General features: G+C 40.7%; 2 protein-coding genes across 4 annotated transcripts; one reads left to right on the forward strand and one right to left on the reverse strand.

Annotated features, from left to right (window-relative positions):
• Positions 1-13,195: 13,195 nt before the first annotated feature.
• On the forward strand, positions 13,196-38,470 carry LOC119263676 (galaxin-like). 3 transcript variants are annotated; one of them, XM_037539864.1, is made up of 13 exons: positions 13,196-13,369; positions 13,503-13,538; positions 14,698-14,725; positions 14,831-14,961; positions 20,058-20,192; positions 25,902-26,078; positions 26,562-26,616; positions 29,405-29,433; positions 31,074-31,180; positions 31,613-31,842; positions 34,777-35,087; positions 35,349-35,408; positions 37,007-38,470. In XM_037539864.1, the coding sequence occupies exons 1-13, from the start codon at positions 13,324-13,326 to the stop codon at positions 37,291-37,293; spliced, it is 1,632 nt and encodes a 543-aa protein (XP_037395761.1). In that variant the 5' UTR covers positions 13,196-13,323; the 3' UTR covers positions 37,294-38,470. The 3 variants fall into 3 exon arrangements, with proteins under 3 accessions (XP_037395761.1, XP_037395762.1, XP_037395763.1); XM_037539865.1 differs by having other exon boundaries at positions 31,613-31,836; XM_037539866.1 differs by having other exon boundaries at positions 14,885-14,961.
• A 13,007-nt stretch (positions 38,471-51,477) lies between these two features.
• On the reverse strand, positions 51,478-68,862 carry LOC108416309 (von Willebrand factor A domain-containing protein 5A-like). The gene is made up of 7 exons (XM_037539824.1): positions 68,644-68,862; positions 68,128-68,160; positions 67,996-68,017; positions 64,733-64,791; positions 63,980-64,116; positions 52,336-52,459; positions 51,478-51,686 (listed from the first exon to the last, which is right to left on the reverse strand). The coding sequence occupies exons 1-7, from the start codon at positions 68,816-68,818 to the stop codon at positions 51,577-51,579; spliced, it is 660 nt and encodes a 219-aa protein (XP_037395721.1). The 5' UTR covers positions 68,819-68,862; the 3' UTR covers positions 51,478-51,576.
• Positions 68,863-72,089: the final 3,227 nt, after the last annotated feature.

Genomic DNA, 72,089 nt, shown 5'->3' on the forward strand with positions numbered 1-72,089 from the left:
GTGACAAGACAATAGAGAGAGAGGATTGGATGAAATAGAGCTTTAGGTAGACAAGGGCCCCCAAGGACATTACAACTAACCATATGAAGCATAAGCTAAGGCCTCTGTATGATGCAAGCCCTAAGGCCTTATGCGTACCGTAGCCCTGAACCCCATAGGTTACAAACCCAGGATTGTGCATTGATCAGTATGCACTGACATTAGGATCTAACAGTAATGCATTTTAATAAATATTTATAGCCATGTTTATGATGCTTTATGAATGCATTATAACATGTTATGAATGTGTTTATAGATGCTTACAAATGTGACATTCATAGAAAGTGTTACCTTAACCTTTTTAATTTAGTCTTACATATGAGGATATATTAAAGGATTAACATTTCTACAAATTCAGCATTAATTTTAACTGAAACAATCACTCGCTTTCTTCTAGATCACTAACCTCTATCTGACCTGCTTCTTCACTGGCTGATTTACATTTACAGATCGAGGAATTCAAGGATATGAAACTGTGATATGATCAAAACAACATGAGTATTAGCTACAAAACAGTATACAGCTAATATTGGTGTGATATTTACAAAATACTTAATAGAAATATGAAACAAATAATCTGCACTGTGCAAACATTCCTGTAAAATTACAGTAAAATACTGGCAGCAGGATTTCCAGCTGTTTTACTGATGTTTTACAGTGTCTTTACTGCATTTTGGACTACAGTTCCTTAATGTTGCATTAAAACCATTAAAAGATATTTAAGCATTAGAAGTGAATTTTAATAAATGCAGTAAAATACAGGCAATATGGTATTCAAGTGCATTAATTATTAAATAATGTCTCAGATTAAAAACACTCAATGAGTATTTGTAGCTGTCATCTAGCTACAATATTCCTTCAAAAACACAAAGTACAAAAAGTGCTCAAAGAACTCAAATTTGTACAAAAACCCAGTAACTGCACACAAACTGCTAGTGAGTGCATAAGTGTATGAAGACATGCTTGCTTTAGTGAAAATCTTCCAGAGCGTGAACACCGTAAGAGATTTCTTGTTGATTCTATGTGTCTTCTTTTAGAGCACACTGGCCTGACTAATCTTTTAACCCCTCTGTGGGTTTATGAGACAGAGTACAAAGCTGCGAAGTACAGACTGAGGAAAGTCATCACAGCAGCCAAGAGGCAGTACAGAGAGAAACTGGATGGCTTCTACTCCACTGCTGACTCCAGGCAGATGTGACAAGGCCTACAACACATTACAGAATACAGGACCATCACCAGCAACATCAGCTCCACAGACAGCCTACCGGACGACCTCATCACCTTCTACACCCGCTTCGAAACCTCCAGCACTAGCACCGGGAGGTTCACACACACACAGCCCACACAACCCCTGTCCCCCCCTCTGTCAGTATCAACAGGCCAGGTCTGCAGAGCTCTGAGAAAGATCAACCCCCGCAAGGCACCAGGACCAGACAAGATTCCTGGGCGGGCCCTCAGAGCATGTGCGAACGAGCTGGCTAATGTACTGACCTCCATTTTCAATCTCTCTCTCAGCCAGAGCATTGTTCCTACCTGCTATAAAAGGACAGTCATTGTCCCCATTCCTAAGAAGAGCCCCCCCACCAGCCTGAATGACTACAGACCAGTAGCACTCACTCCAATCATTATGAAGTGCTTTGAGAGAGTGGTGCTGGCCCACATACAAGACAGTATACCAGACACGCTGGACCCCCTGCAGTACGCCTACCGTCACAACAGATCCACCTCGGACGCAGTCGCTGCTGCCCTTCACTACTCCCTCTCCCACCTGGAAAACAAAGACTCCTACATCAGGATGCTCTTTGTTGACTACAGCTCAGCCTTCAATACGGTCATCCCACACAAACTCACCCACAAACTCTCCACACTCGGCCTGCACCCCACCCTCTGTGACTGGCTTTTGGACTTCCTGACTGGCAGGCCCCAGTCTGTCAGGATCAGCAACAGGACTTCAGCCAGCATCACCACCTACATCGGCACTCCACAGGGCTGCGTCCTCAGCCCTATTCTCTACACCCTGTTCACCCATGACTGTGTCGCCTCCTACAAGGACAACATCATCCTGAAGTTTGCTGACGACACAGCAGTGATAGGACGTATCACTGGTGGAGATGAAGCAGCCTACAGGAGGGAGGTGACCAGACTGGTGTCATGGTGTAATGATAACAACCTCATCCTCAACGCGGACAAGACAAAGGAGCTGATAGTGGAGCTGATGAGGAAGGAGAGGAGACCTCATCGGCCACTTTTCATCCGGGAGCTCGAGGTGGAGAGGGTGAGCAGCTTTAAATACCTGGGTGTCCACATCAGTGAAGACCTCACATGGTCACTGAACACCAAGCAGCTAGTCAGAAAGGCTCAACAGCGGCTATACTTCCTGAGGAGGCTAAGGAGGTTTGGGATGTCTCCGGTGATCCTCAGCAACTTCTACAACTGCGTCATTGAGAGCCTCCTGACCAGCTGCATCACCGTGTGGTACGGCAGCTTGACCGTGATGGATCATAAATGCCTACAGAGAGTGGTGAAGACTGCAGAGAAGATCACCAATTCTCCACTGCACTCTCTGCAGAACATTTACAACCACAGGGTCCAAAGGAAAGCTGCCTCCATCATCAAAGACCCCACCCATCCCCAGCACGGTCTGTTCAAACCTCTGCCCTCAGGACGGAGGTATAGGAGTATGATGTGCAAGACCTCCAGGCTAAAGAACTCCTTCTTCCCCACCGCAATCAGAGTTCTGAACCAGAAATAACTATTCACACTCCGGTCTGCCAGACTTAGGTACAGACGTGTGATTTGTACCCCACTGGTAAAGAACTCTTTCCTCAGGAATAACCTGCAACTACTGTCACTTTAACTGTAGCACATGTTTACAATTGCACTATCGCACTTTACTACTCATTTCTGCTGCAGATAATCATGTTCCCGGCAAGGCACAGCACTATTTACCCATACCACTGTAATTTATACATTGCACTATTTCTTGATTAATATATATGGTTGTATATATACTCTTTATATTCTTAATGTTATATCTGGCATTCTTAGCGAGGAGCAAAGTAAGCTTTTCATTGTATATAAGGAAACCTGTTTCCTCTGTACATATGACAATAAACACTTTGAACTTGAACTTATCTCAGGAGACACAGGAAATGATGCATTAAAAGAAGAGAGAGATTCTTCCTGTGAACCAGGTTACAAGCCTAGTCAGTATTTCCCTCATAAATTACCAGCCTTCAAAGACCTTGGTTGGTTCCACTTACATGAAAAACCTTTTTTTTTCACACTGAGTGACGTCAGTCCTTTTGGATTTAGCCAGCTAAACAGTGAGTGAGCGTGAGAGTGTGAGTAAGAGTGTGTGGGTGTGAGCGAGTGACCGTGAATGCAAGTGTGAAACAGAGTGAGATTGTATGCAATTGAGTGAGGAAGAGCAAGTGTAAATGAGCGTGTGAGTGAGTGTGTGTATAAGTGCGTGTAAATGAATGTAAATGATCATGATTGTGAGTGAGTGTAAGACTGTAAATGAGCTTGTGTAAATGACTGAGTGTAAATGATTGTGTATGAGTTTGACTGTAAATGAGCGTGAGTTTAAGTGAGTGACTGAGTGTGAGTGTGTAAATGAGTGTGAGTTTAAGTGAGTGACTGAGTGTGTGTAAATGAGTGTGAGTTTAAGTGAGTGACTGAGTGAGTGTGAGTGTGTAAATGAGTGTGAGTTTAAGTGAGTGACTTAGTGAGTGTGTAAATGAGCATGAGTTTAAATGAGTGCCTGAGTGAGTGAGTGTGAGAGTGTAAAGGAGTGTGAGTTAAAATGAGTGAGTGAGAGCATGTAAAAGAGCATGAGTTTAAGTGTGTGTAAATGAGCATGAGTTTAAGTGAGTGTGTGTAAAAGAGCATGAGTTTAAGTGTGTGTAAATGAGTATGAGTTTAAGTGAGTGTGTGTAAATGAGTGTGAGTTTAAGTGAGTGACTGTGAGTGTGTAAATGAATGTGAGTTTAAGTGAGTGACTGAGTGAATGAGTGTGAGAGTGTAAAGGAGTGTGAGTTAGTGAGTGAGCGAGAGTATGTAAATGAGCATGAGTTTAAGTGAGTGATTGTGAGTGAGTGTAAATGAGCATGAGTGTGAGTGTAAATGAGTGTTTGAGTGAGTGAGTGTGAGTGTGTAAATGAGTGTGAGTTTGAGTGACTGAGTGAGTGTGAATGAGCATGAGTGTGAGTGTAAATGAGTGTGTTTGAGTGAGTGAGTGTGAGTGTGTAAATGAGTGTGAGTTTAAATGAGTGATTTAGTGAATGTGAGTGTGTAAATGAGCATGAGTTTAAGTGAGTGACTGTAAGTGAGTGTGAGTGAGTGTAAATGAACAAGAGGTTAAGTGAGTGAGAGTGTAAATGAGCATGACTGTGATTGTGAATGAGTGTGAGAGTGTAAATGAGTGTTAGTTTAAGTGAGTGACTGTGAGTGGTGTGAGTGAGTGTAAATGAACATGAGGTTAAGTGAGTGAGAGTGTAAATGAGCGTGAGTGTGATTGTGAGTGAGTGTGAGAGTGTAAATGAGTGTGAGTGTGAGTGAGAGTGAGAGTGTAAATGAGTGTGAGTGCGAATGAATAACTGTAAACAAGTGTAAGTGAATGCAAATGAGTTTGAGTGTGAATGACTGTGAGTGAATGTGTGTAAGAGTGTGAGACTGAGTGGAAGTGTGAGTGTGAGCGTATCTTATCCAGCTCTATAGGGCTGCTTAATAACAATATAATGGTAACATTAGCAAATGATGATGATGGTGTGGATCCATACAAATTTCCAAATAAAGAGTGGAGTAATGATCTGGAAATCCTAACTTCATGACTTTTTCCATTGTTTCCATTTTTCCAGCTGTTGTGTTTAAGTGCCTCTCAAGTGTCCAAGTCACTGGATGCTACAGGTAACAAATTTCTCTCAGCCACTGGATGGCTTAACTCAGTTAGCTTGCTGGTGTTGCATGTTTACTGTAATGGCTCGGCAGGGAGGACCCACGTGCAGAAGTTTATTGGGGAACTGGACTCTGAGTTTGAAACTTTGCGGTTGAGGTCACCCAGAGCCTGGCTCAAACCGTCAATGTACTGATCTGCGGTGTGTGTTTCCGCTGCACCATTGAGTAGCACAGGCGACTATGGGCAAAACACCTCAAGGAAGGGGAAAACAAGAGGCAGGAACACAGCGAACGGCAAACAAAAGAAACGCTGAAAGCAGCGTGCTCAAACAAAGGCAGAGCTAGAAAAGCGAAACGAAAGATAATGGGAAAACAAAAAGCACTTCCACTCCAAGAACGACAGGAAGGCAGACTTTGCTTCAGTTCTTTTTCTTTGAGCCGTTTGTAGCTCAAGAACCCTTTTTCCTAGGCTTTAAGTAGCTTTGGGGCAGTTTCTTTTCTCAGCCCTCTTTTCTGTTTTACTTTTAGGGCAATTTCTTTTCTTTTCTCAGCTCTCTTTTCTTTTATTTCTTTTCTTTTCTTTTACAACACTAAATACTGTACCGGTCACCCCTTTACAAAGGTGTGACAAATGCCACTGTTTGCCATGGCCTTAAGTAGAAGTGTCCGCAGGTGTGTTGAGTTGGGCCTTATCAGCCCGCGGGCTTTTGGTAATTAGAGTTCCCTGAAGTTATGGCCCCGTGCCACAGTCGTCCTCTGCTGGCAGCTGGCAGCGCAGGCTGGACACCCTGCTGCCATCGCCCTCTGTTGGCAGCAGGCAGGGTCAGCTGAACCCTTAGAGTTTACCTCAGTTCTTGGCGCATTTCACTCTGGAACTAGTAGCATATTTAACCAGAGATGACATACAATCTTTGATTTAGCTACCAAGAAAAACAGCATTGACAAGCATAGCTGGTTAAATCCAGCATATGATGGGTTTTGGTGAGGCTGATATGCTGGTCAGCAGCAGGAGAAGCTGATATGCTGATCACTGCCACTGTCCAGAAAAACATGGATCTCCAAAATATTACCTGTCCTGGGTAAGGCAAAAACTTTAACTTTTAATATAAGTTAATGTATGTAAAGAGATTTAATTTTGGATTCATCATGACATTTTCACACAATGTGAAGGACAGCCAGTGTGTTCAATAATGTAGAAAAATAAAAATTGACAGAAATCACCAGATTATGAATGAATGAATTCTATAACGGTAGCTGTGTAGTAAAACATTGCTCGCCTGGCTAGTTAGTGAACTAATGACACCAACATTATATTACACTATGTTAAAATCCATATTAGCTCACACGTGGCTTAAAGTTTGCATTGTAGGGGTGGTCAGTCTAAAGTCTTCAAACAGACAAATGCCTATCATCTGACACCTCAGCTAACTTTACTAGCCAGTCAGAGTATAACTTCACCTTGTACCTTTCATTTTTTCTGGGATTGTGAAGACATAACTGATTCCACATATGATAAATTCACTAAATGACGTTAAAAGTTTTATTCCATGAAATCTATATTATCGGATCTATAAAATGAGCTTGAGTTTAATGTTTATCGTGACTTTCACTGCAATACCTCCTGCTCTGTGTAACTGAAGCTGCAGCTGAGTAGATTGGGGGCAGTCGTGGGCTGGAGGTTAGGGAGCTGGCCCTGTGACTAGAAGGTCGCCGGTTTGATCCCCAGGGCCGACAGCTCATGACTGAGGTGTCCTTGAGCAAGACACCTAACCCCCAACTGCTCCCCGGGCGCCGTGGATAGGGCTGCCCACCGCTCCGGGCAAGTATGCTCACTGTCCCCTAGTGTTTGTGTGTTCACTAGTGTGTATGTGGTGTTTCACTTCATGGATGGGTTAAATGGAGAGGTGGAATTTCCCCGGTTGTGGGATCAAAAAAGTATCACTTAACTTGAACAAAACTGCTTTTACATGCTAATGAGCCCTGTATTTAATAGGTCTGATTAGTCTTAATCTATGAAAGCAGGTAGAAAAGGAAAGTTTATTTACAAGTCTAGACCGACTAACCCTGCCACAATGGTGGATCGCAGTGCCATTACTGTCAATGTTACAAGCTGATGATCAACTATAAATCAATGATCTTATGACCCAGTCTAGGGTAAGGCAATAAAATAAAAGGAAAGAGAGAGAGAGAGAGAGAGAGAGAGAGAGAGAGAGAGAGACATCCAAGTCCTACCAATTCCTTTGACCATGCACACAACAACCAGCTTCACAATGATAAAGATTTATTGAAGTTGTAACATAGATGAGAAACCCAAGCAAAATAGCATGACAAGACAGGAGGGTAGAAGAATATAACAAGCATAACAAAGCTAACTAAATTTTAACAACTAACAAATGAAATTTAACCAAACTCCTTAACCAAAATCCAGGAGGAAAAAGGAGATAGACAAAAATTGGAGTTTTTAAACACTTTGTCCACTCACTGTCCACTCTATTAGACACCCATCTGCTGCTGCAGTTTGTGTTGGTCATCCTCTAGTCCATCATCAGTGGTCAGAGGACGCTGCCCACAGGACGCTGTTGCTGGATATTTTTGGTTGGTGGACAATTCTCAGTCCAGCAGTGACACTGAAGTGTTTAAAACTCCAGCAGCCCTGCCGTGTCTGATCCACTTGTACCAGCATAACACACACTAAGACACTAACAGTGTTACTGCAGTGCTTAGAATGATCCACCACCCAAGTAGTACCTGCTTTGAGAGGGTCCATGGGAATCCTGACCACTGAAGAACAGGGTAAAAGGGGGCTAACAAAGTATCAGAGAATGGGTGTCAGTCCGAGGGTGAGGAGCTTTCTGAGAGTTTGTGTGGGATGACCGTGTTAAATGCTGAGCTGTATTCAACGAAGAGCATTCTGACATACGTGTCATTTCCCTCCAGGTGTGTGAGGGCTGTGTGAAGGGCAGTGTTCACTGCATCGTCTGTGGACCGGTTCCGACGGTATGCGAACTAGAGAGGGTCTATAGTGTTTGGAATGGTCTCCTGGATGTGAGTCATGACTATTCTCTCAAAGCACTTCATCACAATTGGGGTGCAGCAGGTCTCGACCCATACTTTGCACATTGTAAAGTTTACAGGTATGACAGGTATTACAGGTGTGTGTGTATGAGTGAGTGATGATAGGAATGCATGCTTTATTTTATTTTATATCATTTACTACATGTAAATGTCTGTCTGATACTGTGCACTGTGTGCTCCTGTAACCAAAACCAAATTCCTTGGTCAATAAAGCTTGATTCTCATTCTGATCTGATCCAAAATTATGTGCGTGCTTGGAGAACCACTTACAGTAAACATTACCATGACAGGGAACATCACGTGAGGTCCGGTCAGAGTGAGATGAGCAGCAGTGAGCAGTGCTTGTGTTTTTAACTGTTTTAAAATTATGTCAGACTCAGGAAAATGTCCTTCACATGTCCTTATTAAAGGAAGCTGAGAGGAAGACGTCGTGTTCTGAGACATAAAAGCTGGACATCCGTCCCACCGCTGTCTTTTAAAGATCTGAAAATAAACTTTGTCTCCTCTGCAGACCAGTTACTGCTCTGCCATGTTGAATGTTATGAATTTTCACTATGACGAGATGCGCATGATCAGAACGGACTTAAACTTTCCGTTAGGGAATGTAATCAGATACAGGCATTAACACAGATATAACTCTTCTATTTAACAGATTATTTACACATTTGAAATTGTATTTCAAATGGCCTCAATGAACTAGACTATTCTGATTGAGGTGTTTACATGGATGTATTCTATTCCAATTGAGATATTAGTTGGATTATTAACAGATTATTAGGCTTTATGTAAACATGGCTAATGTAATATTCACACTGAAAACAACACTTTTATTGAAATTCAACATTTAATTTTTGTTGTTGTCTTTCTTAAGCAGTAAAAATGCAAAAAGGTGCGAGGAATGTGGGCGTCCAAATCCTGTTGCACAGTACTAAATATAACAGTCGTTAATCATCTTAGACTGATGACTCAACACATTGTGTTGTCAGGCTGATGATCTACGCCATTCATGCTAATCACGTCCCCTGTTGGTGTTGCTCTCTACTTCTGATATTGTTATGATTGTTTGGTTTGCTCTGGTGTGACTGATAAGTCATGGTGTTAGGAGGAAGTGTATCTCACAGGCATATTTTCCTCTTATTATCATAAAAATGTTTTTGTGACATGAAAGTTGCCACTGTCTACTTGTGGAAGCTGACTTGGCTGCAAATCAGTCTGGGGAATGTTTCTCCCTTCTGACAATGTGAGTCATCACAGAACAGATTATTTAATTATTTAACGTGTGTTTCCTTGAGTCATGTTGTTAAGGACTCATAGTTTTATGTAATTAAGGAAAGATTCTATTACATACCAGGACAGACACCGGAATGTGAGAATGCCTGATGCTTGAATCAATGCTATGATGTACCAAAATTATGTGCATGCTTGGAGAACCACTTAAAGTAAACGTTACCATGACAGCGAACACCACGTGAGGTCCAGACAGAGTGAGATGAGTTTTCACTTGGTATGTCTGTGTTTTGCTTTAAAATGATGTCAGAATCAGGAAAACATCCTTCAAGTGTTCTTATTAAAGAAGGCCAAGAGGAAGATGGCACGTTCTGAGACAGATAAGCTGGATGCCTTTCCCACCACCATCTTATACAGATCAGAGCATAAACCTCGTCTCCTCTACAGACCAGTTTCTGCTGGTTCCATGTTGAACGTTATAAACTTTCACTATGACATGACACAGAACAGATGTGAACTTTCCGATAGGGAATGTAATCAGATACAGGCATTTACACAGATATTACTCTTCTATTTAACAGATTATATACAGGATTACCCACCTCGTTCAGTTGGATAGAAATTGTATTCTGAATGGCCTCAATCAGACTAGACTATTCCGATTGAGGTGTTTACATGGACGTATTCTATTCCAATTGAGATATTAGTTGGATTATTAACAGATTATTAGGCTTTATGTAAACATGGCTAATGTAATATTCACACTGAAAACAACACTTTTATTGAAATTCAACATTTAATTTTTGTTGTTGTCTTTCTTAAGCAGTAAAAATGCAAAAAGGTACGAGGAATGTGGGCGTCCAAATCCTGTTGCACAGTACTAAATATAACAGTCGTTAATCAGCTTAGACTGATGACTCAACACATTGTGTTGTCAGGCTGCTGATCTACGCCATTCATGCTAATCACGTCCCCTGTTGGTGTTGCTCTCTACTTCTGATATTGTTATGATTGTTTGGTTTGCTCTGGTGTGACTGATAAGTCATGGTTTTAGGAGGAAGTGTATCTCACAGGCATATTTTCCTCTTATTATCATGAAAATGATTTTGTGACATGAAAGTTGCCTGTGTCTACTCGTGGGAGCTGACTTGGCTGCGAATCAGGCTGGGGAATGTTTCTCCCTTCTGACAATGTGAGTCATCACAGAACAGATTATTTAATTATTTAACGTGTGTTTCCTTGAGTCATGTTGTTAAGGACTCATAGTCTTTAACCAGCATAGCCCCTTTAACCAGCATTTTTCCCTCCTAACAACACTCTCCACAGCAATCACCAGCATGCATGTCATTAGTACACATCATTGTAATGTTGGCCTCACTGCTGGCAGTAATGTGTCACTATGTTAGATTAACAATTCTCATCCTCGAGGTACAGCAGGGAGTGTCACGTTTCATATCATTTTTACCTTATATTTTCCACATTTGGCAGAAACTGTTATCCAGTTTGATAGACAGATACACAGATAGGCAAAGGTAGTGTTAGGATTCTTGCCCAAGGACTCTTATGTGTATTGTGTAGGGTGTTAACCCAGGCAGGGCATTGAATCCCAGTCTATGTTATGCCCCTGAGTGTCTACGTGTCTGCGTGGGTTTCCTTCGGGTACTCCGGTTTTCCCCCACAGTCCATAGACGTGCAGTCAGGCCAATTGGACATGCTACATTGCCCCTAGGTGTGAGTGTGTGTGATTTTCTGTGTGTGTCTGTCTGTCTGCCCTGCGATGGACTGGCGACCTGTCCAGGGTGTTTCCTGCCTTTCACCTGATAACCGCTGGGATAGGCTCCAGCACCCCCCATGACCCAGGAGGAGAAGCGGCTTAGAAGATCTGTGTGTGCATAGTTTATAAATGCTGGAACAATATAATGTAAAAGCATATATTCATATCCTGAACACAGATCAGTATAGAACATTTTAACATCGCTGTTATATTTTAAGAGCATTTAAACTCGAGTTATAGGAGTTATAGGCCTCGTTTACATCCATGACATCAGTGAGCACAAACAGCCAATGAGCTGCTCGTCAACCAATCAGCACTCAGTAGCAGTGGTGCCAGCATCCTGCTGCCCAAAACCCATTTGCTGTAGAAAAAAGGAAACATACAGTTGAGCTTTCTTTGCTTTTGTAGTGAAATACATCCTTTTACTTTCCAGTGGTGGACAGTAACTAAGTAAATGCGATTCGTTACTGAACTTAATTAGTTTTTTCGTGCATCTGTACTTTACTTTACATTATGGGCAACGTTTTACTTTCACTCCACTACATTTCAAAGTCAAATGTCTTACTTTTTACTCTGCTACATTTTGCAAAATCTGCTGTTCCTTTTGGTTTATGTGTGTGCATAAAAACATAACGTCAAAATGAAAGAAGCGGAAAGCCAGAACACCAATCAGGGCACAGCGGTCACTTTGTTTTGAACTTGTTTTGACCTGTTGATCATACCGACCCAGTGCAAGCACATGGTTCAACGTCAGTGCAGCAGTGTAAAATAGTGGGAGAGTCTATTCAACATAAATGATGAACTAACCAAACTTTGATGGTTCTTTTAATTTTTTGTGCTGTCACAAGCTTCCACAATGCGGTGCTGAAGGTGGTGTTTGTTGTGGATTTTCTCAGCATACACAATTTGTTTGAGATGACCCCAGAGATAAAAGCTGATAATAAAATAAAACATAAAATAAGATAAAACGGTGTCCTGTGTCTTTTGACTCACCTTGTAGAAATTTACACAAGTGCAGTCGTGACTCACGCATCTTTTTTCTGAATTTATACAAACACTTTCATTTTATAGTCAATTTGTTTTGGCTGGTTTAGACCTGGTAGAGACCTACAGATGCAACATAGTAAAGGAAACTCATTTGTGATCCTGAGTTTAAAGCAAGTTTATATTAAACTTAAACTTGTAACAAGGTGAATTAAGTTAATTAATCTTTGAGTACTTTCATTTTTGATACTGAAGTACATTTGAAGGCAAATACTTTTGTACTTTTTTTTTGTACACTCAAGTGCAGGTCTAAAGGAAGGAACTTCTACTTTTACTGAAGTAATAAATTTAAGGAAGGTTCTGGGCGAGGGATTAGAAACTATTTTAACGTTTAGTTCCATTTACTCGCATTTACTCCCTCTGTTGTCATGTTTTATATATAACAGGGGAAATAGGAGGAGGCCAGGCGCCTCATAAACCAGCTCTCTTCGAGTTTCCATGTAGCTCCAATCACGTCTTCCTTGTTTCTGTCTAAAAAAAAAGCTCATGGTGCTTTTTATCATGCTCTTTAGAACTGCGTCACGTGATTGGCGTGGCCAAGAGATTCGAGCCTCAGACCGAGGCTGGGGCTCAGAAGCGCTGAGTCAATTGAGCGCAGCAGCAGCAGCTGTGGAATAACCGACGCTGAGCTGCGATAACGGGTGCGTTTAGCGAAGCTCCGTATGAGCTGAAAGCCTTTCCGCTGAGCTGCTCAGGGAGGAGCCTGGAGAGAATTCGCCCCGCACCGCCCCGCTCCCCTCCCTCCCTCCCCGCCTCTCCGCCTCCCTGCTGCAGCTGCTGCTGCTGCTGAGGAGACAGAGGGAGGAGGAGAGCATCACAGCAGCGCGTGAGCATGTGCGTGTGAGCGGGCGTGAGCTCCATGCGTTCTCCCGCGTCCAGTGCTGGACTGGTCACGCAGTGATCCCAGGTCTTTCCTCACTCGTTCGTCACTGATGATGGTATTAGTTCTCTGAACAGTCTCACGGTGGAAATGACCAGCCTCTGTGATCTAAATCAATCACCACCACACCTTTGGTTCCACACCCTTTGTTCAGTGTCTCTATGGTGAGATGTTGACGCCCCCACTGACGCCCCCATTGATGCTCTGCTCCTGACTGCACTCAATTTAAGGTCGCCCTGAGCTTAGCTGAAGAGCGTGGGAGTGGGCGCAGGACGGGGCCACCTTAAATTGGCCGTGTTAGTTAATGATCACCACATACCCCCACGGTGGTGAGGGGGCGGAGTCAGTCCGTATTTATAGCTAAATCCCGCGCCTTTTTGCTCAGATGTTCAGACAGCTGTGCGTCATGGCGCGCTGCGCTCTGTGCTGCAGTAAGTGGGCATCATCTGACTTTTCATCTCAGCGCCTCAGCTTTGTTTACACTGACTGTAAATGTATGTTGTATGTTGCCTGTCTTGTCTCTTCTCTTCAGTCTAAAGGGTTTCTTCTTTTTCCCCTTTATAGTTTTGCTGGGCTTGTGCGTGACCTCCTCTGCTCAAGGTAAGTGTGTGGTTTGCGCAGGCTGTGTTGAAATATTATTTCAAAGGTGGAATATATATATATATATATATATATATATATATATATATATATATATATATATATATATATATATATATATATATATATCACTGTTATTGGAAGAAAACCTTACATCTCCATTTTTGTTGTTTTTCAGTTTTTAACATAATTTGAAATTACCTGTTACCCTTTACATTGTGTGTAAATTTCATGATGAATGGACCAAAGGAAATGGCCCAAAATAACTTGGACAAAAGTCTGGTTCCATTGACTTACATTAAAAGTAAAGTACGTTTTTCTCCCTTTCCTGTAAAGTTACAAGGTTCTCTTCCGACAACAGCGGTGTATATGTGTATATATATATCGTTTTTCATTTTTTGACATAATTTGGAAATACCTGTTACCCTCTATTCTATACCTTCTACATTGTGTGTATATTTTATTAAAGGATAGACCAAAAGAAATGGCCCAAAAAGTCTGGTTCCATTGACTTAGAATATACACATTTTTTCCTCCTACAACAGTAAGACTGTGATATATATTTTGATATATCACTGTTGTCAGAACAAAACCTCGTATCTCCAAAATTTTAACTTAACAGGAAAGGGAAAAACATACTTTACTTTTAATGTAAGTCAATGGAACCAGACTTTTTCTAAGTCATTCTGGGCCATTACTTTTGGTTCATTCATCATGAAATGTACACACAATGTAAAGGGTAACAGGTAATTTCAAATTCTGTCAGGTGGTTGAGTTACAGGGGTAAACATGTTGTTACTATCAGTTACTCAGTGATTGCTGCATCGGGCAGACCAATACTGCCAAAGTTTATATCTGCTGAAAGCTGGGTGCTGATTCACTTGTCTATTATAGCACTTAGGAAGGGGAAAGCTGCTTTGCTGTGTAGCTCCATCTACTGGGAAAAAAGCTCTGCTGTTAGCATTCAGTAGTAAATCATCTCATGCTGCTACCTCAAGGAACAGTAACTGGCTGTGGTGTGAGCCAGACTCCAGCTGACTGCAGGCAGCCTTTAATTACACAGCAAGACAACTGAAACCCCACCATGAAATGAACCTAACTGACTCAGTTATCTCAGGATAATTACGCTAATGGACTCTTTCCTCTTGTTTCTTTATAGCTGTTTGCAACAGTGATGAGAAATCCAGGTAAATCTTCTCTTCTTTCAGAACAGCTCAGAATGCCATGTGTCAGTTGTGTGTATAAAGCCAGATAGATGGCTATAAAAGAGTTCTCTCTTTTTTTTTTTATAGCAATCAATGTGGAAACCTGTTATATGATATTAAGAAGTACACCTGTTGTGACAGGAGTGTAACTCAAGGTCCTCACCTGTCCTGCTGCGGAACCACTGCCTACAACAAACTGGATAGCTCATGCTGTAACAGTAAGTAGCTCCTTTCTTTTCCAGTTAGAGGGATTTTCCAATTTTCCAATGCATATTACATCAGACGTTTGGAGTCACGCTGAGGCTGAAAAGTCAAAACACTGAAATAATAACAGCAGAATATCTGGGCTAGTGTTGACTGTTAGGGGGACCTGCTTCTTTGTTTATTTGTGATTAAGAGCTCTATGGAGTTTGTGAAATCAGCTGATCAGGACCAGTTTTACGGTCACTGCTTGACTGTCTGCCTAACAGCTGCATTAACGCCTGTTTACAACTGTATCCAAATCACTGTCAGCCTTTCACTTTTAATTTATTAGCACACATTCCTGTGGTTGATGCGTGGGTAATGCAGGTGACATGTAACACTGCTGTTGTGACATGTTCTGAAGTGTCGTGTTAATGTTGTTGTGGAATAAATTCAAACCAGTTTTTATAAACAAAGCAGCCCACTGCCAAGAAATTCCCCTGACCAATGCTAAGCCAGGGTAATTGTCAGGGAAGTTGTAGGGACTGTTTTTCAAAAAAAGTTTATAGCAACTTTTTACATTTTTCATACAAAGTGAACAACTGCTTGGGCTTTTCCCTGACCAAAGGTGACCAGGCCGTCAATCTCAGGACAGAGATGTAAAACTGTACAGAAGTAAAACAAAACGTTTTTGCATGTAAGTTAATAAAACCAGATTTTTTTTCCTGAGGACTTTTGGACAGTTTATATTAGAGTGGTTATCATGACATTTTAATACAATGTAAAGGGCACCTGGTATTTTTCAAAATGTGTCTGAAAATGAAAAACGACAAACAGATACAAGGTCTTGTCCTGACAGTGATGATGTGCTAGTGTAGTTGTAAAAATGATTATCTCAACTGAGAAAATGTGTAGTTTACTTATCAAAGATGCTGATGGTCTAATTGAGTGGGGTGAAAGTAGAAGAAAGCCTGATAGACTCAGGAGCCAAAAATAATAATAGACCCTAAAAATTGGACCTTGAAACCAGCCTTGATTTAGTCATCGCTGCTAACTGAGCTGTTTATTTAACCTTTTGGGTTGGGGCGGCACTGGAATGTTGATGTAATAACTGTGTGTGTGCTGACTTGACCACCCTCTGAGAAAGAGGTGGAGGCCTTAAGAGCTTCAAATGCTCAGTTCAAGGCTAGTACACGTCAACTGGGCTGGAAGTGTACAGAAAACGAATTTATACACTTTCACAACCATGAACCCCTTCTCTGTGCTTTAATGCCTACATTTACATGCATTTTCATAGCAATATAAATCAGCAGGTTTGAGTGATGGTCTGAGTGCACTGGATCCCAATCACACCTGAATTTATCACTTATGACGGGATCCCCCGGGACATAAGTAAATGCTAGGCTTGGACAAGGCCTAAGATTGCCAAGACTATTTTTAATGAACTGTGGTCTGAAGTCACCCGACTTCTATGCCATATTTGCTGTGCCACCCTCGGGCAGTTATTTTGTCATAGTTATCTTGTTGCTAGCTTGTTAGCATAGGGAAAACATATCAGCTAATGAATAGAGCATTAGATCGGGACACCATAATGATATGGCTGTAACGTTACACAAAATCCACAATATAATTCAATACGATACAGTTGGTCTCAATACAGCAAATCAGAAGGGGCTAAAACCTTATTAAACCATGTTGCCTTACATTAATATGTTAATGTTTCCATTTTCTTTTAATTACATCCTTCAGTCTTTTAACTGTACAATGTTTGAAAGAAAATTTGGCCAAATCTAACCATCTAGTTACAATATTAGCCCCAACCAGCCATATACAAATGTGTTAGCCCAAATCTAATCACAAATTAATACATTAGCCTCAATTTACCCATTTAGCCATAAGCTAATATGTTAACCCCAATCTAACCTAATCTCACAGCAAGCTAATATGTTTTTTGGAGTCAATCGTGACTCATTTTATAGTTTGGTTATGCAAGTGCCAGAATATGCAGGAAACTGGAAACAATTCAAATGACCTACAGCGAACATTCTCTAATTGCTTGGAGAGTAGAGCTTTTGACCGTTGGAGCTTATGTGGTGCCAGCTACTGTGAGAAGTGCAAGCAGCCACAAGTCAGTTTGAACTCTCTCCAGTAAATACAGGACTGGGTGGGATAAAGAGACTGTGAATAGTGTGACCCTTGTCTGTTGGTGCTAAGTAAGTAAGCATTTTTTGGAAAACTTACAAATGAGTCATAAGCAGCCATTGCCTGCACTGAGGTTACATGATTCAGCTTAGATGCTGACAACATGATGAATCTGATGCTTTGGACACTCCATGAAAATCCTGTCTTATTTAAACCTCAGACATTTTGTTTGGTTTACTCTCGATTGTTGAAATGAGTGGTATCACCACGGCAAGATCCAAACAGCTCTCTGAGGCCTTTAGGAAGAATGTTGTACAGTGAGGAAAATAAGTATTTGAACACCCTGTGACTTTGCAAGTTCTACCACTTAAAAATCATGGAGGGGTCTGAAATTTTCATCTTAGGTGCATGTCCACTGTGAGAGACATAATCTAAAAAAAAAAAAATCTGGAAATCACAATGTATTGTAATGTAATGACAAAATTGTAGACCTCCACAAGGCTGGAAAGGGCTCCAGGGCAATTGCCAAGCATCTTGGTGAAAAAAGATCAACTGTTGGAGCAATTATTAGAAAATGGAAGAAGCTAAACATGCCTGTCAATCTCCCTCGGACTGGGGCTCCATGCAAGATCTCACCTCGTGGCGTATCAATGATCCTAAGAAAGGTGAGGAATCAGCCCACAACTATACGGGAGGAGCTGGTCAATGATCTGAAGAGAGCTGGCACCACTTTTTCCAAGGTTACTGTGGTTAATACACTAAGACATCATAGTTTAAAGTCATGCATGGCACGGAAGGTTCCCCTGCTTAAATCAGCACACGTCCAGGCCCGTCTTAAGTTTGCCCATGACCATTTGGATGATCCAGAGGAGTCATGGGGGAAAGTTCTGTGGTCAGATGAGACCAAAATAGAACTGTTTGGTCTTAATTCCACTCGCCGTGTTTGGAGGATGAAGAATAATGAGTACCATCCCAAAAACACCATCCCTACTGTGAAGCATGGGGGTGGAAGCATCATGCTTTGGGGGTGTTTTTCTGCGCATGGGAAAGAACGACTGCACTGTATTAAGGAGAGGATGACCGGGGCCATGTATTGCGAGATCTTGGGGACAACCTCCTTCCCTCAGTTAGAACATTGAAGATGGGTCGTGGCTGGGTCTTCCAACATGACAATGACCCAAAGCACACAGCCAGGATAACCAAGGAGTGGCTCCGTAAGAAGTATATCAAGGTTCTGGAGTGGCCTAGCCAGTCTCCAGACCTAAACCCTATAGAAAATATTTGGAGGGAGCTCAAACTCCGTGTTTCTCAGTGACAGCCCAGAAACCTGACTGATCTGGAGAAGATCTGTGTAGAGGAATGGGCCAAAATCCCTGCTGCAGTGTGTGCAAACCTGGTGAAAAACTACAGGAAACGTTTGACCTCTGTAATTGCAAACAAAGGCTACTGTACCAAATATTAACATTGATTTTCACAGGTGTTCAAATACTTATTTGCAGCAGTAACACACAAATAAATTATTAAAAAATCATACATTGTGATTTCTGGATTTTTTTTTAGATTATGTCTCTCACAGTGGACATGCAGCTAAGATGAAAATTTCAGACCCCTCCATGATTTCTAAGTGGGAGAACTTGCAAAGTCGCAGGGTGTTCAAATACTTATTTTCCTCACTGTAGATGCATAGGAGTCTGAGAAGAGGATTTGAAAAGATCTCAAAACAATTAGAAATCAGTTGTTCCACTGTCTAGACAAAACTTTTAAAATCCTCTTTCTGGACTGTGCATCTACAACATTCTTTCTGAAGGCTTCAGAGAGCTCTTTGTTTCATTAGGGCATCCTAAATTTTTCATACGACTGGATCAGTCTGGAAAGAGCTAAGGCTCTGGAACTTCAGCTACTGAGAGCAATTTTCTGTAAATGGAGAACACAATTCCCAGAATTGTCTGACCTGCAATTCCACCTGGGAAGTCGTTAAAGAGCCCGAATAAACATCTGCAGGCCTCACCTCACTTGATAAAAACAGTATCTACAAGAGAGCTGCAAAGCCAAAACTACTGCATAAAGACTCGTCTCATATTTGCCAAAAAGCACCTTGATGACCTGAAGCCATTGGTAATAGTGTTCTGTAGACTGATGAATTGAAAGTGGACCTTTATGGAAGACACGGGTAGCATGGTAGTGGTAGTATGATGTTGTCGGGATGTTTGGCCGCTTCAGGTCCCAGGTAACTTGCCATAATTGACAGAACCATAAATTCTGCTGTCCATCAGAAAGTACTGCAGGTGAACATCTGGTCATCAGTTCATGATGCAGCAAGATTCAGAGTGCAAGAGCAAGTCAGTTGCTGAATACATATACACTGATCAGGCCTATCATTCTAACCTCCTCCTTGTTTCTATGCTCATTGTCCATTTTTATCAGCTCCACTTACTGTATAGGGTCACTTTGTAGTTCTACAGTTACAGACTGTAGTCCATCTGTTTCTCTGATACTTTGTTAGCCCCCTTTTACCCTGTTCTTCAGTGGTCAGGACCCTCATGGATCCTCACAAAGCAGGTACTATTTGGGTGGTGGATTAGTGCTGCTGGAGTTTTTAAAAACCTCAGTGTCACTGCTGGACTGAGAATAGTCCACCAACCATAAATATCTAGAAAACAGCGTCCTGTGGGCAGTGCCTTGTGACCATGACCACCCTGAATGACTAGAGGACAGTCAACACAGCTAATGTCTCTGTCTTTACATTTACAAGGTGGATCAACAAGACATATGCGCCTAATAGAGTGGACATGCAGATAAGTACATATAGGTCACACCGTGGTCACCAGCTTCACTTGAATTTGTTTCTTCACTCATTCATGGGCCGATTGCCAGAGTGGCTGCCTCCAGAGCAATTGCTGACTCGGGTTTTATCCAGCTAGGAAATTGTGCAACTCCAGAATGTCCAGATGATCCTTCAGCTTGACGGGAATATGTGTTTATTTTGCAGATGTGGTTACGGTTGGTTTGAGCCAAACTGTTTCATCTTGCTGCGGATCCAAGGCTTACAACCCCCTCAATCAGATCTGCTGCGGTGGAAGCATCCAGGACAAAACTTCAGCTCACACAGAATGCTGTGGCTCAGGTAGGCAAGTCAAATCAAATCAAATCAAATCAAATGTATTTGTATAGCGCTTTTTACAACGGATGTTGTCACAAACAATGACTGTAAGAATGTACAGAATGTACAGAAACCCCCCAGTGGGCAAGCCAGGGGCAACAGTGGCAAGGAAAAACTCCCTCAGAACCGAGGAAGAAACCCTGGGAGGAACCAGGCTCACCAGGGGGGACCCATCCTCCTCTGGTCAAACTACCTACAAGTGATTATACTACTAATATTATCAGCAGTAATATTGATATTAGGAATATCTAGGAGTCTATGAGAACATCAGCGTAGGGTGGGCAGCTCATCCAAGGTAGTTGGTGGTAGCTGGGGCGTGGGCAGCTGGTCTGAAGTGGGTAGCAGGGGGGCTCGGCAGTCAGTTGTCCTTCAGTGTCCAGCCGGACATGTGGGCGGTTGTATACTCGGAAAAAAAAGCAGGTAAATGGAATTAGTTTTGTTCTATCCGTTTGTACATAAACAGGCAATGTAAACATTTACAGAGTGTGGCTAACGACTCCGGCAGATCTGACTATGACAGCCTAACTAAAAGGAGAGAACCAGAAGGACACACAGACACGGCAGCACTCTGAAACAGTTCGGCATCCCTCCGCTCCACCGTCCACAAACTTGAGTGACCGCGTGCGAGCAGCGGGACGACAGCACCAGCGTCTCAGTTTACTATAATTCCCTGTGTCCATGGACCCCTGGATCTGCTGCCTTTATCTAAGGGGGAATATTACCTACCAAAGGCTAAACTGAACAAGTGTGTTTTCAGCCTAGTCTTAAAGATTGAGACTGTGTCTGAGTCCCGAACAGTTTCTGGAAGATCATTCCAGAGTTTGGGGGCTTTATAAGAAAAAGCTCTTCCCCCAGACGAAACCTTCTGAATTCTAGAAACTATTAATAAGCGAGCGCTCTGGGATCTGAGTGGTTGTGATGGCTCATAATAAGAAATAAGGTCTTGCAGGTATTCAGGAGCGAGACCATGTAGGGCTTTATAAGTCAGTAAAAGGATTTTATAATCAATACGGAATTTAATAGGTAGCCAATGAAGTGATGATAGCACTGGACTAATATGCTCAAATTTTCTAGTTTTAGTGAGGACCCTAGCTGCGGCGTTTTGGACTAATTGGAGTTTGTTTAAATTCCTGCTCGTACATCCTGACAGTAGCGCATTGCAGTAGTCTAGCCTAGAAGTAATAAAGGCATGTACTAGTGTTTCTGCATCACGCAGGGATAGGGCATTTCTGATCTTGGCAATGTTGCGAAGATGTAGAAAAGCTGTCCTAGTTATGCTGCCTATGTGTTGATCGAATGATAAATCTGAATCCATTATAACGCCAAGATTTTTTGCTGCTAATCCAGGTGCGGCTGGAAAGTCGGCGAGATTTAGGATTAAATCTGGTGATTTACTTCTTGCTAATTTTGGACCCAGAAGGAGAACCTCTGTTTTGTTACTGTTTAATAGGAGGAAGTTGCGTGACATCCAGCCTTTCACGTCTTTTACACAGTCCTCCATTTTCTTTAACCTGTGTTGGTCATCAGGCTTGGCTGATATGTACAGTTGAGTATCGTCTGCATAACAATGAAAGTTTACGCCATGATTACTTATAACTGTGCCTAACGGTAACATGTATAGTGTAAATAGTAATGGTCATAATATAGACCCCTGCGGAATTCCAAATCTCACTTTTGAATAATTGGAAGCTAAATTGTTTACCCTAACAAACTGATAATGTTCTGATAGGTAAGATCTGAACCATGATAGGGCCGTCCCTGTGACTCCAACCATGTTTTCTAACCTTTCTAGGAGAATATTGTGGTCTATTGTATCAAAAGCCGCGCTAAGGTCAAGTAGCACTAAGAGAGATATGTAGCCTTGATCAGAGGCAAGGAGAAGATCATTAGTTATCTTAACTAGAGCTGTCTCAGTGCTATGGTGTGGCCTGAATCCAGACTGGAATTTTTCATATATATGGTTCTTGTGTAGATACGAACTAAGTTGTTGGGCCACAGCTTTTTCTAAGATCTTAGATATAAACGGTAAGTTAGAAACAGGCCTGTAATTGGACAAAACGGTGACATCAAGATTTGGTTTCTTGATCAGAGGTTTGATAACTGCTAGTTTAAAAGCTTTGGGTACATGGCCCAGACTAAGGGATGAGTTTACAATAGTTGAGATAGGGTTTATAATAACTGGCAGTACTTCTTTGAGTAATTTTGATGGAATTGCATCGAGTGTGCAGGTTGTGCAATTTGCGGAAGAGATCATCTTCTCTAGCTCCAGCTGTGGGAGGGGGTAAAAGGTTTCCAGACTCTTTTCTACAGCTGTGTTTTGTTCTATATCAGCCAAGTCAGATGGCAGCCAAGCTGGATTTGAATTTGATACTGTGGGTTGAATTTGTTGTCTAATATTATCAATTTTATTATTAAAGAAGTCCATAAAAACTTCACTAGTGAGTGTTGCTGGGATTTCTGGTTCATTACCTGCCTGATTTTGTGTGATTTGGGAAATCACATTAAACAGAACTCTAGGATTATACTTATTATTCTCGATCAGCGAGGCCAGATATGAGTGAGATATCAGTGAGAGCATTTCTATACTCTATAAGGCTGTCCTTCCAGGCAGTGTGGAACACTTCTAGTTTGGTATGACGCTGTTCCTGTTCAAGACCAGCCCTGAGGGCCCCTCAAGTGGTCCAATTATTCAGTGTATTGTGATGCCCAGAACATATAGTTAGAGCAAAAATGTGAACCTGTGAACCAGACTGTGCATTACAGTGATATTACCATGAGTAAGTAACATATTGCTAAACCTACGTCACTAGATACAGCTAGACAGGACTAATTATGCTTTAGTCAGGCCAATTGGACATGCTAAATTACCCCTGTGTGAGTCCAGGGTGTATCCTGCCTTCCGCCCGAAGACTGCTGGGAAAGGCTCCAGCGATCATGACGGAGAAGTGTCTAGAATTAGTGCTTAACAACAAGAGCAAGATCTCTTGTTCTTGGGAACTGGTGAATAATAATACTAATTAGAGGTTAAGTAACTGAATGAACTAAAAACAAACCTACTCACAAAAAATTAAGTAAGACTACCTTCCTAAGTCCTAGAATAGCTGCATTCCAAATAGCTGTGCTGTAGATTGGCCACTTTTCTAGACTGTTATGCCATCAAAAGAATCAAATATAAAAAAAAATAGCGGAAAACGTTTCGAGGACGCTATCGGAGGTCATCCGCCATCCATAAGCCTTTGTGTTCCCATCTGACCCAAAGCATGTTGCCTAAAAAGTATGGCACCTTATTTATTTAGTTGTGTACTATTAAAGAGGTTGTAAATTAAATGCAGGTGAACCTTTTTAAAGTGAATTGAACACTTTTTAGCTGGATTGCATTTAATTATAGAGGACAATGGTTTGCCTGCCACGTTACATCAATGTTTTGCTTGGCATTCACATTAACAGTATTGATACCATCACATTTATTGAGACATATTTACAGCCAAGAAGGTAAAATGGACATAGAATGGTGTGGCTATCAAGGTGGTTTGATTTTATGTTGAAAGGACAAAATGGCTCTTCTTAACATTTATGTTTCCGACTCCTGACTCAGTGGTAATGTGAGGTACTTCATCAGCACTTTAGCTTGGTAGCTAGCATATGTAGCTTGCTAGCAGGTCGTAGCATGTTTGCCAGTGCCCAACCGGGAGTTTCTTTTGCCAAAGCTAAGCTTTATAGTAACTAAAAAGTTAAATGGGTTCATGTAGTCGATATATTAAGTGTAGCTGATCAGCCAGGACGAGTTTGGTGTTTGAAATTTGTTTTTTCAGAGCCCAAAACGAATGTAGTTTCAAAATCTGTAAAGAAACAAAAACAGAATATTCTAAACTGAAAAGTAGCAGCACAATCACTGACCACAGGTCACATTAAGCCAAAATACTCAAGGCTTATGCAAGGCTTAACCTCTTATTCTCCAGGGTATATTTTGGTTTTTCCATCTGAATTTACGTGACCAAATTGTAAGGCAAATTATTTAGTAACTGCATGAAATAAATGTACATTTTGCCCTCAAATTAACATTCTTACAAGCTTACTGCTGAAAGCTAAAAATCTTAGACATACTTTTTAGTATTTTATAAAAATAATTTTTACAGAGCAGGTCGCTGAAGAGACGCCATCTGTTTATACTTTATAGCCCAAATTTGTGGAAAAATGGGTCAACTGAGTTCAGCTACTTTAATTATAAGGGTTTAAAATTGAAAATGAAGATGCAAGGAGTAGAGGTCGTAAAGTGAAGATGCAAGGAGTAGAGGTCGTAAAGTGAAGATGCAAGGAGTAGAGGTCGTAAAGTGAAGATGCAAGGAGTAGAGGTCGTAAAGGTGGATGACTTCAAATATCTTGGGTCAACCATCCAGAGCAATGGACAGTGCAAAAAAGAAGTGAGGAAGAGGGTGCAGGCAGGATGGAGTGGGTGGAGATGGATGTCAGGACTGATGTGTGACAGAAGGATAGCAGCAAGAGTGAAAGGGAAGGTTTACAAGACAGTAGTGCGTCCTGCTATGATGTATGGTTTGGAGACTGTGGCTCTGTCTAAAAGACAGGAGGCTGAGCTGGAGGTGGCGGAGATGAAGATGCTGAGATTTTCGTTGGGAGTGACAAGCCTGGACAAGATTAGAAATGAGCAGATCAGAGGGACAGTGAAGGTGGAGCAGTTTGGAGATAAAGCCAGAGAGGCCTGGTTGAGATGGTTTGGACATGTGTTGAGGAGCAATAGTGGATATATTGGACAAAGAATGTTGGAGATGGAGCTGCCGGGTAGAAGGAGAAGAGGTAGACCTCAGAGAAGGTTTATGGATGTAGTGATGGTGGACATGGAGATGGTTGGTGTGAAAGTAGAGGAGGCAATGGATAGGGCAAGATGGAGGCAGATGATCCGCTGTGGCGACCCCTAAAGGGAGCAGCTGAAAGAAGAAGAAAGAATTATAAGGGTTTAAAATTACATCACCCATCTATTTGACTGGAAAGAAGGCAGTTACAGCCTCATACAACACCTACCTTTGGAATGTTGCTTATGAAATATGAAAGTTATGTAGAATATGACGAAGTTCATTCAAAGAGTTGAAGAGGTTAATAAAAACATTGTTATAGGAGCTATAAAAGTAAATGATTTTCCATCCACTGAGCTGATCCCAGGGCTTGAGATGAGCTATGTGTATTTTTGCCTTTCACCAACCAGCTCCCTACACACTGCATGTAGGATGTTTATCATCAAAGATTGATGATAAGGCAAAAATGTAATCACAATACGTCAGTGTTCTCATGATACATGATATGCCACAATATATTTTTTTCTAACAGCTGATAAATTGGAAAAGACAAAGCAGCCACATTTAAGAAATACCATCAAAAACATGCACAAAACATTTTATGATTAACATTTCACACACTGGCCTGTACTACATCCAGCTCTAACCATTCTCTCTTTGTCATGGATCATGCAGTTGCTCATTGGTTTTTAAGTATTGATGATACCTGTGATATGCTTAGAAAAGCATATTGGCATTTTGAGCACCATCTTCTGAATATCGGAAAGTTGGAATAAGTGAACGACAGTCCATCTCATATAGGAGTGATTTGGGTCTTTTGTCTGATCAGCTTCTACTCATATGACAAACTTTTCCTCCTTCACAGGCTTATATGACACCAAGAAGCAGTTGTGCTGTAAAAATCAGTTCGTCCAGCTCAAGGAAACAGTCAATCACGTGTGCTGTGGCAACGCAACACTGAACACACTCAAGCAGTGCTGCTGTGATACTCTTGAAGTGGAGAATCTTGACAGCGCATGCTGTAAACAGAAGTTGGAAAGAGGTTTGTGTAAAGTTGTTTGTGGATGATTTCTCACTGTTAGGACTGCTAGAAGCATAGATCTAGTTGGCATCGTCAGTTGAATAGATTACCTGTAGTCAAAAATATCAAAAGACTACCCATAGGTATATTTATATATGATGTTTGTGAGCTCCAAAACTGTAAATCCCAATAATGGGGCTCAGGTTGACTCATATGTTCTACAGATGTTTTATGTTTGACAGAATAAGTAAAACATCAGGTATTATTCACGATTATTCAGTGTGTTACTAATAATTGTAAGTTTTTTTTGTGAGATAACTACTGTAAGTTTTGAATGTGAACAGTTATGTACTACCAGGACTAACAGGACACCCTCCTCAGCCTGAAGTAGGCTTTATGGGGCTTTTTCAGTGAGGAAGTGCCACTTATAAGTGCTGTTTTTCTCCTTTATGAAGTTTTTACATCAATTCATTGCAAATGATGTCTTCCTTTATTTCCTCGCAGAGAGAGCATCTCTGCCAAATGCAAGCCAGCCAACGACTTCTTCCGCCCTGCTGCTGTAAGTCACCCTCGCTCTAACCAAATCTAGTGTTGAGGAGCCAGACAGAATAATGTGGAAAGAATTGGCAGCTGTGTTTGAGAAAAGGCAAGCGCTTGGATTTGGATTTGAGTTTCGACGATTTGCCGTCATGCCCACATAAAAGCGTGCAAACATTGACAGCAAAAAGCAGTGATGCACATCCTACACAGTAACGTCACATGAACGAATCACATGCATCATCAGCACAAACTACCGTGCAGAACGAGCTTCGCTGAGAAGATAACTCTGATCAGCTCTCAGTTTCATTATTAGAGCAAGACGAAGGTGAAAAAGAGAGATGAGCTGCTTTTCACCCTTTTATACAAAATAAGTGGAAAAAAAGCACATAAATTGTGATCTGAGCATCACATTAAACCAGTTTTTTAATAGAACGTCATTAATTACTGACGCTGACGTCTATTAAAATGATCATAAGCACAAAACACTGAAGGTAAACAGTTTCCATCAGGGAGAACCGAGTGGCTCTGAAATCACTTTTTCACACAAGCAAAGTTTCAGTTTAAGATTACTTTGTAAATTAGTTACAAGTTGAATAAAAACTGGCTTTAAACTCAGATTCACAAATATGTTTTCCTTCACTGTATTGATCTGTAGGTCTCTGTTCATAAACATAAAATATCAATCCATCCATTTTCTAAGCCGCTTCTCCGACAGGGTTGCGGGGGGGAGCTGGAGCCTATCCCAGCAGTCTTCGGGCGGAAGGCAGGATACACCCTGGACAGGTCGCCAGTCCATCACAGGGCAGACAGACAGACACAGACAGTCACTCACACCTAGGGGCAATTTAGCACATCCAATTGGCCTGACTGCATGTCTTTGGACTGTGGGAGGAAACCGGAGAACCCGGAGGAAACCCACGCAGACACGGGGAGAACATGCAAACTCCACACAGAGAAGACCCCAGTCACCCGGCCAGGGAATCGAACCCAGGCCCTCCTTGCTGTGAGGCGACAGCGCTACCCACCACGCCACCGTGCCACCTACACATAACAAAACTAATTTATTTCTATATTGTGGTCTATTTACACAAAGTTAGCTTAGTTCCATCATTTAGGTGACATACGTGCTCCCAAACTTTACACCGCTGCACTGACGTTGAACCGTGTGCTGCACTGACCAACAGGTCAAAACAAGCTCAGAACAAAGTGACCGCTGTGCCCTGATTGGTGTTCGTGTTTTGCACTTCTTTTGTTTTGCTATGTTTTTAAACATACAAAAACCAAAAGGAAGGACAGATTTCTCAAAATGTGGAGTAAAAAGTAAGACATTTGACTTTGAAATGTAGTGGAGTGAAAGTAAAAAGTCGCCCAAATTGGAAAAACTTAAGTGAGGTACAGATACACGAAAAAACTACTTAAGTACAGTAAAGAATTACATTTACTTAGTTACTGTCCACCACTGCTTTCTAGTAACAGTAGCCTCAAAGCTATAGTGCGAAACTAAAGAAGCAAGATTGTGTGAATTTACTTTGTCTTCATTCATCTTGGTTTAACTGATAAGTGATGACAGTACATTAAAAATCATGTTTATAAGTAAACCAAAGCCTGCACTTGTTACCATATATGGTCATGGCAGTGACAGTGATCACCACCATGACTAGCATGTTACCATCATGATGTAGACAGAAATAAAGATAGAGAGAGAGACAGAAAGAATGCATTTACATCATCTTATCCAGAGCGACTTACAAGAAGTGCTTTGTTTATCTAGAGAAATTATCTTTGCTAGTTACAAATAGATTAGAGAGAAAGCCAGTCCTGAACTGAGGTACTGCTAGAAACAGAAGTACATGTTGATACCCAGAGAAGGGTATAGAGTTAAACACAGCGCAGAGCAATACAATACAATACAATTTAAAAATTGCAGTATTAAGTGCTGTATAAAGAGATGTGTCTTCAATCTGCGGACAGCCAGTGCGAGTTTGTTCCACCACCTGGGTGCCAGTGCAGAGAAGAGTCTTGATGCTTATTTTCCACACGGTTTTTGGTCTGTTTTTGGCTTTGTAAGCATCAGGGTTTTAAATCTGATGTGTGTGGCTACAAGAAATCAGTGAAGGGAGGGCAGTCGTGGAGTGATGTGATTGAACTAGTCACAAATACGTCTTTGTTTTGAGATAATTATGCCTTTAGTGTTAACTGCTATTGCTCAATAGTTACTCATGTGCTGCCAGCAGTATGTCTTTGTTAGTGGGTTTGTAAATGCATATGTTCACATGAGAAACCGTGAGTCATCTTGCCCGTAGCAGTTGGTTGCGTAATAGAACTAACAGGGGTGAGACTACCCTCAGGTCCGATATTATCAATCTGCGCTTTTCACTATAGTGTTGTGTTCAACAGTGGTTTCCATCACCAGCCCTACCGGTTTCCTGTCTGCGCTGTAATGAGCTTCTCATAAAGGAGTTTGTTCTGTCAAATTGTTTACTTTTGATACAGTAAGCCAGTGAATGAGCAGATTGCTCTCAGTCCCCATCAACTGCACATTTGTACTTTCCCCTGTGATGGCATGTGCTGTTCAAAGGGTCCCTAAGACTGGGATTGAGAACCACTGTTGTCAGGACCCTGCTTGAAAAACCGGCATAGATCAGCATTGCTGGTCACCAGTGAAAACAGCATTTGGATGTTAGTACGCTGGTCATTGCTGTTTGAGGAATGTTGATGAGAGTTGGCTCCTGTTGAAGCAGTTTGCAGTTCTAACTGCTTGAACATGAATCATAATTAAAGTGCATGTGTTTATCTGTGTATTGCAGGAAGGACAACAGGCAAATGGACCCTGAAGGTAGAGTATTTGTCATCATCACCAACAAGTAATACTGAAGCCACTGAACATCAACATTAATGCTAAGCTAGCTAGCTCCAGGAACTCATACTATCCACCTCAATTTTGAGCTAATTCATACTTGTGAAAGATATTTAAAGGCCTGTTCCCGACATTTGTCCTACATTTAACTTTCTCCCTGATGTCATTTTATAACATTTGTGTGATTTTATGCACCAAAAACAGTCATTAATTTTTACAATATAACCTATAACTCTATAATATTACAATAACTCTTTATCTCTTAAATCAGGCTGTTTTCTTCTAATGCTTTTAAAACTGATATACACTCCTGTGCAAAAAGAATGAGTCAAGTCCAAAATATAAGGGTTTTCACTGATGGTTTTGGCCTGGTCAGCATCTAGATTTCTATTTGGTCTCGTGTTAAACACAAACTAGCTTATCAATGTTTTTAGCTGTCTGAAGCAGGCAATGCTGAGTGGAACAATGTTGACTCTTCTTTCAATTCCTCAATTCCTGGTTGACCAATTTTGAACTGGGTGCTTCAAGAATTAAACCCTTTTTTTGTGTCCAAAACTTTACAGTGAAACAAGACAAGATTTTAGTGATAATACGATGGTTCCACTCTGTGAAAGGATAATTAGAACCCCTTACGTTAAGGTGTTCAAAATCTTCACTTCATGGAATGTCATGCATTTTAAAGAGATATTATTGGTACTTTATCAGTGGGAGTTCTGATGCTGTTGTGATACATGCATGTGTCAGATCAGGGTTTCATCAGAATCATCATAGGCGGCTGGTACTGCACCAGAGCTAAGGAGCTAGGGGGTCCCAAACTGACCCACTAGATCTATTCCTGTGGCAAGACATAAGACATGAGTATTAAGAAAGCAGACAGTGTTAAAGACCTCTGGCACTAAGGGCCAGTCTAAGGTCTGAACATTCACCGCAACATCTTGGCAATTTGGTCCATATCCTGCCTGCTTTCTAATGCTTTTATAGTTTCCAGATTATGGAGCCCACCCACCTAGCACAGCTGAAAGAATGCTTCCAAAATAACGGAAAGTATTCCATTTTCAAACTGACCCATGAGTTCCATCCCCTTGACAAGACATGGGACGTGAGTGTCAGGAAGCAGACACTGATAAAATCTGGCTATTAGGGCTTGTTAAAGGCCTGGCATGTAATACTTTGAATGTCCAGTGTTCTAATACACTGTTTCATATCCTTGCTACTTATCAGTGCTTAATATCAGTGCTTAATAATCTAAGCCATTCCAGATGGTGCAATGTCTAACACCCACACAGTCCAACTGATCCAAAGTTTCCGAATTAACGGAACCTGAAAACATTCTGTTTGCTGATCCGTGAATCCCACTCCCACTCTCCGTATCCCTGTTTTTTTAGCCCACCCCTGCACCCCTCCGAATCTTCCTTTCTCTCACTGCAGTGGTAGTACTAAAAAGTATCATAAGCAGTATCTAGTATGTCAATAATGCTTACTATTTTTTCGCTATCTTAAGTATAGTGTAGCTAATTGTTTTATCTGTGAATTTTTTTACATCAGTCGTGTGAATACAGTGTCCCCTCCCTTATACTTCCTCTCTCTCGCTCGCCCACTATATCTATACTCTACTGCAGGCTCAGCTTACTCCGAGACACCTCACTGTGGATTGCAGCCATACTGTCCTCTTAAGTATATCTGTTGTTCAGGGAAGCTGTTTTCGAAAACAAGCGATGTTACTCAAGTAAGTCTAATTTTTTTTGTTTGTTTTTGACTGTCTGTAAAGTAGCTCTAATAAACTTGATTATTTGATTTAGAATCATGGTTTTCATACCACGTTTTCTACCAGTAAAGAGTTTTAGAGTCTTTAAAAGTCTATGCATCGCTTATTGATTGTTCAGTTTTTATTGCTTTATTATCTTATTGGTTATTGCTTCTACACAACAACTGGCAAAAATGCTAAGTAGATTGCATGATTACTAATACTTCTGCAGGATGGAGAAGTCAGTCTCTTATTATGTATGGTTGTTTTTACTGAGGCAGTGGTTCGAAAACTCTTCTCAGGGTCCCTCTATTCCTTTGTGTTGCTATTTGGGATCTAGCAAAAATGTAGACCATCTTGGGGATCCGGGGGCTGCTTTGAGAACCACTGTACTAAGTTGTGTCTGTTTTGCAGTGTTGTGGTGAGGAACCATACAAACTGTCAGAAGAGGGAGTGCTGTGTTGCGATGGACAGCTCTACCGCGGCCAGCCAGCCGGCTCTCTATGCTCAGGGAATGTACCGTACTCTCCACACAACTGCACCGTCTGCCAGGAACATGTGCACCTACCAGCAGGCCAGCAGTGCTGTGGACAGAAAACATTTAACCCCCATGAGGAGATCTGCTGCAATGGACACAGGTACAGGTACATCTAACCTCATGATTGAACTTGTGTAGATAGAACATAGATATACATACCTAGATGCTGTGTTGGGTCCAGCCAGGCACGTCAATGGTGCTGCCAATTTAGGGCAGTCACCATTGCTGCTGGACTGCATTCATGAATATTGCTCTCAGAAAGTGGGTTAGGATTATGTAACGGAGGGAACAGTGTCCACATTCATGTCTGTGTGATTCGTAGTGTTTGTGAGGTGTTTATGTGTAGATATGGCCATGTGGTTAATGAGGCACAGAGGACCTGCCGATGGAATTATTTTTCCCTCTGGTTTTCGATTAAAGCTTGTTTCATATAATAGTCCTTACACTCCTTAAACCTCCTTGTTTTACACTCCTTAATTTTCCCATTCCATCTTACGTGGTGCATTAGCCAGCTTCTTGTTTGAATTTCCCCGTTCCACCTTAAATGGTGCATCAGCCAGCTTTTTGTTCGAATTTTTAGAAGTGGTTCACACATTGATGGATTTGCTGATTGTGTTTTTACCAGAGCACGTGCTAAACTCACATCAGGTGCAGACTGAATACTTTCCTGCTGGTCCAGACAGATAATAAGCACAATCAGTTAATAAAGTTAATAAAAAGCAGTGCGTGCAGCCTATATTAATCTCTTTCTGAGGATTGTAACAAAACACATTTGGTGAAAAGTGATCTTGACCTCTGCAACATGGCGGATGCACAGACGTAACTTTATAGAGAGAGAACCCAGGATAAACCTATTTGGCTGCCTCTGTGTTGGGAAATGCACTTCTCAGAATGTTTTGCTCTGTTTGATCTGCCTTATCTGTCTCTTCATGTGTCTAGCCCCTACCTATCTGGGAATAGCACTCTATCCGTCTTGAGATTCCCCTGTAGATATGTCTGTGCAGGTGTGTAAGAGGGAAGCATTGTGTGAAAAACAGCAAGCAGTGTACCTGTACATCTATGCATGAAAACATTTGTTGTGTACTGTAAGTAAGCTCCCACAGCACAAGCTGATTGGTTGAGAAGAACTATTATTTCTGACAACAGCATGTTTTTCACTGTACGTGTCATTTGGCTGAGCACTGTTTGCTTTAAAGCAGGATAATTAATATGTTAACATATTAAAAGATTATCTTATATTTTCCATAAGATTTGGCCTGCAGCCTGTTTGGTTAGATTCAAAAGAAGGCCTCTGCCAAAGTCTGTCGTTGCACCTAAGCAAGTTTTTGATCAGCAGCTTAGACGGAAAAGCTAAGCAAACTGGAATTAGCCAGAAAAAGAGGAATATGATTTGGCAAAGAAAAAGGGCTGTGAAATGCTTTATGAATGGAATGAATTCAGAACTCCTGGCCAACTGTTGTTGCACAGAGAAGAATTAGACCTCCTCATTTAACCCATTCATGCAGTGAAACACTCACATACATACACACTAATGAACACACACTAGGAGGCACACTTGTCCAGAGCGGTAGGCAGCCCTATCCACAGCACACAGGTAGCAGTTGGGGGTTAGGTGCCTTGCTCAAGGGCGATTCAGTCACATACTGCCAGCTTAGGAGATGAAATTGGCGACCTTCTGGTCACAAGGCTGGTTCCCTAACCTCCAGCCTCTGTACAGTGCCCCTTTATACAGTAGCTGGAACAAAATCACAGTCAGGTTAAACTGGAGACTCTCTAAGTACTGAAAAAGCATAATATTATGACTGTAATGGCATGTAATGTAAGAGGCTTCTGCTATTTTAGCAGGAAGTAATAATAAATATTAAACTAGACTTTTGTGGACAATTGGGCATTCTTTCAAGTAAAATCATAGCTATAATTATCCTCCTCCCACCTTTGGCACATGTCTGCCGCCAAATCACAGCTGTAATGTTATTTGTAGTGCATGATTAGGTCAAAGTCTACTGCTGACTGACCACTTTCTTAATTTATGACCCCCAGCTGCATGTGGTGGTTGGTTAGTGTAGTGGGTAACACCTTTGCCTTCTACGCTGTAGACTGGGGTTCAATCCCCACCTGGGTAAGCCCCCTACACTATACCAATAAGAGTCCTTGGGCAAGACTCCTAACACCATCTTTGCCTACCCTATGTAAAATGATCAAACTGTAAGTTGCTCTGGATAAGAGTGTCTGCCAAATGCCATAAATGTAATGTGGCTATGAGTATTGTTGAAGGTCACTGTCGTTTTCCGGTATGAGATCCATATCGATATGCTCAAAGCTATGTGAGAAACATTCTTCCTCTAATGTCTGGAATGTCTGCTGGCACTGACATGCTGTCTGGAGCAGTTTCTTTCAGGCTCCAGCAGAATAAACATAAAAATATGTGGCAGGTGACGGGTGGGTCAGACTGTCTGACTCTGAGACGCAGTGGCTCACTTTCAGTAAAAATAAGACTTCTGGCTCTGCTACTGTATGTAGCAACAGGGCTGCTGTACATGAAGTGTCTTTGTCTGTGACTATCTAAGGAGTGTCTGAGTAACACTCATTTTAGTCCTGAAAAAACAGATAAAGGTTTGTTTAGACCAGAGGGTCAGCAACACACGGCTCTTCTACTGCCCTGTTGCGGCTCCACAGCAGATTTAGATTTCTAGGTAAAAATAAAATAAACCTCCTTTGCAGTAAAATAAAGCTCTGCTGATCTTTCAACACAGTTTAACAATAAATGGTCTTAAACACTGGAGTTAATGTAGAACTGCTAATTCACCCTTTAACCATATAGAACAGTGCCCAGAGTACTGGTCACATAGCAACACATACAGCAGTCTCGCAATTTCCCCGTTCCACCTTAAATGATGCAGCAGTTACATTCTTGCGCCTCAGAAACCATTTAAGTTGGAACGGAAAAATTCAAACAAGAAAGCTGGCGAATGAGGAGTGACTTTGGCCATTTTGCAAGAAACTTTTTGCAAGTTGTACCTTTTCTGTTCTCTGTTCTCAGCCATAAAGGGAAAGCGGACATGACCTGCTGTGGCTCTCATGCTTACAACGCCAGCTCTGGTACACACATGTGCTGTTCAGGCCACCTCCATGACCTGACGAACCTGAAGAACAAAGAAGAGGCGGAGTGCTGTGGTCCTGTATTGCTGACCAATAAGAAGGAGCAACAGTGCTGCCACTCAGCAGAGAAATCTCTGGTCTATAAGACCCAGCCTGGCCATTCCTGTTGTGGCCACTGGTACTACAATATGTCCATGTGGAGCTGCTGTGCTGGACAGCTCACTTCCAAGCCAACACATGCAAAGATAGGAGGTATGAAGCAACATACCTTCTTGAGCAGACATATACAGACACATCGGCAGCTTTTATTGTTGTTATTTTTTTTCCCCTCATGCACATAGTTGTATCCTGAGGCTGTGGTCTGAAAACAGCACATGGCGTCTACTTGTCTAGACCATATGACTCCATGTCTCATTTGTCAATTTATGAGGAGCTGAACTGACTGAATCATTAATGTGTTGCATCAAGAGTTGCATAACTGTTTAACTAACCAGCTTTTCATATTTTTGCCAGAGTTGAAGTTTATTCGACCCCTGTTGGACTTCAGCAAGTCTGCAATTTGCAAATGGCCAGGTACTGATCTTTTATGCAATCAGGAGATTTTGAAGCCACGAAAATGTGCCCCTAGTAAGAGTAAACAACAAAAAAAATGTCTTGTGTATTCCTTGTTCTATTCCTAAATTAACTGACAAAACTGTTAAACTGTCTTAAATAATTTTTACTCAGTTTTTTTGTTGTGCAAGGAAAATAGCACGTCACAGAAATGACTTATATTTGAATTTTGATGCATTAGATTGTTGTCTTTTTTATATAATTATTCATTTGCCTTAATGATGTTAAAATAATTTTAAATACAGAAATATAATTTTATTCTGATATCCTTATATATACCCACACACACACATTTTCTAAGCCGCTTCTCCCTCAGGGTCCATATATATATATATCAGGTATAACATTATGACCCCCTCCTTGTTTCTACGCTCATTGTCCATTTTATCAGCTCCACTTACTATACAGGTCCACTTTGTAGTTCTACAGTTACAGACTGTAGTCCATCTGTTTCTCTGATACTTTGTTAGCCCCCTTTTACCCTGTTCTTCAGTGGTCAGGACCCCCATGAACCCTCACAGAGCAGGTACTATCTGGGTGGTGGATTATTCTCAGCACTGCAGTAACAGTAATGTGGTAGTGTGTGTTTTGCTGGTGCGAGTGGAGCGAGTGGATCTCCAGTGCAGCTGGAGTTTTTAAACACTGTGTCCACTCACTGTCCACACTCCTACCTTGTAAGACACTCCTACCTTGTAAGTCCACCTTGTAGATGTAAAGTCAGTGTCAATAGCTCATCTGCTGCTGCACAGTTTGTGTTGATCATCCTCTAGTCCTTCAGGAGTGGTCACAGGATGTTGCCCACAGGACACTGTTGGCTGGATATTTTTGGTTGGTGTATTATTCTCAGTCCACTGAGGTGTTTACAAACTGCAGCAGCACTGCTGTGTCTGATCCACTCGCACCAGCACAACACACACTAACACAACACCATTCAGTCAGTGTTAATGCAGTGCTGAGAATGATCCACCACCCACATAGTACCTGCTCTGTGAGGGTCCATGGGGGTCCTGACCACTGAAGAAAAGGGTAAAAGTGGGCTAACAAAGTGTGCAGAGAAACAGATGGACTACAGTCTGTAACTGTAGAACTACAAAGTGCACCTATATAGTAAGTGGAGCTGATAAAATGGACAATGAGTGTAGAAACAATTTACTTATAATCATCATATTATACCCGATATATTTATAATCTCAGGAAGTGTTTGGGTAAATGTCAGTGGTGTTACTCATGAAACTTGAAGTGATTTTTTAAAAAATGTAGTAAAATAACACACATGCAATGTTTGTTATTTTCTAGGTACAATGTGACTCTGAAATTAAAGTGTCAATGGATTTTTAAAAAGGCTGAGATTTTAGTAAGTTTGTCAGTGGAGTTAACCGTCAGTGGTGTTACAACTTTAATTAAGTTGTCCAATATAACAGGCTACATTTCACATCTAAATTACTTACCAACATTCATATCACTGCAATGGTAGAATGACCCACAGGGTGAATTTTCAGGCCAGTCGTTTGTCTTCCCCACAACTAACATTCATCCGAATTTGTTCTCTGTCCTTCCAGTGTTGTTAGGAACAGTGCAGAGTGTAGCAGTGAAGCAGAATAAGCGCTTTGTCGTGCTGAAGGAGGCGCTGGAGGTCAACACAACTGTGAAGTCTTGCGGAAACTCTCTAGAAGTCGGGCCACTGGACCACTGCCTCTTCCCTGTGCTGGAGTTAGGCAGGACCTACCTCTGGACGAAAAACAAACAGAGCAAATATGAGCCTTTGGCTGACGTTACCGGCTTGACAACCCCACTTCACACCATCTTGAGCCTTTGTCAGCATAACCGTACATGCTATACTGCTTAACAGTCGGGCTGTGTTCTATAGCCTCTTTTCCACTGTGGACCATGGAGAGTAATTATTTTCATCTGAACACAATTTGGCGCTTACAAACCATCTCCAGCACAGGTGCCTTGGCTTGGTTAGCTAAAACGGCTCAGTGCAGCAAAAGCATTTGGATATGAGGCCTTATGAGGACTGTATATCTACCAATTCAAATTAGTAATGCTAGATTTAGATCTAATAATGTAGATGTATATGATATAAATTTGGCCTTGTAAAATTCATCAATAACCAGTGATTAACAATCATACACTCAGCACACATCACATATGGAACTATGTGGACCAACTTTCTAACAGGTATGTAAGTTAGGACAATTTTGCTCACATTTACATTTTAAGTAAGTATAGAGAAACACAAGGGCCTCAATGTGAGAGCACTGGCAAGGGCATGTTGTTCCGGATGTGACTGAGCAGGCAGATGACACTAATAATTAGGCTAAATACTTTAGCTGCCATTAGCGAGAACCAAAAACACTGAAAACAAATTCCACTCATCTCAGTGTCACCCATACTGACAGATCGATCATCAACTTACTGGCAGATTAAAACTAAGACTAAAGAGAGAAAAGCTTGTGTAGAAGCCCACAAGTCATCACCATCTACCACTGCACTGGTATGATCTCCAATGTTAGCATTAGCTCATTAGCTCATCTGAAACAGCTTCTGTTATTCAAGCCCAACACGAAAACCTTATTTAGCAGAAAGAGATTTTTCACTTTGGTATTTTGGCAGAATACTATGGGGTTTTTTTTCCAAATGATTTTTCAAAATCACCTCTGTTTGTTGTTAAGCTACTTTTTTACTAAGTGTTTTTAGCCTGCTAGCACCAGCGCACTACAATACAGGAGCCTTTTCTCCAGTTCACTGAATATTTGGGCATTACATGAGAAATTTCTGTGGAATTAAGTAGCTGAGATGTAAACAAAGTCATTCAGAGAGGTTTGGTATGAAACACTCCATTGTAGAGTCACAGTTGTTCACTGTGGTGGCGATAGGAACCGAACATCTGAAGCACTTTAACAGCTGTAAAAGCTACCTCAGACAACGTTATTACACTAAATGGCTTTGAATACATTGCCTGATGCCTGGGACTTTGTTTCATGATAGTTTTGTGATAAGATTTTGACCCAAACCCCATTTAAAATGTTAACAAAAAAACCCCCAAAGCAAACATATTTTGTTTTTTCATGTCCTCATGTTCTCGCTATTTCACATCAAACCAGCATGAATGACTTTGTTTACATCTCAGTGACTGATTCATGCAGAATTTCTCTCGTATGGACACTTGAATATTGAAATCAGAATGTATATCCCTGATCCACAATATGACTAAACCTACATCACTTCACGCTACTGTTGTGATGCTACATCTGCCATGTCAAAACTAAGAACAGTCCAAAAATCCTCCATATAGTCAACAGAATGAGGAGCGACTATGTAGCCATGATAACTTCTTGCTAAAAAAGCTGTGGCACAAAACTGCCAGACTTTTAATCATTGTCTCTATTTACCACTTATTTTTTTTCATATTCATTTTCCATTTTGTGATTTAAGCTATCAGAATCTAGAAGTTGCCCACAGGTTGCCCTCAAAATCTCAGTGAGAGGTAAAACGGCTTTCTTCAAGCAGAGAGCATGAATGACAGTACTGTATACGTTGAGACTGTTAACACCTTGTGTGCACATGATTGGAACATATTTGGATTTCACTTGATTGCATGAAAAGCCCCCAAGAACGCATTGTTATGGTTATTACAATCGGATCGCTCAAACCATATTCGGATCTCGACCACTTTTAGCACAAGTGTATATGGAATTCTATATCCACATATAATGATGACGGAAATATGCCTGCTGAGTGCTGACGTGCAGGTGAGAGGATGAACCAGGAGGATGTGTGAGGCTGGACTTATTGGGAGAGAAAGTGCACACTTGTGCCACCTGCTGGCTGCCTTGTTAAATGTTTTGAATCTCCATTTATTTCACTGTAGGGAGCAATAACACAGCAGGGGGACATTCTGCCTACTTTGGACACTCAATGATTTTATTGTCAGTTCAGTTCCAGCACCTAATCTTCTCAATTAGGGCAGTTTAGGCACTAGACAGTACTGCCTACTACCTGAATATGTCACCAACAGTGCACCTTTCCCTAAGAACTGTCCCTACTTTGAGAGTAACCCATTGAAGTAGTTGATGAAACATATTGTCGCTGTCCAAAGAGAAACAAGTATCTCCAAAATTGTAACTTTAAAGGAGAGGACAAAAACTGTCTTTACTTTCAGTGTAAGTTAATGGAAAGAGATTTCATTCGAAGCGATTTTGGAGCGTTTCTATTCGTTCAGTCATTGTGAAATGTAAATGAAGGCATGAATGGAGATACATGTTTTTCATTGGACAGGGACAAAATGTATGCAAACATATGAAAATGCTTAGATTCTGGGACATTTTGTGTCCAGATAAGCAAAATCCAAGACCATCCAGGAACCCTAGCTCTTGGCCAGGTTAGCCACAGTGGGCTAATTGGCTAGTGATGAAAACATGATGCGGAGGGTTTTTTCAGATGTCTTCACATACATTTGCTTTGTTTGGCTACAATATTTCGTTTAAAACTATATTTTCTTTAAATTGAAGTAAATGACAGTAAAGCGAAATGACATGTTACGGCACTTTTTAGCTACGTTCACGTTACAGGCCTCATTGCTCAAATCCGATTTTTTGCTCAGATCCGATCTCTCTGACATGATGGTTCACACTGGTTTAGGTAAATGATTCAAATCTGTCATTAATGTGAACGAACCGGTGTCCTGAAATGACCCTCATGAGCACATCCTACTCATTAACGTCACGTAAATGAATCACGTGCATCATCAGCACAAACTAACGAGCAGAACGAGCTTCGCTGAGAAGATCGTTAACTCTGATCAGCTCTCAGCTTCATTATTAGACGTAGGAGAAAAAGGCGAGGTGTTTCTTTTCCATCGTTCACAGCCTTTAACTTCTGTTTGGCGCTGCTGCCATGGTAACGTGGCACACGCACAGTGGAAAAAAAAACATGACTTGCAAACTGAGCGTCATATTATGGCCACATGGCCATAAATCAGATACGTATCCGATCTAGGATCACATATGAAAGTGGCTCAGGTCAGCTTTGAATAGATTTGCGTGTCCACACAGCCCTGAAAACATCAGATCTGAGTCACATTAGGGCAAAGAATTGGATTTGTGCCACTGAGGACACATTCTAGGGAAAAGTGAAAAAGGATATCCAAGCATGAAACACATCTTAATGCAAGATGTAAACAGTCTGAAGCCTGCAGCATTTCAAAGGGAAGCATTTTGTAGCTAATTAACAACTTTGCATCTTTGTTCAGAGATCTCCCCTTGAACATGATTGGCCCACTGCACAAATTGGGTTATTTTAAGTTATACATAGTTTTTGCCAGTAGTGCACTTTCATTTCACTGTTGGATGAAAACCTCGTATCTCCATTTTCGTCATTTTTCAGTTTTTGATATAATCTGAAAATGCCTGTTATCCTTTGTATTGTGCGTACATTTCATGATGAATGGACTAAAAAATGGCCCAAAATGACTTGGAAGAAAGTCTGGTTCCACTGACTTACATTAAAAGTGAAGTATGTTTTTTTCATTCTCCTGTAAAGTTACCATTTTTAGAGATACAAGGTTTTCTTCCAACAGCAGCGATTTACTTTCTTCCGTCGTTTAAAGTGTACTGCCAAATGTATTCTGTTTGTATCAAAAACACTTACTTTATGTATTTCTATCTATCTCGTAAAATGTGTGTGATGTGGTTGCGGTATGTTTTAAGCACCTTAAATTGATGCAATACCTTTAGATTACTCAATGCTGTGTATGAGCCATTTCCTCCAGGCTATTACATCACAATCAGGAGCATTCAGGGAAACATCACCTTGTACTGAGATGGTGTGTGGTGCTTTTTTGTGGCATTGACATGCTGTGCATCTTAACTGCTTTTATTTCTGATGTAATGTAAGATTTTTAAACTATGTATCAAAGCTAACCTATGCAACTCACCTTTATTAAGCTGTCTGGCTGAATGAGCTTCAGGGAACAACTTTATATACTGATGATTATTTCATATGCTATGGTTATACATTTTTTAAAAAGGCCTATGCACCAGTCAGTAGTTTTGTCTAGACTGAACTACGTGTACTCTGTGTTCTCATGTATAAACCACTCTTTTTTCTAAATACAGTTATTCACATAAAGCATTCAAATAAAATTATAATCTATAAAAAAACAATAATCACTTTTTATTATTTTATAATAAACTTTGAATTTATTTCAATGAAAAGCCTCCTAATGTGGAAAATTTAATCAGTGTTGGAACAGAACCCTTTATTTATTTATTTGTACATAATTTGAATTGAGCTGTTGCTTACGTTGTGTCCGAATTTCTGACCAATAGAAATGGTCCATAATCTTGTTATATTAACATACGCCGATCAGGCATAACATTATGAGCACCTCCTTGTGTCTACACTCATTGTCCATTTTATCAGCTCCACTTACTGTATAGCTGCACTTTGTAGTTCTACAGTTACAGACTGTAGTCCATCTGTTTCTCTGATACTTTGTTAGCCCCCTTTTACCCTGTTCTTCAGTGGTCAGGACCCCTATGGACCCTCACAGAGCAGGTACTATTTGGGTGGTTGATCAATCTCAGCACTGCAGTGACACTGATGTGGTGGTTGTGTGTTAGTGTGTGTTGCGCTGGTCTGAGTGGATCAGACACAGCAGTGCTGCTGGAGTTTTTAAACACCTCAGTGTCGCTGCTGGCCTGAGAATAGTCCACCAACCAAAAATGTCCAGCCAACAGTGTCCTGTGAGCACCAATGAAGGACTAGAGGATGGCCAACACAAACTGTGCAGCACAGTAGGAGACAAGGTAGGAGTGTCTAATAGAGTGGAGAGTGAATGGACACAGTGTTTGAAAACTGTGTCTTATCCACTCACACCAGCTCAACACACACTAACACACCACCACCACATCAGTGTTACTGCAGTGCTGAGAATAATCCACCACCCAAATAGTACCTGCTCTGTCAGGGTCTATGGGGGTCCTGAGGAACAGGCTAAAAGGGGGCCAGCAAAGTATGCAGAGAAACAAATGGATTACAGTCTGTAATTGTAGAACTACAAAGTAAATATAGTAAGAGGAACTGATAATGAGTGTGGAAACAAGGAGGTGGTCATAATGCTATGCCTGATCATGTACGTTTTCCAGTAGTGATGATACAATAGATGGAAAAGAAAGAACATTTAATTGTAAAAAGCCTGATTAGCCATGGTACCTCCAATGTCCAACTGTTATATAAACTCATTTAGAGTGGTCTGATATGCAACATTTGGTTCTAGAGAAACTTACCTGGATTTCTTTACACTGGAGGAGATGGGAGCCAGGGGCTGTGATGTCTACAACACATATGTAGACATTCTATATTTTATGTAAAACCTATAAAAACAGTTATGTAAAGTACTCTTTCCTAGCAGTGACCTACGTGTAGTTGTAGGCCAAAAGCTAATCTCAAAAGTATGAGAATGTCTCAGGCATTTGGCAGCATATTCATAATCATTTCATGTAATTTGGGTCTGTAAGGTAGCTTTAAACTCTTCAGACGTCTGGTTCCCATCACCACCACTGTGAATGATTCTGACCTGTAAATTTCTCTTGGATGGAACAAATCACAAGTGCTTTATTTTCACTCATGGTTTAGGACTACACTCATTGTGCAGCCATAAACCTAATACAGCTTTTACAGCAATCAATAATTATTTAAAACTGAGTTTTTCCACTTTTATTGTAGAATTCAGAAAATTGGCATTATTTAGATCCAGTCCTCGCGGGGCATATGCGCGTATGTGAGGGAAAACGCTAATCATCACAGCACTTTGGCCTGGAAGGTCCCCAGTTTGACATGCCTGACTTAGGCCCAATCCCATTTCTTCTTTTCATCTCTACCTCTTGTTTTTGAGTGTCACCCTAACCCCTTGGAACTGAGTCTACAAATTACTTCATTAACAGCTACTAGCGTTACTCTCTAGGCGACCCAGCCCGTCTTCAGTGATAGCAGAGGAGGGTAAAGTTCAGCTAGTATTCGAAGAGAACTCTGTCAAAACTTAGTGAAGGACGATCCTTCAGAGGATGTAAGTGAATTATCTACTGTTATCATCAAATCTTGATCAGTATGTAATGTTGTGGTCCTAATACAGGTATGACGGTGATTACAAAGTCATGACGCAAATTCAGGCACCTATAAACTGGCAACTCCACATATTCTGATGAAGTAACTGTATAAACAAACCATTTAGTGGTTTTAAATGTCCTGCCAGACAATCCTGCCAAACACACTAGCTGCTTATCAGTATGATGTGTATAACTGTAGCATAAGCAAACACATCAATTACACAGCAGCCCAGACTTGCACCTGCAAGATGACAACATACGGCCGTTCATGTGTAGGAGTGTATCTTGCACATGCTGTTACCTGTCCTATTACAGAGCTAATACAGAAGAAGTTTCTTCTACAGTAAAAACAAAGAAAGGTTTGTTTAAGGATGAGCTTAATTCTCATCAACACAGCCCCTCAGGCGACAGGGCGTTACGGTAGCACGAGGGCAGCTGCTGAGGTGTATTGAAGGGTCATATTGTGGAGGCACTTCTGGGAGAGTTCATATCAGGATATTTTCAGTATTTGTATATAACATTATAGATGAAGTTAGTATAATTGGACAAATCAGTTTTACCTCATGACAGCAAACAACTTCCATGGATAGCACAGGCAGTGCTGCACTGCTACAACAGGACTTTTTACTAAGCCTTAGAGTTATTTAACCTGGAAATCAAAGCTTTTTTTTGGTTATTTTTTGTCATATAATCATGAACAACCATTTCACTGCAGGCTTTAATAAGCAATCGTTCCATTTATAAAGGTGTTTTCTCACTGCACATCCAAAAACAAGAAAAACGAACCAAAGAACCATGGTTCTAGTTCTAGTTCATTTCCCATCTGCTCGAGAGATGGCTGAAGCTGAAGCTTGTGATAGATTTACGACGGTCTTTTTGGTCATTTTATGTCACTCTAAAGCATCTACTGCCTTGGTAGCTAGTTAGCTTATTACCTTATTAGCTGATATGAAAGTGCTCCCCTCTGTTCCCTAACCTTCACACACCTGCCTACATTTACACAGAACTGTATGTGTATAAGCTGCCATTTGGCTCTGCTGAGTATGAAAATTTGAGCAAAAAAAAAAAATGCATTATGTGGCTGCTAGCATAAATGCTAATAACGTTAGCTTCTTCTAAAGTCGCTTCCCACACAGCGAGCATATATCAGTCGGCTGGCTTGATACGTTCGGCACCCTGCTGACTGTTTGACACTGCTGGTCCACCCAGATTACTGTCCTGCATACAAGAGTAAAAAAAATCAATGCACAGAGACTTTTATTTTGGAAAATAAACAAAGAAAAATATTACAAACAACCAAGAGAAAAAAAAAGACTAGGTCTGATATAAACAGTTTTAATAGAAAATGTTAACACTGAGCTAGGTTAAAATTGTTTACTTAACTAATTTATATATAGTATAAAGAAAGAAGGAAAAATCAATAAATCAGACTGTGCGTGGAAAATGAGTGACTTTTGTCCAATAATCTGTATTGACCGGGGTATATTTTGGTTCTTCCATCTGAATTTACATGACCAAATTGTAAGGCAAATTATCCAGTGAAATAAAATAAATGAAATAAATGTACATTTTTATTGTATTTATTTATTTCTAAAAGCTCCCCTCAAATTAACAGAACATGTGTTTTATGATCATAAACATATTACTATATGCTTACAATTTACTGCTGAAATACAAAAATCTCAGACGCTCTTTGTATTATTTTATAAAAATCATTTTTACAGAGCAGATCACTGAGGAGACGCCATCTGTTTATAGTTTATAGCCCAGAGTTTTGGAAAAATGGGTCGACTTTTAGTAGAGAAAAAAAAAACTTGGAGTTCAGCTTCTTTTATTATAAGGGTTAAAATTACAGCACCATCTATTTGCCTGGAAAGAAGACAGTTACAGCCTCATACGACACCCAGCGTTTGAATGTAGCTTATGAAATATGAAAGTTATGAAGCATATGACAAAGTGTGTTTTGGAACCACCGGTGGCCTCAAGGAGTTGAAAAGGTTAAAGACCAGAAAGCACTGAGCAAAACACCAGCGGACCACCAGCTTTGCCATCAGTGGGCTGAAAGTGGTCCACTATCCTCTTGCTATCAGGGTTTATGTAACGAAGTAAAAACAACACATCAACATACCAGCCTAGTTCTTCTGATGGTGCTCTAGCACTTGGCAACTTCAACTTCATGTAGAAGAGTAAAGAATTTGCTAAATTGTTCTTAGATTCAGCTGCAAGAGTTATCATAGAGGATCAGTCAGTAGGATTAATGCTACTTACTACAGCTCTACCTGTTTTTGAAAACTCAGAAAATATAAGTAAAATCCATTACATACTTGGGTACATTTGACATTACAGCCCCTGAAAGCAAGAGGATAGTGGGCTACTGTTGGCCCACTGATGGCAAAGCTGGCGGTCCACTGGCATTTTGCTCTGGGCTGCTCACCAGTGTTTTAAGTAGGTTTTTATACAAAATTTCTCTCATCATCGCTTATTTCCACTCACAGTCCAATTTACTTGTTTCTCCTTTCTTGCTTCCAATACAAAAGTTGTTTTTAATATCTGTCTCAGTTATTTGTAATATCTGCCTCAGTTTATTACCAAAATAAAAGTCTGTGTGCATTGAAAATCAGTTTTAGGAAGTTTTAAACTAGTTAGAGCTTGTATGCAGGAGAAAAATCTGAGTGGTCCAGCAGTGGCGTACAGTGAGCGGCGTGCCACACTAATCAAGCCAGTAGACCAGTATATGCAGGCTATCTGGGAAATGTTTCTCTCCTTTCTTGGGGTGTTGTGAAAACGTGTCCTGAAGACAAAAACGTCAAAATAACCAAAAGACTTGCGTGATGATACCAGGTGGCTCATCAGGAAAGTTCTGGTCAAACTTAGAAATGATCATAACTAAACATACCATAAAGGTTCATAAGTATCTTCAATTTACTGCAATTTACTGTTCTTATATATATATATATTTATATATATATATATATATATATATATATATATATATATAAATAAATAGATAGATAGATAGATAGATAGATAGATAGATAAAGTATATACATACGAATATATTGTACATTTAATTTTCTTATTATATGTTAAACAGAGAAAATCAATAGAAATTGTGCACGAAAGTGAAAATAAAACCACTATATTAATCTAATTTTAGGCTATTTTCAGTAGAGGATGTGTTTTTGTCCAAAAGAAAAAAAAAATCCTCAAAATTGTGTCTTACTATGCCAAAATATAAAGACTTGTTCTCTCAAAATCCTAAAATATGTGCAAATAACAGTTTCTTTAAACTTTTATTTTCACTATTTCAACACCTCTCAAATTCTTGAGAATTTAAGAAAATAAGCCATTGTTTTGACTTGATACACCAAACCTTCAAGAACATGAATCATTACTTTGAGCTGAAAGTGAACTAACAGTGGTCGGGCACCTGCTTCTTTTCTCTTGCTCAGGCTCTGAGTGTCTGACCGAAGATCTATTCCTTGCACAATATTCTGCCTGCAGACTTGCTACTGTAAGAATGACGCCAAGCGTGCTGTTTGTACATGATACTAAACGCTTTCCATAAGGGTGGAGTGCGTCTAGACTTCTTTATCATCTAATCAAGCCACTTTCGGTAGGTACTAATTCACCAGGGGCATGACTAGAGGTTCCAGCATGGGGGCTAAGCCTGCACTGGGGAGGGGTCTGGGTGCATTGTCCTCCAAAAGAATTGTTTTAATGGCCCCAAAATTTCTGTTCAGCATTTTTTTACAGGAACAGCACGGATCATCGGTGGGCGGCAAAGCACCTTGTAGTGGTCCTTGGGCCTGTACTCATGGGGAAGCAGCGGTTGATAATGGGCCAGTAATGAGATTTTAAGTGGAAAAAAGTTGAACTAATAATTAATAGCCTAATAATTAAAACTCAACAATAAAACATTAACAAATGATAAACTCTCTCTCTCTCTCTCTCTCTCTCTCTCTCTCTCTATATATATATATATATATATATATATATATATATATATACATATACTCACCAGCCAATTTATTAGGTACAATTTCAGTTGCTTGTTAACACAAATAGCTAATCAGCCAATCACATGGCTGCAACTTGATGCATTTAGGCATGTAGAGATGGTCAACACAACTTGCTGAAGTGCAGACCGAGCATCAGAACGGGGAAGAAAGGTGATTTAAGTGACTTTGAACGTGGCGTGGTTGTTGGTGCCAGACGGGCTGGTCTGAATATTTCAGAAACTGCTGATCTACTGGGATTTTCACACACGACCATCTCTAGGGTTTACAGAGAATGGTCCGAAATGGTCAGTTGTGTGGACGAAAATGCCTTGTTGATGTGAGAGGTCAGAGGAGAATGGGCAGACTGGTTCCAGATGATAGAAAGGCAACAGTAACTCAAATAACCAACCAAAATCTCTGAGGAATGTTTCCAACACCTTGTTGAAAGTCTGTCAAAAGGGGGTCTAACCTTTTACTAGCAAGGTGCACCTAATAAAGTGGCCGGTGAGTGTATATAGATAGATACATACAGGGGAGGCGGCTTAGAACGTGTGTGTGTCTGATCCGCTCAGACCAGCGCAACACACACTAACACACCACCAGCACATCAGTGTTACTGCAGTGCTGAGAATGATCCACCACCTAAATCGTACCTGCTCGGTGAGGGTTCATGGGGCTCCATTCATAGGATCAGCTTTTCATAGAAACATACGTTCTAAAAAGTACTTGAAGCAGAGCAGCTGGTTTAACTCAAGTCAAATGAAAACCTTCAAACCTGAAACAAAGTAAACGACCAGTTCAGATGAACAAAAGCAAGAAGGTACATCAGATCAAATATCGCCAACACTCCACATTCGTCTTGTTCCTCTTTGTACACTGCGTATATGTTTCTGACACTAGTAAAGAAATTTCATGTGTATCATTTGTAAGGCCAGTATGTCCCCCAACCGCCCCCCCCAAATAAATAAATACTTAGACTTTAAATATTTACAAGAATTATATGATCTTTTAAAACTCAAGGCATTCATTGAGATATTAATATGTTATTGATACACAAATCACCATTTATAGGGTGGCTGTCTAGTTAAATATTAGTTCATTTTTACATAAAAATCTTTTGCATTTATTATTTTAAATTAAGTTTTATGTCACTACTGAACAGAGTTTTAGTTCATAGGTGGAGCTTATTTTAGAGCAGGAAGTGAGACTGCATCCCTGTCCCTTGTGGCCACATGGTGAGCAGTTGGGTCATTCTACATAATCGTCCACTTTATATCTATCCGTAGGTGTCACTGGTGTTACTGATCATCATTGGTGTTACACATAATAAAGGTAACATCAGAGACAATTTTAATGCTTTCATTGATTTCATTCAATTTTATTCTATATTTTCAGTGACCTCAGAATGAAGTAGGTCACATCAGTGACGTCAGCTGAAAGCTTCATATAAAATCATGAGCCAAAAAAAAACCTCTGAAAACTGAAAGACACAGTGGAGTCACCATGTGCTTTTCTTCATAGATCCTCAGAAAACAGGTAATAGGAAGCCGTGATGTCATCAGTGTGACTTTTATTTCAAAATAAGAGATTATTCCTATGCAGTAACACCTGTGACACGACTCTTGGGGACCACAACTTTCATTATATATTTTAGAATATTTACTTGCCATTTATTTTCTTTATGTGATTTAATTCATATATTCCTTATTCATGTATAGATTATTTTAATTCAAACTGCAGAAAAATGTCTTTTTTTTCTTCAAAATATGGCCTCAGCCTTTACACATGATGTTGATGAGGAGCTCTTCTGTGGTGCTTGGAGTTCTAGATAATTGATTTAAAAACCAATATTGCTAAATTGACGGCTGATGAAGGTGTAATTGTTCAAATAACTTGTTTTATTTTCTAATATTAATAAATTGTAACCCTAACATGTTTTAGAGTGTGAAATATCTTTAAACACTAGGAACACAAAAATGGACGTTTCTGTATAATGACCCAGTTAGATCACAGTTTTTTTTTTTAGAACTTAAATTTTTATTGAATTTTTAACAACAGAGCAGATCATACAACTATACCTCAGAGGGTAATTAGAGAGCATTGGGCAGACATTCAGTAAAATAAAATAAACATCTCAGAATAGTGTTTTACAACAGGTTCCATTTGGTTTCAGCATCACATAAATCCAGAGTAGGAAAAATAAATGAATGATTAAATAAAATATCTACTTGAAGTGGCAAGGCCGCGGTACCCGACATTACAGCAACAAGTTTACTAACCGGGCAATTACCTGAGTAGAACTCTAGCACAGTCCCACCGTAAACTGAAAATATGCTTTTGGAGTCTTAGTAAGTATGTTATTTTTTCCATTTGGTACAGTTCGCCAACTTTTTGGACCCAAGCATTGAGGGTGGGTGGCTCTAATTGCATCCACTTAATAGTAATGCATTTCAAGGCTGCTACAAAAAAGAAATTTAAGAGATATGATTTAGCTCTACCCTGCATACCTGCTGGAATGATACCGAGTAATATGACTGTGGGATCCTTTGGTATGACTTCCTGGAGGATCTGGTTTATAGTCCTATACACCTTGTCCCAAAAGATTTGTAGTTTAGGGCATGACCAGAAAATATGTGTGTGGTTAGGTACTGCTGTGCCACAGTTTCTCCAACATAAGCTTGGTACTCTAGGGTCCATCTTAGCGACAACTTCCGGTGTCCTGAAATATCTGCTGATAATTTTCCACTTAAATTCCCGCCACATATTTGAATTTGTAGTTTGATGTACCTCTATCCATGCCTCCCCCCACATTTCATCAGTAATGGTTTTGGCCGTCTCCGCTTCCCATCTTTGTTTTGTCTGAACAGGTTCATGTCGACTCATTGATAAAAAATACCTTGTAAAATTTTGTTATCAAATGTTGAGTGTGGTTCTAGTCCACAATGACAGACCCTTTATTGAAATATCTAGAAATGGCAAGACCTTTAATGGCTCAGGGCTCGTTGTTTGTTCAATGCTCAGCCATCGTGTATGAGTGTCATTTTCGTTCCATGAGATTAATGGCTTTAGCTGAGCTGCGCAAAAATAGTATTTTAGAACAGGAAGATTGAGTCCCCCTTCTGCCTTACTTCTTTGGATTGTTTTGTATTTTATCCGGGGGCGCTTATTTTGCCATATAAATTTTGAGATTATTTTATCCAATTCAACAAATATGGATTTTGAAATTACTATTGGTAACATTTGGAATAGATATAGCAATCTTGGAAGAACATTCATATGAATAGTTTCTATACGGCCAAAAAGGGAGAGAGGTAACGCTGCCCACCGCTCTAGATCATTTTTGATTATGTTCAGTATTTTACTGTAATTAGCGTGAAACAAATCATGTAATGAAAAAGGGATATTAATACCTAGGTATTTGATGTGCCCTCTTTAGACCACTTAAAACCAGTTTGTTGCTTTACCCTCAGTGGGACATTGCCGTTGACATCCATTGCCTCTGTCTTAGATCACAGTTTTAAAGTAAATTTATCCCAAAGTCTGAAAATCAGTGAGTAACATTTAAGAAACATCACTGTCGAAACAATTCAGACATTTGGTAAATGTTCTGTTGTGAAGAAAGGTTATGTGTGTACAACAAAACTGACACTACTGAAACAGACACTACTGAAACAGACACTACTGAAACAATCACTACTGAAACAGACACTACTGAAACAGACACTACTGAAACAGTCACTACTGAAACAGTCACTACTGAAACAATCACTACTGAAACAGACACTACTGAAACAGACACTACTGAAACAGTCACTACTGAAACAGACACTACTGAAACAGTCACTACTGAAATATTTGGTAAAGTTTCTGTTTAGTTATTATTGTTTCGATAGTGACAAAATAGAAAATTCAATCATTTGTTTTAATAAATGGATATAATTAAGGTACAGAGTCACTCAAATCCCTGTAAATACTGATAAAACTACTTCCAACAAGAATGAGTCTGGGAGTGTGAGCCTAATGGTAGTAATGGCAGTGTCGTGGACAGATGTAGGTCAGATGCTCTTCTTCCACCCGACAGCCCAGCACAGCATTTCCAGCCTGGACACACTCAGACAGGTTCTCCACTGAAACACACCATCACAAGACATAAACCACCACCGTTATATGATGAGACGCTGGTAGATGAGTCTCTGCTGTAGATGAGACACAACATAAATTCTGATTATGAGGGTCTGTGTTGCTATTCACATTTGCTTAGAACTGCTGACACTTAATAAAACACATCAGTGTTTCAAATCAGTGGACTCTTCTAGTCTTTTGTCCTTCGTCAGTGGTCACAGGACGCTGCCCAAAGGACGCCGTTGGCTGGATATTTTTGGATGGTGGACTATTCTCAGTCCAGAAGTGACATTGAGGTATTTAAAAACTCCAGCAGCACTGCTGCGTCTGATCCACTCAGACTAGCACAACACAAAATAACACACCACCACATCATTGTTACTGCAGTGCTGAGAATGATCCACCACCCAAATAGTACCTGCTCTGTGAGGGTCCATGGGGGTCCTGACCACTGAAGAACAGGGTAAAAGGGGACTAACAAAGTATCAGAGAAACAGATGGACTACAGTCTGTAACTGTAGAACTACAAAGTGACCCTATACAGTAAGTGGAGCTGATAAAATGGACAGTGAGCGTAGAAACAAGAAGGTCGTCATAATGTTACGCCTGATCTGTGTATTCTATGCTGTGATTGATGGTGATGTTCTGCGTCACCTTTCTGAGAACGGATCCAGGATGTGGCTTTCATAGCAATGAACTTCCACTCTTCCTGTTCAGGTGTCCTGAAGCCGTGAAGCCAGATCAGAGCCAGAACAGTGGCCCACACTGCACTGTCCACCTGCACAACACCATCAACATCCCATATCTATCATTTCAATTGGTGTTTATTCTCAGTTGTGTAGGTGTGGAGACGAAAGCTCTATAGACACTATCTGGATTTAAACATGAACAACTTTATTTCAAATTAAAAGATAGTGCTAAAGCCCTGTGAGAGTCCCAAAGGCCAATGTGGGATCCCCTTGTCCGTCCGAGTTGGCTCTGGTTTATATACAGTGAATGACCACACATACATAAGATGATTAGAGACACACACATACACACACACACACACACACACACACACACACACACACACACACACACACACACACACACACACACACACACACACACACACACACACACATCCATCACCCCCATAAGAAAACATCTGGAAAGGCTTAATGCAATCAGATACACCCGGCAAACACTGTTCTATACATTCGCTCCCTCTCTTAAGGGGGGGCAAGTGAGGCCCTCAAGAGAGCACACACGAAAACAGAGAATCTGACTTTTCATAAAAATGACAGATAAAAATATAAAGAAAAACATGAATATGACAAGATGAGTGTAAAGACACCTCACAATTCAACAGTAGTGATCAATAGTGAAGGCTTCTACAAATATTGATGAAACTCTTCTCTTGTTTTAGTGAAACTTTTTTGTGTGTAAATTAGAAGTGAAATTAGAGCTTACTGGTCTTAACTATGTGGACACTCACATTGTCACATACCATGTTCTGTTATTGTTTTGCTGGTTCAGTTCTTAAAATTAAACTTGGCAAGATTGAGGACTGTATAAAAGACATAAAAGTTTGGATGTCAAATAATTTTCTGCTACTTAACTCAGATAAAACAGAGGTCCTGCTTCTTGGTTCAAAATTAGCCAGAAACAGACTGTCTAACTCAACACTAAAACTTAACAATCTCTCAGTTTCATCAAGCTTATCTGTTAAAAATCTTGGTGTCATGATAGACGCTGATCTCTCCTTCGACACACATATAACTAATATCACTAGAACAGCCTTCCTGCATCTCCGCAATATCGCTAAATTAAGAAATTCATTATCTCTACAGGATGCAGAAAAGCTAGTTCATGCATTTATCACTTCAAGGCTAGATTATTGTAATGCCCTGCTGTCTGGATGTCCCAGCAAAAGCCTTAACAAGCTTCAGCTAGTCCAGAACGCTGCAGCCAGAGTCTCACAAGAACTAGGAAGTTTGACCATATTAGGCCAGTTTTATCAGCCCTGCACTGGTTACCAGTTAAATTTTGCATTGATTATAAAATTCTATTACTGACTTATAAAGCTCTAAACGGACTCGCCCCTCAGTACCTGAGTGAGCTCCTCTCCCACTATGAACCATCACGCCTACTTAGATCACAAGGTGCTGGCTTACTACTGGTACCTAGAATTAATAAAGTTACATCAGGGGGAGAGCTTTCTCATACAAATGTTCCTGCTAATGTTCTGGAATCAGACGCAGCCTCAATCTTTAAGTCTAGGCTAAAAACTTACTTGTAAGGTCAAGCATTTGGTGACTAGTCTTCCCTGTCAGGTCTAGACCTGCTGGAGTCTACACTGCTCTGTTTTACTGTAATCTGTGGTCAGCCACTCTTTACAGTACTAACTCTGTTTTTTTCTTTCCTTTCTCTGCCGAGCTGATAAGCTGCCCATCCTGTGCGTCTGATGCTGTTGCCTCTTCTGCCTTGATTGGTGCCGCTGCTCACCAGCCTTCTGGACCGGTTTGACCACCACTGAGCTTCTTGCTGTACAGCGCTGTGCAGTCCTCACCCTCAGATCTTTCTTTTCCCACTGTACTATAATACTTCATACTAATAATGTTTGCTATCCGGTGTCGACCATAGGAGGATGAGTTCCCCTTCTGAGTCTTGGTTCCTCTCAAGGTTTCTTCCTCTTTTAGGGAGTTTTTCCTTGCCACCATTGCCGCTGGCTTGCTCATGGGGGCTCGGACCCGGATTTTCTTTCTTCTTTTCTCTTCTCTCTGTAATACTGATTGTTCTGTAAAGCTGCTTTGTGACAACACCTGTTGTAAAAAGCGCTATATAAATAAATTTTGCTTGCTTGCTTGCTTGCTTCTTTTCCCCCATTTTTTCACCTTAGCTCAACCCCCTTGTCATCCCTCACATGCATTAAGTTTGTAACCCCACCCATACTCTCAAGAAAGATGCACTGAAACCTCAAGAATCTGTGTTTTCTATCCAAGTAGGTTAATCTTGTTCTTGTCAGCACAGAACATACATATCGCTGTTGTATCTCCAAAATGGTAACTTTAGAGGAGGAAGAAAAAACCTACTTTACTTTTAATGTAAGTCAGTGGATGTTTTTCCAAGTCATTTTGAAGTTTCTTTAGCTCCATTGATCATGAAATTTACAAACAATTTAAAGGGCCACAGGGATTTTTATAGGCAGAAACTCATTGAGTTAAAAAATAAGTAAGTTTGAGGTTAACACAAGTCTTAAGTCAAGTCCTGAGTCCTACTTTGAGATGCAATCAAGTCAACATGCAATTTTTGAACTGGTCAGTGGACAACAAACCCCCAAAATGACAGTAACAGCCGTGGTGACAGCATGACCGGTGAAAATAGATGACTGGATCCCGAGTGGCACAACCATCTAACTTTGTCCATCATCAGGAGATCACAAGTTTGATCCACAGTGATGCCACAGCCATCTGAGGTGGCAGTCCTCGCTCCCTCTGAGTGGGTCAGATGCTTCTCCATCTCCCCCGTCACTTAGCATGATGCTAGCCAGTATGAGCATCTGTTAGTTTATGTAATATAATTGGCAGTTAATGTTCTCCTCCAAGCGTGTTGGAGCTGTTCAATGATGTATTATCACCCATTCAAATGAAACAGGTGCTAGCCTTCACCGTCCTAGCTGTGGTAGTATCCTGTGACGGGGGGAGACTTAGTAAGCAGGTGGGGTTAGACATCACTAAATTGGGGGAAAGTGACAAGAAATAAAATGATGATCAAAGGAGAGCTTTGGTTTTTCATGTAAGGTGTAAAAAATCAGGAGGAAGCTCTTTAATCTTTATAGTTTTATTAATTACATCAATTATTCTGTCGTGCGCCTGGACGTCAGCAGCATCCATGGCTCCAAGAAATAAACAGTTCACTTGTCACAGGTCACAATTGACAAAATCTGAGGTGCACATGATCAGGTATATCTATATAATAGATACAGGCCTGGTGTTCTGGCCTATTTCCACCACTGGACATACAGCCCTTTATGACATCACTACATCACCTTGATGACATCACTACATCACCATAGTATCTACAAAATAGAATCCCAGCCGCAGCAGACAACCAAATTCTAAGCTGCAGAGATGAAGGAAGGACAGTTTTGTCGTCGATAAAACAAACTACATTACTAATGTTTAGTACGTTCTGTACTGAAAAATGATTCCAGTTGTTCCCCTGCATCGGGTCGACTGTCCAGGTATGTATGTACGCACTAAAAGTTTTGAACTGGGAGTGACTGACCATGGTGTTGAGTGTTGGTGACTTGTGCAAGCTGGAATTGTTAAAACTGTTAGATGCATTAATGTGGTAAATGAGTTATTAACTGTTTGTTTATTGATTAATTAGTTGAATGTTGATTAATTATTATATTTGATTTGTATGCATACTTGACACATGTTGCGATATGTTAGTCATGGAATATTAAGTTAATAATTCAATAAATCTGAATTTATAATGGCCAAACGTGATAGAAAATTCTAGTAAGCAAATGCTTACAAACCACTGGGAAAAATTTCCCAAAGATCTGTCTTAATGACCATAAATAAATGACACATTCATTCTTAGTATCCACTGCCCAGTAAGTGCTAACAAATAATATTTCCATGTTAGAAATGATTGACTTTACAGCTAAATGTAGTGATACTGTTATTTAAGAAAATTGCTTTGAGGTTACTGTAAAATTAGTGTTCAAGCATAAATGTGACTGTTTACCTGCATTTACTACCATGTTTAGTGTCTTATTACTTGTTCACCTTTCACTAATATAGTTTCAGGTCTACTAATCTACTAGTTAGGTCTACTAATAGTTTGTAACTAAGTTAGAGAAGCTCTTATTAAAGCATAAATACATCACATCAATACATTTATACCACATTTCAAAGCTTACACACGAATTATATGTTTATATTTACTATTGCTTTGATCAATGTCTCGCTAAAACTGTTAACAAGGAGACCTGAAAGTGATGTTTTTTGAGATTCTGTGGAGCTATTAAAGAGGGAGCTGTTACTTGTGCTGTAGAAGTTATTTAAGCACACAGCAACTCTCTGGGGTTCTGGTTAATACCAAAGACCCACATACAGAAGACTGAGGTTTGATTCCCCTTTGGATACATATGCCTGTATGCTATGCTTCGGGAAAGTGTCCTAACACTATGTTTGCTTTCCTCAGAAACTCTCCTGATATAAGTGTTTACAATGTGCTGTAAATTAAATTCAGTGACATTCTTGTCCTCTTTTTTCTCTCAAGCTGCTGACCCCCAAAAATCTGTGCACAGGCCACCTGATTTCATTGTTCGACAGTCAGTGCAATCCAAGAATTAGACTTAGGGTTCCCAGGTGGTTGAGTTGAGGCGGTCTTAGGTTACAGAAGGGTGTAATAGATATTTGGGCCTGCTGGTGGGCCCTGGCTATTTAAGGGGTGAAAGAATCCTATTTGAAAAGTTACAGCAACTCATGTATCATGTGTAACATAATAACAACAACAACAACAACAACAGCAACAACAACAACAACAACAGCAATAATAATAATGATAATTTCAATTCATATAGTGCCTAAAAAACAAAAAAAAACCTAAATAGCCAATAATAAAAGCTCATTGGCACAAAGTGACCTAAACCGAAGGTAGCTGATCAGCAACGGCTTTCTTAGTATCTTAAAAAACATAATTTCCTTCATAATTTTCTTCTGTACTAACAATGCTTATAGTCATTTGGCTGCATTGGGTTCACTGCACAGCTATGTTAAAAACATAAAGCTAAATCAGGGATATGCAATTTGTTCAACAGACAAGTTTCAAATTAACAGTATGTTCTATTTAGGGAAATAACAGCAAAGACAGAATGATATGTGACGATGTTTTGTCTCTCTCCAGTCTGTAGACCTGGTCTGCATGAGAACCCCCGGAGAGGCCCCCTGGCCCAGGTGCCTGAGAATGAACAGGAGCATGAGGAGGAAGATTTTGGAGTCCTGATGGAGTATGTCGGTGAGGAGCAACAGGGGCATGTAGAGGGACATGTCGGTGAAGCCATGAATGGCTTTGATATGAGGGAAGATCACAGGCATGAAGAGGAACATTTAGGTGCTCTGATCGAGTATTTCGGGGAGGGGGAACAGCGGCATATAGAGGAACATGTCGGTGAAGTTGTGTTTGGCTTTGACATGAGGGACGAACAGGAGGATGAGGAAGAACATTTAGGAGCTCTGATTGAGTTTTTCGGGGAAGAAGAACAGCAACATGAAGAGGAACACCTTGGTGTTATGATTGAGGACTTCGGTGAGGAGGAACAGGGGCCTGAAGAGGAAAATGCTGATGAAGCCATGATTGACTTTGATCTGAGAGAAGAACAAGAGCATGAAGAGGAACATTTTGGTCTTCTTATTGAGGATTTGATGGAGGATGAACAGGCACTTGATGAAAGAATTGTGCTGGAAAATGCTGAGAATGATGGTGGCAATGACCCAAACGGGAATGACCCTGTCTCTGGAAAAATGCTGGAAGTTTCTAATAATGTTGAAGCTCATAGCTCCATTGATGCTGGTCCCTCTGAGTGCCACAGCTCCAGCAGCCCAGAGACCCAGAGCAACTCCAGGAAGAGGAAGAGAAAGAGCAACTTCCCAAGCTCGTCCTGTAACAGCCCCGAGACAGACGACAACGGTATGCTATTAATATCATAACATCACAATAGACATTTCTGAATGTTGTAAGTACTTAAAGAATACTGAATAACTAAAATCTCTAGATGACTCGTCCTGTTAACAACAGCAACAACAACTAGTAGATAGAAACTGTACAAGCATAATAATTAGCAGAGTGGATGTTGTTTCGGGCCTCAGGACGACATAATCTGATGCATGTTTTGTATTTTTAGAGTGTCGTTTTCACTTTTGTCATATCTCTCACTCGCAGCCTCCACAATGCCACGTCCTGATGCCTCCACACCACCTCAGAATGACCCAAACGGGAATGACCCTGTCTCTGGAAAAATGCTGGAAGTTTCTAATAATGTTGAAGCTCATAGCTCCATTGATGCTGGTCCCTCTGAGTGCCACAGCTCCAGCAGCCCAGAGACCCAGAGCAACTCCAGGAAGAGGAAGAGAAAGAGCAACTTCCCAAGCTCGTCCTGTAACAGCCCCGAGACAGATGACAACGGTATGCTATTAATATCATAACATCACAATAGACATTTCTGAATGTTGTAAGTACCCACCCTCAAGTACCCACCTCCCACCCTCAAGTCCCCCTGTCCCCCTGATTGACCAGACTGATGGAAGTTTCTGGAACGCAGCTTCTCCACTACAGATCACATCCAAATCTATATGAACTCTAATTGTTTCCACTGTTGATTATACACACCTGAATATATTAGAACTGCGTGGATGTAAAATTGACTTTTCAATGTTTAACTTATAAGTTGTCTGACCAGTGGTAGGATGGTCCCCCCTTTAGATGTGAGTCTTGGTCCTCCCGAGGTTTCTTCCTCCTCCAGCTCTGAGGGAGTTTTTCCTTGCCTCAGCGCTCACGGGGGTTCTGTATATTCTGTATATTCTGTATATTATGTTGAGTGTTTTGTTTGATTCTCTGTGCTGTGATTCCCATTTTTGTAAAGCTGCTTTGTGACAACATCAGTTGTAAAAAGCGCTATATAAATAAATTTGATTTGATTTGATTTGATTTGATACTTAAAGAATACTGAATAACTAAAATCTCTAGATGACTCGTCCTGTTAACAACAGCAACAACAACTAGTAGATAGAAACTGTACAAGCATAATAATTAGCAGAGTGGATGTTGTTTCCGGGCCTCAGGACGACATATTCTGATGCATGTTTTGTATTTTTAGAGTGTCGTTTTCACTTTTGTCATATCTCTCACTCGCAGCCTCCACAATGCCACGTCCTGATGCCTCCACACCACCTCAGAATGACCCAAACGGGAATGACCCTGTCTCTGGAAAACAGCTGGCAGTTTCTAATAATGTTGAAGCTCATAGCTCCATTGATGCTGGTCCCTCTGAGTGCCACAGCTCCAGCAGCCCAGAGACCCAGAGCAACTCCAGGAAGAGGAAGAGAAAGAGCAACTTCCCAAGCTCGTCCTGTAACAGCCCCGAGACAGACGACAACGGTATGCTATTAATATCATAACATCACAATAGACATTTCTGAATGTTGTAAGTACTTAAAGAATACTGAATAACTAAAATCTCTAGATGACTCGTCCTGTTAACAACAGCAACAACAACAACTAGTAGATAGAAACTGTACAAGCATAATAATTAGCAGAGTGGATGTTGTTTCGGGCCTCAGGACGACATATTCTGATGCATGTTTTGTATTTTTAGAGTGTCGTTTTCACTTTTTTCATATCTCTCACTCGCAGCCTCCACAATGCCACGTCCTGATGCCTCCACACCACCTCAGAATGACCCAAACAGGAATGACCCTGTCTCTGGAAAAATGCTGGAAGTTTCTAATAATGTTGAAGCTCATAGCTCCATTGATGCTGGTCCCTCTGAGTGCCACAGCTCCAGCAGCCCGGAGACCCAGAGCAACTCCAGGAAGAGGAAGAGAAAGAGCAACTTTCCAAGCTCGTCCTGTAACAGCCCCGTGACAGACGACAGCCCCAGCAAGAGGAGAAGATCGGATAGTGATGGGGACAGTCACTAGACACACATCTGCATGATCACCATGAAGTTTCGTTTTAGCAGACACTGTCTTGTAGATATTGTATTATATTTCAATCATTCTGTCGTGCGCCTGGACGTCAGCAGCATCTATGACGTCAAGAAATACATTTACATTTACAGCAATAATATTTACAGAAATAAACAGTTCGCATGGATCAAGTCACAACTAACAAAATCTGAGGTGCACATCATCAAGTGTTCCGGCCTATGAGATATTTCCGTGAGGAGGAACAGGTGCGTGAAGAAAGAAATGTGCTGGAAGATGCTGAGGATAAGGGTGGCAACAGGAATCCAGACAACAGAAGTGAGCACAGGAACATTTTCGTGGAGTTACCACACTCTTCTTCTGAAGCTGAGAAGAGCTTTGTCATGGGCCATCATCAGGAAAGCCTGGGAAATCTCAAAGACCTCCCCCAAGAGGCCATGCGAAGGACCCAGCAGAATCTAACTGATGAAGAGTCTGGAAGTTCCTCCAGCTGTTCCAGGCAAGACAGGAATCCCAGAATCCCGGAGCAATATAATGGTAAGCTATTGATACCATAACATCACAATACACATTTCTGTTCTATGTTGTAGGTACTAAAAAATACTGAACAACTAAAAACCCTAGATGACTCATCCTGTTAACAACAGGAACAACGACAACAAGTGGATAGAAACTGTACAAGTAGTATAGTAATAAGTAGAACAGTGGATGTTTAATTACATCGTAACAGACCATTTTCACACTTCCATGTTCGTTACTGCGGAAGAGTAAATAGCAGCGTTAAACGGCTTCTGGTTGCGCTGTGAACAATGGCTGATACTGTCTGAAATCACTGCTGTGTTTCTAAATGCAACAATAATTCAATCAAACAGCCTCATCGCAATTTGTTGTTTGCATTTTTGTCATATCTCTCACTCTCAGCCTCCACAATGTCATGTCCTGATGCCTCCACACCACCTCAGAATGACCCGACCCAGAACGGCCCTGTCTCTGAAAACCACCTGGAAGTTTCCAATAATGTTGAAGCTCATAGCTCCATTGATGCTGGTCCCTCTGAGTGCCACAGCTCCAGCAGCCCAAAGACCCAGAGCAACTCCAGGAAGAGGAAGAGAAAGATCAACTTCCCAAGCTCGTCCTGTAACAGCCCCGAGACAGACGACAACGGTATGCTATTAATATCATAACATCACAATAGACATTTCTGAATGTTGTAAGTACTTAAAGAATACTGAATAACTAAAATCTCTAGATGACTCGTCCTGTTAACAACAGCAACAACAACAACTAGTAGATAGAAACTGTACAAGCATAAATATTAGCAGAGTGGATGTTGTTTCCGGGCCTCAGGACGACATATTCTGATGCATGTTTTGTATTTTTAGAGTGTCGTTTTCACTTTTGTCATATCTCTCACTCGCAGCCTCCACAATGCCACGTCCTGATGCCTCCACACCACCTCAGAATGACCCAAACGGGAATGACCCTGTCTCTGGAAAACAGCTGGAAGTTTCTAATAATGTTGAAGCTCATAGCTCCATTGATGCTGGTCCCTCTGAGTGCCACAGCTCCAGCAGCCCAAAGACCCAGAGCAACTCCAGGAAGAGGAAGAGAAAGATCAACTTCCCAAGCTCGTCCTGTAACAGCCCCGAGACAGACGACAACGGTATGCTATTAATATCATAACATCACAATAGACATTTCTGAATGTTGTAAGTACTTAAAGAATACTGAATAACTAAAATCTCTAGATGACTCGTCCTGTTAACAACAGCAACAACAACAACTAGTAGATAGAAACTGTACAAGCATAATAATTAGCAGAGTGGATGTTGTTTCCGGGCCTCAGGACGACATATTCTGATGCATGTTTTGTATTTTTAGAGTGTCGTTTTCACTTTTGTCATATCTCTCACTCGCAGCCTCCACAATGCCACGTCCTGATGCCTCCACACCACCTCAGAATGACCCAAACGGGAATGACCCTGTCTCTGGAAAACAGCTGGAAGTTTCTAATAATGTTGAAGCTCATAGCTCCATTGATGCTGGTCCCTCTGACGGCCACAGCTCCAGCAGCCTGGAGACCCAGAGCAACTCCAGGAAGAGGAAGAGAAAGAGACTTTCCAAGCTGCTCCTTTAACCTCTTAAACTACTTGAGAACACAGATGGTTCCAAAACGCACTTCCTCATGTTCTTCATATATTTGATATTTCATAAGCTACATTCAAAAGTTGGGTGTCATATGAGGCTGTAACTGTCTTCTTCAGTGATTTAGTGTATAAAAAATATTTTTATATGAAGATTTTTGGCTTTCAGCAGTGAAAGCATATAGCAATATGTTTATGATCATAAAACACATTTTGGGTTCATTTCAGGGGAGCTTTTACAAAAATAAATAAAATAAAAATCTGCATTTATTTCATGCAGTTACTGAATAATTTACCTTGCGATTTGGTCATGTAAAATCAGATGAACAAACCAAAATATACCCTGGAGAATAAGAGGTTAACAGCCCTAAGACATCCTCTACAGATAACAATCCAAAATATGGTATTATTCCTGCAAACTGTAGAGTATTTCTTTTTATTTGCTGAGACTGGTCCCTCTGGGGGCCAGAGCTCCAGCAGCCTGGAGACCCAGAGCACCTCCAGGAAGAGGAACAGAAAGCGAGACTTTAACAGCCCTGCGACGCACGACAGCCTCAGCAAGAGGAGATTATTTCATTAATTAAATGAATGATTGAATGAAATGAATTTAATTATTGCATTATATGTTTAATTAACCTTAAATAAAAGTCTTTTCTGGTTAGTCTGTTTTAATGTGTTTTCAGCTGTAAATTACTTTAAGAGCAGGTTTTTATTCAGCGCACAGCTACAAGTGGCACGTTTTCAGAATCTACAAGTGAGCCTATTTTCTTTAGCGATAACGACACAGATTCATTCTCAGAAAAGCAAGTTTGTGACAATATGTGTAGCAGCTCTAGCTTGAGAATGTAAAGCTCATGAATTCTATTCCCTTTGGTGTAAAGTCAGTACTATTTAGGACTTTAACCTCCCTTTGGCCTGAATGATTTTCAATATGTGCTTTTAACAAGTTTGGAGAAGAAAACTATTAAATCTTTATTCAGTCAAAACCTGCTCTTCATAATGAGGAAGACACTTTGATGAACGTGAAGCTAAGAACACTGACACTGAACACTGAAGAACAGGGTAAAAGGGGGCTAAAAAGCATCAGAGAAACCGATGGACTACAGTCTGTAATTGGAGAACTACGAGATGCTCCTACTGGTTAGTAGACCTGATCAAACTGACGCTGAGTGTAAAAATAAAGAGGTGGTTTTGTCTCTATTGCTGATCGGTTTATACTGTCCATGCAGGTCTGTCGTACTTACGCTAATAAACAAATGTATTCACATGAAAAGTAGCTGACTGTAGAGAGTTCCGTCTGCAGCCAGACACACGTCCACGTTTCATTCATTTTGAGCTCCGAGACTGAAATCATTCGTGACTCAAGTCTGACTCGAGTCCTAATCAAGTGACTTGAGACCACATCTCTATAAAAGCTGTTATAAGTCAGTAACACTGTCTATGACAAACCTGTAGAGGCTTCTGTTTGGCCAGTTCCTGTTCTGTCTTGCCAAGCACGTCAAAGAGTTTGGCCTCCAAATCCCAGTTCCCTGCCGCTTTCTGAAGAGAAACCAGGTCCAGGTAGGGCTCCCTCTGGGCAGGACAGTCTGATGTAAACACAAATACACAAACACATTTTATATTAACAACATCTTTAATAGTTTACCCGCACTGATTAAAACAACATGCTGTACTATACTGTAATATAGGGGCAAAACCCAATGTGGAGTGAAACTAAGATGGATATTTTATGTAGTTAAATGGGCTCAAGTAAAACATGCTTTCGGTCATTTCCTCGTTTTCTCATAGCAATGTCATCAGTGAATGTTCACAGCAGTCAGACAGGTATGTTTTTCAAGATTGGCCATGAAGACTGTGTTACAGAATTCACACCTTCTCTTATTTTATTCACCCTCTTGGGGCCTGAACTATAGCACTGAGGTGAAGCACATAAATAAGAGTGAGCCAGGCTGAAGGACACAATTCGAGAAGTCCATACATTGTAATATAAACTCAAAACATACTATTTTCTGGGGGGTTTTAATGTATAGATTCATCAAAAGTCATTCATCTTGATTTTTAATTGAAAATAAGTGAACACATCTTCTAATAGAGAACAGACATTTGGACATTTTAATGCCAGTAATGCCAATGCCAATGCACAGCGTTTCTGACCGTTTCTCTGAGCTCTGACCTGTTTAAAAAGAGGATGCTCTGACTTACGTGGTGAAGCGGATGCCCTCACTGAATATTCACATACAGGTGAATGCCAACTTGATGGTCTGTGGGAAGAGAAGGAGAAGGAGGCTCATCACCCCTGTTTGATCAAATCTATGATCACAGTAAAAAGATCTTTTACAACAGAGATTTTCAGGAGGTGTCGCCCAAGTAAGCCTCACCACACTCTGCGCTTTTATTTAGAGAGGAAAGTGCTTCACTCTCTTTGAGTGTAATTAAGTCCTATTAAGTCCGGTTTATGTCTGTATGGGCCTTTTTCACAGAGAGTCACGCTTACTTCATGTTTAAGTGTCAGCAGGGTAAAACTAACGTTCATTCCATATAACTAGTGCAGAAGCGATGCCAAAATGTAATAGTAGTGAACTGTGATGCTCAAATACTGAGCTACAACAGACATATCTTAGTTTACATTACATTTACAGCATTTTGACAGACGCTCTCATCCAGAGCAACTTACAATTTGATCATTTTACACAGGTAGGTGAAGGTGGGATTAGGAGTCTTGCCCAAGGACTCTTATTGGTATAGTGTAGGGGGCTTGCCCAGGTGGGGATTGAACCCCAGTCTACAGCGTAGAAGGTAGAGGCATTACCACTACACTACATTGTATCTTAGCATCGCGGTTTTACTGTGAAGTGTTGATTTCCTTTTTCTGGCGTAACCAGCTTAGCTGGTAGTTTGGGATCTTAGAAGAGCCACGTAAGGTTTCTGACATAATGTGCCAGCTAACGTTTGCTGTTTATACCAAACTGATCATGTAAGAATGATTTGATTGATGGTTTATTGTCTGCATTAGCTTTTTAAACAGAAGTAACTATAAAAGAAAGCTGCTTTATGGGATTATAGCTACTGTTAGCAATAGCTTCTAGCCAGCTTAGCTAGCTTAATATAAACAGAGTCCATCAAATTCATGCTAACTGTGTATAAAAGTTCTTCTTTCCTTTGAAAACAGAATTATTACAGAAATCACTGGCATGTTGTATAAAGACACAGAGACTGCCTGATGTGAGAAGCTGCAGCAGACTGCAGTAAAAACGAGGCTGTGCCACACATTTTAGCTCGGTTTAAAGTTAAATCAGCGCTTCCATCCACTTCTTATTCTCGCTGTTTGACAGTGCAGGAAAACCAAAATATCGATGTTGTAGCTCAGTTTTATCGTACAACTGCTATAACATTTTGTCATCACTTCTGCAGTAGCTGTATGGAACGGAAGTGAGTTTTACCCGGCTAACGCTTAAACCAGAAGTCATCATGATTCTTTGTGAAAAGGTCCCATTGAGGTTTACTCAGGTGAGCTCATCTAGAAGACGACCTCCTTTTCAAACTAAGGCATGCTCATTAAGGCAATTATGTAGCCACTTTTTAACACAAAGTTGGAAGCAAAGAACTGTCCAGAATTATCTTGGTCTGCTGAAGAATTAAGATTCCCCTTCCCTGGAACTAAGGGTCCTAGGCCCACCCCTGAAAAACAACCCCACAGCCACTTTTAACAAATCTGTTTCTTAGGGGGCGTTCAGATCTGGCAGGCTTGGTACAATTAAAAAGAAGGCTGGTGTGACTGCTCTGTTACTGCGGTTCATTAGAGCAAGTAAGAATCCATCCAAACACTGGAGCTCAACAAAAAATTCAGATTCAGATTCAGATTCCTCTATTGATCCCAGGGGGAAATTGCAGTTGTTACAGTTGCAGCCATTTATGTAAAAATAAAAACTTTACTAATAATTTAAAACAATATATAGAATTTACAGTATGTATAATTTAAAACAATATATAGAATTTACCATATGTATGTGCACCAGATTTAAGTACTCTACACACACAATTGTTGTTATTGCACATATGAACAGTTTTTTGAATCACACACTGAATGAGGAGTTATGGAGTTTGATGGCCACTGGTAAGAATGACTTCCTGTGGCGCTCTGTGGTGCATTTTGGTATGATGAGTCTTGAGCTGAATGAGCTCTTGTGTCTCATCACCGTATTGTAGAGTGGGTGGGAGCCATTGTTCATAATGGCCCGCAGCTTAGACAGCGTCCTCCTCTCCGACACTGCCGTCAGCGAGTCCAGCTCCACACCCACAACATCACCGGCCTTGCGGATCAATTTGTTGAGTCTGTTGGCATCTGCCACCCTCAGCCTGCTTCGCCAGCATGCAACAGCATAGAGGATAGCACTCGCCACCACAGACTCATAGAAGATCCTGAGCATAGTCCGGCAGATGTTGAAGGAAGAAAGAAAATAGAGACGGCTTTGGCCCTTCCTGTAGAGGGCGTCAGTGTTCTTAGCCCAGTCCAGTTTATTGTCAATATACACACCCAGATATTTGTAATCCTCAACAGTGTCCACACTGACCCCGCTGATGGACACAGGGGTCACCGGTGCCTTGTCCCTCCTCAGGTCCACCACCAGTTCCTTTGTCTTTGTCACATTGAGCTGCAGGTGGTTCCGCTCGCACCATGCGACAAAGTCCTTCACAAGCATGCCAAGACCCCCTGAAAAAGGGCGCCTTTACCAAAGCAACTACAAAGATCAAATGATAGAGGCACTATCATTCAGGACACTGTCTCTCCATGGTTACCACACTGGTCTCTCATTGATGCTTTAGGGAAAAGCAGTCCAGCTCAGTCTTGGTTCACTTCAACACTAGCTCTGGAGTATGAGCACAATACGGACCAAAGACATCTAAACAGACCAAATACGGAAAGAACCATTATATGTGGAAAGGAAGAGGCTAATCTTGTTTTGACACATGCCTGTGTTTATTATCTCTTCATAAACTCTGTGTAATGGTCCAGCCTGTGCCGCCGGCCGCCAACAGAGGAACAACAACAGTAACACTGGGAGTCTCAGGGCTCTCAGGGCTCATTGCTCTAATATCACAAGATAGACAAAACAAGACATAAATAAAACCTACGGACCCAGAGAGAACACAGAACAGCAGGATTCATAAAGTCCAGTGGACATTATCACAGTTATTGTATGTCATAAAATCCATCCAATCAGTTACAACTTTTTATTTCCATGACTTTTGTTTGAATATTTTGGTTTATAGTTAAATAAGTCAGTGTGAATGCTAAATGAATCAGAACTAAAATGATTCACTGTATCATTTCTGCTTTGGTCCAGACCAAGAGAGCTGAACTACAAGTACTAACACATTCTTGTTTCCTTTTGGTAGAATATTCTTAGTGTTGAATTTAACTGCATTGTTGAATGATGTGTAAAAAGTGTGGCTATTAAACTTACATGTAGAGTTCACAGGGCTTTCCTGAAGAGACAGAAAAAATAGTACTATATAAAAGAATGAAGCAGTACAAATGCGCTGGTGTAAGTGCTGGTATCATTTCGTATGTGAGTTCAACAGCTGAAGGAATCTACCTTGGTGTCCAGGATCTGAATCGTACTCTTCATCTAAAAGAAATGCACAGCACAGGAATTAATACTCTCAATGGTGTGGAGACAGACACCAACGTGTTACCTGATAATCAGAACAACAACAAAAATCAATAACAACAGTTACAATACTGGCAAAATGTTTTAGTAGTGACTGCCTGCTTATTTTCATGAGAAAAAAAAACACTAGCCAGTACATGACTAGCAAACACAGCGTTGAACAACTGTACACACATTAAATCATAATATTTTTAGAGCTTTGGCTGTTTTTGCTGTCATGCTGGAAGACACATCTCCTCCAAAGGGTCAGGCTTGCAGACTGCATACTGAGGGCCAGTATCCAGTACAGTAGGTGATTTCCCTGCTGATAACTGCCATGCTTATTATGCGGACACCAGACCTCCAGGACCAGAGTTGTCTCCATTTAACTAATTATGTCACCAGTGATGATTTAAGCCATATTAAAAAATAAGACTAATAGTACCACAGAACCATACGTACCATATTCTAGATATGATGCTGGTATTGCATCCCTCACCAACGGTCCTTTCACTGGCTGTCCACTGCCCTTGTGGACGGCAAGGAAAGCAGTGAAAGAGCTGCTCACTCCCGACTGCACGCTGAGCTCCACCACCTTTTCTCTTAAGCTCTCATCTTTCTTTTCCCTATGCTCCATTTCCAGAGATTGGATCAAGGAACGAGCAGCCAGCCTATGAATTCCCAGCCTTCACAGAATATCAAGAATGACAATGGCTTTATTTCATATTACATCATATTATGTTTAAGTTACCAAACCATAAAGCTTGTATGTAATCACAAATAACATCACGGCTGTGTTTCAGTTGCAGTCACAGTCCGAAAGGAGAGTAGTGATGTTGTGTCGTCACTTGTGATGTTACCTGTCATAACACGCAACCTCAAGTGTACTATTGCTTTAATACAACAGTCTGGCAAAACAAATACAATGTAAAGCAAAGAAGCCCTGAATATTATATTAAATGTGTTGTTTTTATAATGGGCACTCAGTGGACAACCAGATGTCTGTTGTAAATCTCGCTAAACATAACGTACAAAGTCCAACCCCAGAGCCAAATTTGGCCGCAAGCAGATTGTGCTCCCCTCTGTTCCCTAACCTTCACACACATGCCTACATTTACACAGAACTGTATGTGTATAAGCTGCCATTTGGCTCTGCTGAGTATGAAAATATGAGCAAAAAAAAAATGCATTATGTGGCTGCTAGCATAAATGCTAATAACGTTAGCTTCTTCTAAAGTCGCTTCCCAGACAGCGAGCATATATCAGTCGGCTGGGTTGATACGTTCGGCACCCTGCTGACTGTTTGACACTGCTGGTCCACCCAGATTACTGTCCTGCATACAAGAGAAAAAAATCAATGCACAGAGACTTTTATTTTTTATTATTATTAGACTATTTAGACTATTATTATTTATTTAGTTTAAATAGAAAATGTTAACACTGAGCTAGATTAAAATTGTTTACTTAACTAATTTATATATAGTATAAAGAAAGAAGGAAAAATCAATAAATCAGACAGTGCGTGGAAAATGAGTGACTTTTGTCCAATAATCTGTATTGACCGGGGTATATATTGGTTGTTCCATCTGAATTTACATGACCAAATTGTAAGGCAAATTATCCAGTAATTGCATGAAATAAATGTACATTTTTATTTTATTTATTTATTTCCAAAAGCTCCCCTCAAATTAACAGAACATGTGTTTTATGATCATAAACATATTACTATATGCTTACAATTTACTGCTGAAATACAAAAATCTCAGACGCTCTTTGTATCATTTTATAAAAATCATTTTTACAGAGCAGATCACTGAGGAGACGCCATCTGTTTATAGTTTATAGCCCAGAGTTTTGGAAAAATGGGACGACTTTTAGTAGAGAAAAAAAAAACTTGGAGTTCAGCTTCTTTTATTATAAGGGTTAAAATTACAGCACCATCTATTTGCCTGGAAAGAAGACAGTTACAGCCTCATACGACACCCAGCGTTTGAATGTAGCTTATGAAATATGAAAGTTATGAAGCATATGACAAAGTGTATTTTGGAACCACCGGTGGCCTCAAGGAGTTGAAAAGGTTAAAGACCAGAAAGCACTGAGCAAAACACCAGCGGACCACCAGCTTTGCCATCAGTGGGCTGAAAGTGGTCCACTATCCTATCATAGAGTTATCATAGAGGATCAGTCAGTAGGATTAATGCTACTTACTACAGCTCTACCTGTTTTTGAAAACTCAGAAAATATAAGTAAAATCCATTACATACTTGGGTACATTTGACATTACAGCCCCTGAAAGCAAGAGGATAGTGGGCTACTGTTGGCCCACTGATGGCAAAGCTGGCGGTCCACTGGCATTTTGCTCTGGGCTGCTCACCAGTGTTTTAAGTAGGTTTTTATACAAAATTTCTCTCATCATCGCTTATTTCCACTCACAGTCCAATTTACTTGTTTTTCCTTTCTTGCTTCCAATACAAAAGTTGTTTTTAATATCTGTCTCAGTTATTTGTAATATCTGCCTCAGTTTATTACCAAAATAAAAGTCTGTGTGCATTGAAAATCAGTTTTAGGAAGTTTTAAACTAGTTAGAGCTTGTATGCAGGAGAACAATCTGAGTGGTCCGAGGGAAGACCACCAGTGGCGTACAGTCAGCAACAACCAACAGAATCAAATCAAACTCCTCACAAATGAGGTAACCAACTCAGCTGCCGTAGTTCCAGCGCTTGTGTAACACAACAGAGTGTTCAACGTATCACTGGTTCTGTTTAAACAGATGTTTTGTTGTGTTGTGTTGTCTCCATTAAGTGTCTGTTCACTTAGATTAGACTAGGCTTTCTCAACCTGTGAGGCACGGATCATCGGTGGGCTGTAAAGCACCTTGTAGTGGTCCTTGGGCCTGTACTCATGGGGAAGCAGTAGTTGATAATGGGCCAGTAATGAGATTTTAAGTGGAAAAAAGTTGAACTTAGGCCTAATAATTAAAACTCAACAATAAAACATTAACAAATGATAAACTCTCTCTCTCTCTCTCTCTCTCTCTCTCTCTCTCTCTATATATATATATATATATATATATATATACTCACCAGCCAATTCATTAGGTACACCTGTTCAGTTGCTTGTTAACACAAATAGCTAATCAGCCAATCACATGGCTGCTACTCAATGCATTTAGGCATTTACAGATGGTCAACACAACTTGCTGAAGTGCAGACCGAGCATCAGAACGGGGAAGAAAGGTGATTTAAGTGACTTTGAACGTGGCGTGGTTGTTGTTGCCAGACAGGCTGGTCTGAGTATTTCAGAAACTGCTGATCTACTGGGATTTTCACACACAACCATCTCTAGGGTTTACAGAGAATGGTCCGAAATGGTCAGTTGTGTGGACGAAAATGCCTTGTTGATGTGAGAGGTCAGAGGAGAATGGGCAGACTGGTTTGAGATGATAGAAAAGCAACAGTAACTCAAATCTGATATCCAAGATGGCGCCACGTACGGCTGCCCTGGCGTTCGGGTGCTCTTTGTTTTGTTTGTTTTTGTGCGTTATTCGTGTGTCTTCGTGCTCCTACAGCCGCAAGGAGCTACTAAACATCAGAACAACAACCCCTCCAGACATTTCACCAGTTTTTCTAGTGCCTGCTGCATTATTAGTGCACTTTATAAACAAAAAAGTGAGACGCCGCCGAAGAGGGAAGCGAGCTGGGGTACTCGTACGCCTTCGCACCCGGGGGACGCGCACGCCCCTACCTGGGATTTTCCTCTCCAACGTCTGCTCACTCTCCAATAAAATGGACGAGATAGCGCTGCTGATGAGAAGAAATAGCGACTTTTCCTCCTCTAGTGTGTTGTGCTTCACCGAGACGTGGTTGAACACACAGACCCCGGACTGTGCGCTCCATCTTGAGGTATTC

This window comes from Pygocentrus nattereri, chromosome 7 (genome assembly GCF_015220715.1).
Source record: "Pygocentrus nattereri isolate fPygNat1 chromosome 7, fPygNat1.pri, whole genome shotgun sequence".
Taxonomy (NCBI): domain Eukaryota; kingdom Metazoa; phylum Chordata; class Actinopteri; order Characiformes; family Serrasalmidae; genus Pygocentrus; species Pygocentrus nattereri.

Coding starts and splice junctions, on each gene's coding strand:
- LOC108416309 (XM_037539824.1), bottom strand. CDS start 68,818: ATGGAGCATAGGGAAAAGAAAGATGAGAGCTTAAGAGAAAAGGTGGTG. Junction 64,792..67,995: donor AAGCCCTGTGAACTCTACAT/GTAAGTTTAATA, acceptor CTCTTCCCACAG/ACCATCAAGTTGGCATTCAC. Junction 64,117..64,732: donor GAGGGCATCCGCTTCACCAC/GTAAGTCAGAGC, acceptor TGTTTACATCAG/ACTGTCCTGCCCAGAGGGAG.
- LOC119263676 (XM_037539864.1), top strand. CDS start 13,324: ATGTTCAGACAGCTGTGCGTCATGGCGCGCTGCGCTCTGTGCTGCA. Junction 26,617..29,404: donor ACTTCTTCCGCCCTGCTGCT/GTAAGTCACCCT, acceptor TGTGTATTGCAG/GAAGGACAACAGGCAAATGG. Junction 31,181..31,612: donor AAACAAGCGATGTTACTCAA/GTAAGTCTAATT, acceptor TCTGTTTTGCAG/TGTTGTGGTGAGGAACCATA.